Here is a 70,957-nt window from a genome sequence, read left to right on the forward strand (position 1 = left end):
CTGAGCTCAGTGGAGGTGCAACGTCTCCTCCACGGTTGCTCCTTGTTTGGCCCATGCCTGTACCAGCCCCAGTGATGGGTCCAGTTTCTACGGGTGCAGGGTCCAACCACCCCCTCCTCTTGCCCAGGCCACCATACATGGGAACACAGGGCAGAAACTTATGCCAGCAGCATGGCTTTCATTGCTGACCCAAATGCTTTGGTGCTTGGCCATGATATTTCACCACCTTGGCCAAACCTGAAGTAGCTCATCCTTCAAGTGTTTGCTTCTTAGTTAAAGTTTCCCCTCCTCTACAACTGTCCGATGAGGAGACACATCAGACACGCTACAAGAAGTAGAGCTAGTCAAAAGCACATTGCTGTGAAGGAAACCAGCCCTGGGCTGAGCTGGAGCCCTGGTGTCCCCAGTGCTGCCTGCTGAGCCTCACACACATCATCCCAAGTGATGCTTCTCTAGCCACACATGTCTGGACCAGTCCAGGGCAGTGCTCTGACGTGGCAGCTGGGAACTGCTCCAGGACGGAGCATCTGAGTCCTGGTTTAGTTTATTTTCCCACTGATACACCAGCAAGGGCTCACCTGATGCCCACACTGCCAGGACCAGCATGTGCTCCCCAGGCTGGCCACTCGCTGGGAACATCACCAGCAAAATAGCAAACAGATGTCATCCAAGATCGTTCATAAATATTTCATAGCGGCCTGTGAGCCACCCGGTGAAAGATGGAGACCTCAGCCCTGGCTCTGATCTCATTACTGAACACCGACAAATGCTTCTAATTGGGTCGGTGGCAACGACAATATTATTGACAGCAACAGAGAGAACAACCCACTACACTTTATTTGCTTTGCTGTGGGTACCCATGCTAATAAAATGTAAATTGAGGGTGATGGATAAGACTTTGTGGAGAGTTTCTTGTCTGTCTTATTAGATTAACACAGAAACCTAAGCAAAGGGCAAGACGTTAGGGAACGAGGTGAAGCCTGCGGAGAAGAGTGCTGCTCTGAGGTGCAGGCAGAAGTACAAAGGGAGTCACTTGGCATTAAGGTATTCAGTGTTTTCAGGCAGCTGCACCCAAACAGGAGCCATGGAGTGAGGAGGATAGAGGAATATTTTCCAGAAATCCAACCCGTTTGCTGTTGGATTGAACAGCAATCCTGAAACCCCACCATGCTGCACGTGGATGCTGCAAACAGGGTGTTTTCCCAAAGGGCTCCTACTGCAATGAGAGTAAAAAATCACATTTTCTCAACTGTCTCCCAGTGACAGAGATCTCAGAAAAATGGGAGAAATGAAATGAAGTGGGAGAGGGTGCAGGACTCAAAAAGACTTTTGGCTTCTGTTCCCAGTTCTGCCATGTATTTGCCACACAACACTTATTTCCCAGAGGCTGCAGTGCTGTCCCAGTGTCACCAGGGATGATGTGACACTTGATTTGTTGCTGTTTACAGAGCATTTTGAGGTCTTTGCTTGAAAGGAGCTTTTATTAAAGTTCCTGCTTGCTAAGAACTGCCTAGGACTAATAAACACGGTTTAAGAAAAGTAATTTGGGGACACGACAGCAGCTTGGTTCTGTGTGGTTTTGGGCACGTAATTGTGTGTGTGTGCATGTGTGTGTGTACGAGCGCACGTAGTTCACAAATCCTCCTGAGAGCCACCTTCCATTTGGAGGCAAAAGACTCCCATATGAACATAAGTCTTGTTATGGCAATATTTTATATGCAAGTATTAATCCTCTTTTTAAGCAGCCTGTTTAATAAAACTCGGCAAGTTTCAATTTTTGAAGCTGGTTTCTTGAGATGTCATTATCCTCCTGCTGGAGCAGATTAGCGGATTGCTAGGAGGATGCAATTTGAGCTCAATTAATTCTGCTTCAAGTCCCAATTCAGTGTTGCTAAATAGCTCTCAAAACCTCTCATCAGGCTATCCAGCACTCTGCTGCCTGGCGAACGCTGCCTTGGGACTGCATTTCTGCTGGGGCGATCCTGCCCAGCTCTGACTAACACCAACCCCCTGTCATTGGCAGACACCTGTTATGTTTGTACCATTGCTCTCTCTTTTTCTAGAGGACTTTTACAGGACTTTCTGCTCAGTTACTCTAAACTATCTTGCATCCAGGAAGCAAATACTGAGTTGGTCTTGCAAAATTTTTCTTCTCTTTTATATCACCTCTGTTAAATCAGTTAAACCATTGGAGCAATCATTTTCATGTCTGCTTGAATACAGCAATGAAAGGGAATGGCAGAGCAATGCAGATAAAATATAAAGCAGTGAAATAAAAATAGTCAGTTCACAAGCCAGGGTTTGTTTGTTTTTTTTAACTTGGGTAAGACTTGCCTTCACTGTCATAAGTAGGATTAAACCAGAGCCTTGACTTAACCTGCTGAGCCCAGAGCCTGCAAATCCTCACTCTTGTGGTTAGGTTTATGCGGGTAGAAATTGGGCTCCTGGCATGTGTAAAGTGAAGACTCTGTAAATTACTGCCAGAGTGGAGCCATCGCCGGCTTGTTCTTCCAGGCAGGAATTGTCTTTTCTTTATATGCTTTTGCAAAACCTGTAAAATTGGGCCCAGAGCCAAGACTGTCCAAATCGTTATTAGTCTTGACCTAGTTTACAAACAGGTATCAAGTCCATTTCCTTCGGTCCTGTCCTTCCTCTCTCTTCCTTCCTTGCTCTCCCTCTTGTGCTCACAAGTATATACTGCACGTCCTCTTTCCTGCTTCCAGCCAGCATCAATTACAATGAACCTACCTTATTTATTTTCTAACATAAATACAGACCTTATCATAATATTCAGCAATTTCCCAGTCTGCCATATCTACTCTTACTGGATGCTCAAGAGAGGGGAGTTTAGATACCAGGAGGCTGTCTAAGGCATCACTGTCAGCACGCATATGGAGTAGATGACTCTTGTAGCTGCTTCTACTACTTTTATTTTAAGTCAAGGAGGACTTCTGAAATGCAGACCATCTGAAAGAGAAAGCACTGGGGCAGGTGGGGGGATGGAGCTGTTTTCTTGGCAAGGGAGATGCAACGCACAGGGTGTTTCCAGCAGTTGTGCAGAGGGAGGTAAAGACCCATGACAGCTGCAGACTCATCACCCACAGCCTCCTCTCTCCAAATGCCCAAGCTGCAACGTGACAAAACAGATTCTGAATTGCCAGGTGAGACCACAGAGCCCAAACTCCAAAAGCACTTGCCCCGAGCTCTAAGACACTAGTGGAAGTGCCCGTGCTGCTGTCTTCTTCCTCATGGTCTTCTAGATGTCTCAGGGACCTGCTTTTTGCTGCCATACACCTGCCCATATCCTTTCGAGCATCACCCCGGGGCAGCTACACTGGGAAGGTTCAGTCCCATGGCATCGCTCCAAGCACAAAGATGCAAAACAGACCAGACACTGACTCTCCCATGCCCTGAGCTTGATGCTATCATTTATGCCCAAGTGAGCGTGCACACAGACCTTTGGAGCTGGCAATGTTTTGCACATGAGCCAAGGACTGTCCAAAGCACTGGCAGTGCAGATGAGCCTTTCGGAACACCTTTCTCCAATGAAAGGCAGAAAATGTGGCTCGCTGAGAAATGTCAGCTTCAAAGGGATTCCCCTGGTGCATTCCAGACCTTTGGCCCATCAGGCAGCAGCCTGAAAAAATACTTGGTCCCTAAAGGTCAGCATGCATCACAGGGGTGGCCCAGCCGGGGAGTGAAGGGCACAGCTGAGGGACGGATGTGCCGGGAAGGTTCTGCCACTGGCCACAGGTGCCACACGCCAGCGATCCCCAACAAAACGCCTCTGCTGCCTCGGCACACTCTGTTTTCATTCCCCTTTGCATTTGAGCTGGGACAGAAAGCCCTGTCCCTGACGGTGCCACCCACCCGCATCTGCCAGAGACACCCAGCCTGCGGAGCAGAACGGGCTCCAAGTGTGGGAGTGCTGATGGCAGAGGGACCTTGCTCCCTGTGATGGATGGGGAAACCTTGGGAGAGATACCACCACCTTCGTGGTTGGTGACTGAGTGCCGTGGACTTTCTCACCTGAACGCTGCGGGGTGGACCACAGCAGCGTGGGGACAGCCAGTGCCTTCTGCCCTCAAAGAGCCCCAGCTGTGATGCAGAGGTGACCTGCATCCTTGCACTGTCCCCTCTCACTTACACAGCCAGCAGCCTATGCTTTCCTCCAGAATTTTCTCCTTCCCTGCTATAAAGCTTGTGGCATCAATGCCAATTGCCCTCTTGCCTGTTCCACATCTCACAGTTGAACACACAGGCAGATTGCTTGGCTTTCCCGATGCTGTCCTTCATACATGGTGATATTAAAGTGTGGCAGTGCTCACAGGGACGTATGTTAGCACATATCCCCCCAGGGATTTGCTCTGACCCACAGATGTAATTGTGCCCCACAGAGACAATATCCAAGCAGGGAAACCTGCACCACACTCCACATCCTACAGCACAAGCCCTGGCTCTGGTGGGTCTGTACAGCCATGGTGGCACTGGAATGGGCAGCTCTGCATGGTGGCAGAGAAGCCGGGTCTATGCCTCATCTCCCCTGCCCAGACCACCACTGTCACGCTGGTAGAGATGCTCCTGGGGTGCTGAGGGCATCCATCTCTGCTGCCAATCGCCCTTGAACTGGCAGGTACTGGGGCTGCCTGTTTTCCCATGCACTGCCTTTGCCCCAGGGCAGCACATCCACAGCTGCTGGGAGTTTGCTGCAGGCAAGGGGAGGGTATGGACACAGTAGTGCTTGCAGAGCTGGGGGGAGCAGCACAGTGCCAGTCCTTCAGCCGTTTGTTCTACCACTGGTGTGCAGAGTGGATAAATGCAGCCCTTCATGCTGCTAAAATGCCCTTTCTCAAAGCCTGTACCATGGATTGGAGGGCAAGGTGGGCACAAAGTCAGTGCAAGTTGCTCAGATGGGCCAACTGCGTGCAGCCCACCCTAATGGGGCTGAGGTTGAGCCAGGGGCTCATGGCACGTTGTAGTTCGTGGGGCTTTGCTACCCCTCTAATGCAGCTGCACCCCAGCCCAGCCCTCTCTCAATAATGCTGATCAGCCCTTTCTTCTTGCAAGGACCTTGCTGTGGTTGTGGGTGGTTTGTAGCTATTGACTGAAAGGAGCTGGATCAATACACAATCTGTATTGCCTTTGTGGTTGGGAATCCTCCAAAACAGTTAAATGCTTGGACAGGCCCAAAAGAGGATGTTGCAGCTGGGGATCATGACCCCAGCAGATGCCTGCTCCCGTGGGGCCACCCTGCCTTTCCCAAATATCCCCATGGGGTGATTCCCAGCTCATGGGAACGACTGTGAACCTCACAGGCAGGGCTCGGATGCCAGCACATGGAGATCAGCTTACCGTCCTGAGGCAGGACAGTCTCGTGCATAGACCCAGCGGGCTGTACCCAATAACTACTACCTGGAATAACCTTCATTTTGGGACATGATTCCAGCCTTGAAGCCTTTCAGATGCACAAGTGTCCCAGTAGAGCTGAAAGCACCAAGCCATCCAACATCCCCCATGCCAAGGCTGAGATGCCATTGCTGGGGCTGTACAGAGCTGCTTGGAGGTCAGAACCACAGCCCTTAACCGAAGAGGGCCTGCAGACCGCAATGCCTTAAAAATTTCTCTTTACACATTAATTTTCCTGGGAGAACCCCATGGCTTGGAGAGTTAATAAGAGCATCAGCTAAATGGGGAGGGAGACAAATGGCATGGAGGAGCTTCAATGCTACACTTCCCTGCTACAATTTCCAAGGCGCTTTTGCCAGCTTACGTCGACAGCTTAAGGCTTTCATCTGCTGCTGCATCAGTCAACCACCAGCAGCTCATAATGCCCAGCCTGGCTGGAAAGAGAACAAGCAGCTTCGAAAAATCGCAGCCCCAATTCTTGCTGCCAGCCCTAGTGCTCAGGGCAGGGGCAGGAGCCGAACAGGCCTGGAGAAGGGGCAGGGCAGGGGATGCAGGTGAAGAGCAGGTGGGGAGAAGATGCTTTTGGCAAGCAGAAGAAGAGCAGATTAGTGGAGTTTTTGTTATTTTTTTTTTAATGGGGACTCCCTGTGAAACACTAGCATATTTTTCAAGGACTTTTCCCAGTGGTGGCATATCACTGGAGATGATCTACCATTAAAATTATCATTACTGATTGATTAAAGAAAAACCGCCCCTGCCTTAAGCCCAGCCAATGCACCACCTTCCCTTGGTGATGGTGCTGTTGGAAAACTAGAACGCCACCACCAAACCCTTTAAATGGGAGGTTCAAAAGGGTTGACCCAAGGGTGAGGATCAGATCCACAACACCATCCAGAAAGAAAAATCACCCACCATATCTCCAGAGCGATTAGATCCTGCAAGAAGGTGATTTGTTAACGCCGCGGGTCCGTCTCTTTTGTGTGGAGCCCAGACATCTGGCAGAAGCACGAGGGGCCGGTGGTGGCCGGCTCCATCCCCATTGCCGGCCAGCGAGCTGCGCTCATTGAAACACTGACCGTGATTCTCATGCAAATGGCTGGATGGTGAGAACAGATGTGAAACATTTGGTTCTGTTCTTGTTGGCTTGTAAAGAAATAATGCGACTGGAAGGGGGGAAAAAAGGGGCCAAGCAGGGTGCGGGGGGAGAAAGTTTATAACAATGGTTCTCCCTTGGTGGCCCGAAGCAATGGAGTTTATGTCAGGCTGTGCCAAATTCATATCTGTAAGTGAATGGGACTAGCCCTGTCAAGCTTTGAGGTAGGGGCAATACACAAATATTATAAATACAGGGAAGTGTAGAAGCTGTGTCATGTCCAGTGTGGAGCCATCAATCATCTCCTTCCCGTCCTGAGTTTATAAAGTGGTTTCTGACGGTACATAGACAGTTTATGCCGGCCGTGTGGACTGGCTGGAAAAGCTGACTGCATGCTCCAAGTATGTCGCATATGCTCTCAGGGAGCTCCAGCAATGAGGTGCCCTGGCAGGTTTTGTTGATATTAGCAGACTGAAAGAAAAAAATTCACCGGTGCAAAGACACAGGCAAGCCGAAAATGCAACCCATTCTCTGGCTGACCCTGACTAGAAGGAGCATGGGGCATCTGTCCCATCCTTCCCCATGCCCTTGTTCAGCTCACAGGATGGGGAAATGGGGCTGGTGGGAGAAGAAATCTAGTGGTGACACAGATGTATGATGATGCTCCGTCTTCTCTGCCACTTTTCACCACAGCTCAGTAACTACAGAGTTACTGTTGTTTGTTGGCATGGGATGCCCATCCAGACATAGCTGTGTCTTCAAAAACGTGTATGAGGCCCTTTTTCTGTGAACATCCATGCAGAGAAACCTATGAAGACACACAACCCTCAGTGAAAAATATGCATGACATGGAGATGCATAGACCTTGCACGTTGCAAACATGCAGATGCTCCCCCCAACCTTATGCATGCCCACACCTCCGTCTGCCCTCTTGTGCATGTCTGCAACACAAATGCTTATACACAGACAAGAGCATCCCTTTGCACGCACACACACTGGATCCTGAGCTTGACTTTTCCCTTCTTTATCTATCTGGATACCTCTGAGCTGGGACACAAGCTCACAAAATGAAGGGGAACCTCAAGGCTGAGCTTTTCTCACCTTCAGTAGTGACAGCCCTCCCAGCATATTGCTGCAGGTGCCTCTGACAGTTCCCAGGAGGGAGGGAAAGGCTCATGGGTGAACATGGAGGCCAGGAAGGGAGTAGAGAGGGCGGGAAGGGGGAGCCTGAGGACTGGGGGAGCTGAGAAGTGCCAGATTTGGTTACTGCGTGGCAGATGTGGAGGCCAAGAAGAGCTGTTGCTGGCTGTCAACGTGTTCAGACTAACCTGACCTCATCTCAGCCCTCTTCCCTGTGCAGAGGAGGTGACCACGTCTCCCTGGGCATGTCCAACTGAGGCTGTCTAACCTCCACCCAACCCCACTGCTTCTCTCAGCCGAACCTCACATGCAGCTGTGTCGAGGGAAAGGTGTCTGCTTATGTTTTGTGAAGCACTAAAGATAATGTTTTGAAACAGCCAAGCTGACGACTGCCTGCGCAGCTCAGTAATTACACACTTGGCGCCGTGCTGAACATGCAAATTAGGCCTAAAATGACACTGGGATGTTGTGCTCCCAAGTTGTCAAAAGCTCAGTCCTGGGATTGCCTCCAAAACCCTCCAGCGCCTGGGACACGATCGCCAGCCGGGTGCTCCCCGGGGGGATGCTGGCTCTTGGGGTTGAGAGTTGCATCCCACTCCAGTCCTATCCAGACCTCATCCCAGTGGGGCGATGGGCTTCTCTGCGAGCTGGCACGTGGGTATGAATCCCCATAAACATGCCGGCACACACTGGCAGGTGTGTGCGGACATGCTGCCAAATGCACAACAGGGCAGGTTCGCCCCCCCGGGGATTTTTCTGGTGGGTTTGGTGCAGCAGACGCTGTTGCTCAGCCATCACCCAGCTCGGTCTCAAAGCCTCAGCGAGTTATCCAGGCGTGACTTCACCCACCGCTGAAGCACAGCCATCTCAGAGCTGGCAGCGTTTTTTAGCATCGCCTAGCAGGAGCGCGGGCTGTCTGAGGATGGGATGCTAAGAATACGGTATTCATCCCAAACTCCTGGGGTGATGCAAGCAGGCCAAATTTCCCATACAAGGCAGGAATGCGCGTCTCTCGTTCCCCCTTCCAGCAGGAACTAATGCTATGTTACTGCTTTGCTTCCTTTTAAAGTGCTCTCTTCAGCCCAGCAAAGCCAATAAGCGGAGCTGTCACCAGCTCCGCTCAGCCAGGACGGAGCAGGAGCAGCAGCGCAGGGTCTCCCGGGGAGGGGGCAAAGCCGGTGCCCTTCCCTCTGCAGCACCCGGGGATTTGCGCGCTCTGAGGCTGGTTCGCTGGGGGTACATCGTTGCCCCTCTCTGCCTGCTGGTTACACTGTAGGGCTCGGTGTTTTCTGTGTGTTACAAATGCCCTGGGAGCATGGTGGGGCGCTGGGCTCAGGTCCTGTTGCTGGACCAGTTGTTTCCAGCTGTGGTTTCAGCTCCCCTGAAGGGGGGTGTGGGGTGTGGAGATTTCAAAGGGATCACATAGAAAGAGCAAGCCATGAGCCTCAAATCGATGCCTCTGCTTTCAACCCCCACACATACCATTGCTGTACAAAGGACAAGTTATCTCTTAAAACCAAACCTGCAGTGAAGGGACAAGCTCATGGGCTTTACACCCAGCCCTTCATCAGTGGGTCTCTGGCTCTTCTGTCCAGTGTGCTGCCCTTTCCCAGCCCTTTAGGAGCCTGAATCAGCCCTCAATGTTCTCCAAGCATTGGCTTATATCCAATAAAGTCAAATAAGCCCTTAACTTCAGAGCTGCTCAGTTAAGCCTTTGCAGAGAGAGAAGGCTTTGTACACTCGCTCATGAGGAGAGAAGTGAACCAAGACGTGCGTGCGCCATGGGCATCTCCCATCTCCACGTAGGGTGCACCTTGTCTCCAGTCCGGTCCTTGCAGTCATTTTCTCCAGCTGGCATGTCCATCCTGGACTGGGAAAACCTTACCAAGGATATCTCCATCAAAGCCAACCCTTTTCCAGGAAACAAGCCACTTTTCCCAAAAGCACATTTTTAACAGGAAAAAAAGTTTTATCAACAGTTTGAAACCAGCCTTCCCTGTGTGTTTAATATCGAACCATAAATGCAGATTTAGGGTTTAATTTTCCCTGTATTGTTTTCATTGTCTGGCTTGGCATTTTTTTTAAAAATAGAGAATAATATTAAAAAGCACAAAAGGCCTGGAAGGTATTTATTGTTGTTCCAACCCGCAGCCAGTCACAACTGTATCAAACCCAGCACAATGAAGCACGCAGCGCACAAATAAAACGAGACACAAACAAAGGTAATAAAAGAGACAAGTATCTGTTTCAAAAGCACTGGAAGAGCAGCAGGAGTGTAACTACTTCATGTTCCAGCTAATATAGCTGTCTGGAGTGATCCTCAGAAAGCTATACCAGGGAGCAGTTTATGGGTTTCCCTTGGAGAGCTCTTGTAGATATTTGCCTGCAGTGGCTGAGGACCACTGGGAATGCTGGGGAGGTGTTCATCATTTTGGTTTGCCAGCCCAGCTAACAAACCCACTGTTTGGGGTGTCTGGATAGCGCACCCTGCACCCCTGGCTGTAGGCACGGACGTGTAGACAGGGCGTCATGCCGTTAGTCTCAGGACGTGCCCGATGCTGGGTTACTCCAAGAGTGATTCTTTTCATGGATGAGAGCTGCTGATACATAAGCACTCTTGGGTGTAACAGCTCGCTTCAGGTGCGCAACAATCCTATGTGCAGATTTGTGCTGAGCACGGCACATCCTCATCTCTGCCACCTGCCCTGGCTCTCCAGGCAGAAATCCATTGCTTCTCGCAGCCCTATGCCACCTGGGGAGGGGTAGATGTTGTTCAAGCCAAGCCAGAATGACGTAATGCCTTTCCCCATCTGACAAAAGCCAAGATGAGCGTTCAGCTCAGCACCCAGACTCCTCAATGTACCACCCAGACGTCTCAGTGTAGCTCTTAGACCTCTCCATGTACTTGCTCTTCGGGCTCACAGCCCTTTGCAGCCAAGCAACTCCCACCTTGGCCCCACGGTACCAGCTTGCCTGGTGTAAAGGGGACCTTGCTGGCTCTTGGAGTGCACTGGGGTGGGCCGGGGGGGGTGGGGGTGGGGGGCTGCAGCCATTAGCATGGTGCAAACAGCCTCCCTTATGCAGACAGGGTGGGTGGTTGTGTGCCTGTGGGGTACGTCGTCCATGACTGGCAACGTACCCCACGCACCTTGTGTGTTTTAGATGGCTGAGGAGTCTGACAGATGCAGTGCCAGTCCCCTGAGGTTGCTGGTTGCAGTAAGTCCCACTAGCTGAGGTCCATGGGGCTGCTCCTCGTCTGGACCTGCCCCTGGCTGAGCACCAGAGGTGGGCTCAGCGCACCGGTGAGGATCCCGGTCACTTCATGTGCTGCAAAAGGAGCTGGGGCGAGCAGGCACCCAGCTGAGCATCTCAGCAAAGCACCAAGGCTGTCGAATTCGCCCTGCCTGGCTCTGCTGCCTCCCAGCTTGTTCCGCTATCACAGCAGCCTGAAGTAGTGGTAGGCCACCAAAACCACTGCTGGGAGCTGTGGCTTCAGTAAACCTGGGAGAGGCGTGATCGGTCCCGCTGGCCCTGGAGGGTCTTGTAGCCCACTCCAGTCTTTGGGAAACACTGATGCAGCTGCTTTCATGGGAGGCTGAGCCGTTAACGAGCTGCAGAGGCCCTCCAGATAAATCATCAGCCCGTATATCTCGGGGAAGGACAAACAGAGATCATTTAAACGTCAGCCCTTTTGCCCCCTAGATTATATTGTGCATGACAAAGTGCCCCGGTCCAGGCCATGCTCTCCTCTCCTTTATGGCAGGAGCATCACCCGGAGCGCGATGGCCACGTTGGGAAGGGCAGGTCCGGAAATCAGGACCCTGCCTGCAGCAGCCGGGCAGCCACGTCTGGCAGTCCCGAGCTCCCATCGGGACTTTGAATCCCATTCAGTCTCCTTCTCTTACCGGTTCTTATTAATTCATGCTCCTGAGCCGAGGCCTCCCAGATGTCCTCACATCTTGTGCCAGCTCTCTAATCAAGTTGGCCTATTCTCCATCCCCGCTGGGCAGGAGGTATCAGATACAAGGTGGACAGAGTGCCATGGCCAGACGTCAGGTACAGAGATATGTTGCTTCCTGCCTCAGCCAAAGCAGGACTAAGATTTCATCCACTTTCTGCTCACAGGTGTGTTTGTTTTTTGGGTGCAGGCATCGCATATTCTGCAACAGGCCAAGTAATTTTGTCAGGTTAAGTGAGTGAAGGCTGAAAATACTCCCTCAAGCCTTTTTTTTCTTTTTTTTTTTTTTCTGGTCTATATGATACTTCCTATGGATACTCTTGTCCTTCCAGTAAAAAAAATAATATTAAAAACAAAAGAAAAATCCTGTCCCTACATTTTTAGTGTCTATGGCTCAATATTTCAGGATACCTTTTCAATGAAACCCCCATCACTGGACATGCTGCTCGGCTCTCCAACACACCTCCAGCACCTGCCCCTACCTGCTCAGCCCCCATGGTGACGCTCCGTGGGGATGCAGTTCCCGTTCCCAGTGCTCGCATGGGTCCACCGCTGCCCTGTACACCCTCGGCACACGCTGCACCTAACGAGGGCTCTGCAGATCTCATAAGAGAAAGACCACAGTTCCTTTTTTAAGGAACATTCAGCTGGGACCTCGCTGCGCCAGGCTCTGTACATCCACCCGTGCTCTGCCCCAAAAAGCTCGGTGGAGCCGGAACCTGCCTGGGACCCTGGGAGTGCTGGGATGAGGCCAGCAGCCACAGTCCTCCTGCCACCACTGCCAGCCTGGGGCTGGGGACATCCCAGGGCTGCCCAGGCGACAGCAGCAGCTCATCCCTGGCACCTGAGTCCCGCTCCCGGGCATTTCCCACCAGCCCACGCCACGCCACACCTCACCGCCTGCCGGTCCCGCCGGCTCTCGAGGACAATGCATGTCCCTACAATCCAAAGGCAAAAAGTCCTTGAACTTTCTGTGTGATTTCAAGGGGGGGAAAGCCCAGGAGATTACCGAGATCAATAGAGGATTTGGGTAAAACAGGACCCGCCATTGACTCCTCCCTCTCCTCCGGGCTCTCAAATCCTCGGCTGGTGCTGGCCTGTCCCCATTAGCTATTGTTCCTATTCATTTTAGATGAAGGGGCTTTTGTTGAAGGAGCCCATGCAGGGTCACATCGCCCCTCGGTTATCAATCTGTTTCTCTCTCCTCTGTCCCATACTCCATCTCCCCGGTACAATGGGATGTTTTCTTCGGCAGCAGCTTCCTGACAGGCAGCGGTTCCCTTTGCCTTCAGACCTTATAATCATTTGTTAAGCTATGCTAGCCTCGGGCTCCCCGGTCCCTTTTCCACCATACTCCCAGTTTAACCCCTGATCCCATCTATGCTACGGGTCACCGGGAAAGGGGAAAAAATACAGGCGGCCCAGTGGGGCTGGCGCAGGCTGTGCATGCACGAGGCATCCGAGCTGGAAGCCTGCCACTTTCCCAATTGTACGGGAGCACCTGGAAATTTCAGATAGTGGAAGCGAAGGCTTCAGTTCTTGTTTGCCAAAGCGACAGAGGATTTGGGTTGCTGAGTTTAAGCCTTTACAGACTCGCTTGCCGAAGGGCTCTCCTGGTAAGCGGGTCTGTTTCCACGGTGGCCCATGAAGGGACCCCAAAAGAAGGGTATCCCAAAACAGCCCATTTGGAATAGGAAGCCTTGCTAACGGGCTGCTGCTGGTGGTGGAGGCGGGATTTTGGCACCAGCCGTGCTGGGAGAAGAGCCCCGCTTGCTCTCAGAAGCAGCACCAGAAACGACTTGTGGAGCGGAGCATTCCTCGGTGTGGGGGAGGCAGGAGGGAAGCGAGCAATAAAATAATAAATAGATAAAAGGAGAAAGGAACGACCGAGCAAGGTAAGGAACGAGTGCAAACAGGACCGACAGAGGAGAGCCTGCCAGGACCATCCCCGGGCTGAGCCCACGCCAGCAACAGGGCCGGTGCCAGGGAGCCGTGAGTCACGGGCACGATGCGCAGCCCTTCGAGCTGGGGTGGCTGCGCTCGCCTCTACCCTGCCAGCCCACCGGGGAGGGTGATCGCATGCCCACGCGCCCGCCACGGCACGCGGAGCTCCCCTGGACCCCGGGGGATCCCGGCAGCCCGAGGCACCCCGCTGCTGCCAGGCTGTGGGAAAGGCCCGCTGGTGTCTGGGATGGGGTGTAGGGAAAGGCTTTGAAATAGCTAGATCGATCAATGCGGCAGGAATTTAAGGGGAAAAGAAAGAGGCTGCGCTGACAGTGTTAAGTCAGTTGTGTAAGAGGCTGAGTAAAATGGAAAGCACCTTTTGCTCCAAGTCTCTATGTCATTAAAAAACCCCCACGTTATCCCTGAGAAGGGTTATTTTTGCTTTAGGGCTAAAACAGGTAAGAGGTGTAAATTCTTGGAACTGCATGTCATGACGTCAGCCACCCAATTTTTCTGGCTTTATAGCACAGCGTTCACCGAATGGTCTTTGCACCGAGAGAAATTATCTAAACACAAGGACAAAACCAGCCTGCTAATAAACCTGTATGGAATCTCATATTTGCAGCTGTACTAGCAGAATCTGCAGCAATATGGGGGAGAGAGGGGTGAAACTATTCACTCTTTTATTTCCCTGTATCGCCCTTTTTACCAGGTAAGACACCTTCCTTCTCAGAGAGCTATTGCTGGCTGCTGGAAGCCACCGGTGCCTTCAGCCCCAGCAGGCAGAAACGATGAGTCAGGTTCTGAAAAAAATCACAAGATTGCCTTAAATATCGTAAGGCTGTTTTAAACACAGATATATTTGGCTTATTGCTTTCTAGACACCGAAACTTTTTAAATAGACTCTGGTCATATTTTCCCTAGGCAACTAGTGACTTTTTAGAGGCGAGCTGAGATTCTCACCAATATTTCCAGGAAAAAAGCAGCAAACATGAGTCCTGCGATACGATCACAGCATTAAACACTCGTCGTCCCTGTGCACTCTTTCACACCAATTTCACTTCCCTTTTCTTGTTTTCTCTGCTTCAAATGACTATTTATTCAAATAGAAAATGTAGCATTGTTCTAAGTGCCTAGAAAAAAAAGTATTATAATAACCAGCATAAAGAAGTCAAACCACTTTGCATTGATCGGGCTCCTTCTGCAGGGCCTACTCCAAAGCCCATTGATGTCAGCAAAGTCTTTTCATTGACTTCAATGAGCTGCGGATCACAGCCCAGATTTATAAAGGCATTTAGGCTCCTAATGATGTAAGTAGTTTGCCTAGAGGTGTTAGGGGCCTAACCTGCTTATAGCCTTTTGTAAATCACACCAGGCATCTACTTACATGTTGAAGCATTGAAATACCTGAAACGCTACAGTATCTTGAAGCCACCAAATATACTGAGTTGGAATTATGCTTACTAATTTTAGATGAAGTGATCTGGCTGTGTTGCAGCTGCGGTGGGTATGGATTTGGAAATCCATATATTCAAGATAAGTTTCTTTGCTTAGAGAGGAAAAATGTCATAAAGTTGGGAGAAGATCTAATAGAATAATTCATTGCAAATAACATTTGTTATTAATTTTGGCCTGTTTACTATTTGGAAACACACTTTTATTAGCCAGCCAGCTCTGCAGATGGCTGATTATTATTCATTGCAATTTCTACCACCACCACCACCCCCCCCCCCCCTGCTTTTCATTGAATAATTTGTGGATACACCAGCTTTATTTCCAAGTAGTTGAAGTTTAATTCCTCAGCTAGGTCCACACCAAACAGAAGGGACAAAAAGAAGATCTAAGTCAAGTGTTTCATGTGCAAGTTTGTTTAAAAATTCTATAATCTATGACAAACATTTCAAATTAAAAGGGCATTCCCACAGGCAATGAAATAATGAAGCCCTTAGAATCAGGCAGCCGAGGCATGAAGCTGATAGCTATTTCCACATTTTATGTACTCTCAAAGGAGAAGACCAAATTCTGAGAGCAATGTCGTGTTGCGTTTGCAGATATTTCTTACCAACCGCGGGCCAGATTCCGCAGCCAGCCTAGGGGTAATTTGTTGAAGTGAGCAGGGAAAAGTCTGATTTCAGGTCTTTCGGTGCTGTATTCAGCACAGTGCTTAGTGCAACTGTTGGCTGTAATACTGAGAGTGTATTCTACACCCATGACAGTGGTTGCACTGGTTTTAAGGGGGCCTGTTCTTCCAGGTAGAGGTATTTGTGCATGTAGGGGTGGATATGATGGTCAGGCAAATCAGGAATTTGTGCTCAGGTACCAGAGGGGTGGGCAGGGGGTTGCGTGTAGTTCAAAAACTGGAGTGGACGGACAGAAAGTGCGGATGCAGTGCGGTCAGACGGACACCACGGGCCCATCGCGCTGCACACGCTGAACGGAAAAGTCCTGCGGAGTTCGGCTGACAAATGAGCCTGTCCGCGGGCGGCGGGGTGGATTTCCTACCGCAGCTCCAGCGGGCGGCTGGAAAGTAAGTCAGCATCCAGAGACAAGCTGTGGAGAACCGAGATCCCCTCTCGGCCCTGCGGGACATCCCCGCACCCCCCGGGACAGCCTCCGGGGCACCCCCGCACCCCCCGGACAGCCTCCCGGGCACCCCCGCATCCTTCTACCCCCCACCCGGGACAGCCTCCGGGGCACCCCCGCACCCCCCGGACAGCCTCCCGGGCACCCCCGCATCCTTCTAACCCCCACCCGGGACAGCCTCCCGGGCACCCCCGCATCCTTCTACCCCCCACCCGGGACAGCCTCCGGGGCACCCCCGCACCCCCCGGACAGCCTCCCGGGCACCCCCGCATCCTTCTAACCCCCACCCGGGACAGCCTCCCGGGGCACCCCCGCACCCCGCTCCACCCGAAGGAGCTCGGAAGCCGTTTCCCGGGGGCAGCCCCCACTGCCTCCCGCACCCCTCGGCTCTGCCGGGGCCGGGCCGGGGGGCGGCTCTGCCCCCCGCCCCCGCCGCGCCATTGGCCCGCCTCGCCCGCCCCGCTCCGCCCCGCGCCCGGCGATGTCTCCGCCGAAGTTTGCCGCGGCGGGCGCCGCACGTGGGAGCCCCCAGCACCGGCGGGGCTGCCGGCACCGCTTCGCACCCCCCCCCCCCCCGCCCCGGAACGGCAGCGGGGGCGGCGGCTTCTCCCCCCAACCACCCACCCCCGCCCCGCCCCGCCCGCGGGGGATGCCCCCCTGAAGCGCCGCCGCCGCCGCCGCCGCCGCCGCCGCGGCGTGGCCCCCGCGCTGGGGATGCGGCAGCGCGCAGCCCCCCGGCACCGCTGAGCGCTGCACGGAGGGGCCGCGCCGGGGGGCGGCCGCGGAGCATGGCCAGGGCGCCCGGCCGCCGCCTCGGGGTAGCATGGCCGTGAGCGCGGCGGCCGCCCCCGCCGCCGAGCCGCTGCCCCGCAGCATCTTCAAGAAGTTCCTGGTGATGCTCTGCTCCCTCCTCATGTCCCTCTACGTCTTCTACTGCCTGGCCGACCGCTGCCAGACCCTGCCCGGACCCATCATCGCCGCCGGCGCCGCCTCGGAGGAGGAGGAGGGCGGCGGCGGCGGGTACCTGGGGGGCTCGGCCGAGCTGCCCCCCTGGCAGGCGGCGGCGGCGCGGCGGAAGCGGCTGCTGCAGCGGCTCAAGCAGCGGCGGCGGCGGCAGGAGGCGGCGCCGGGCGAGGAGGTGCCGGCCGGGGGCGGCGGGAGCCGGGCCGGCGGCTCGGGCGGCGGCGGGGGCAGCGCGGCGGGCACGCCCGGCACCCTGACGCTGCTGCTGGGCGAGGGCACCAAGCGGCTGCCGCAGGCCATCAACATCGGCGTGAAGAAGGGGGGGACGCGGGCGCTGCTGGAGTTCCTGCGGGTGCACCCCGACGTCCGCGCCGTCGGCGCCGAGCCCCACTTCTTCGACCGCAACTACGAGCGGGGACTCGCCTGGTACAGGTACGGGACGGGACGGGCCGGGCCGGGGCGGGCGGCGGCACCGCGGCGGGGCCGGGGCCGTGGCCGAGCCGGCAGTGCCCCCCGCTGGCCGCCGAGCCCCTCCGCCGCCCGCCCGCCCGCGTCTGCCGACCCCCGGCCCCGCTGCCCCAACCCCGCCTGCGGCCCCGAGCCCCGTCGCTGCCCCCCGAAGCCCCGGCCCCGCTCCCCAGACCCCCCCGCCCATCCTCTTCTCCCTCCCCGCACCCCCCAGCCTCGCTTCCCCCGGCCACCCTTCTCCGTTCCGCGGTTCCCCAGGCGGTCTTCCCCCCCGTCCCGTCCCCCCCCTCCACCCGTTCTCCCGTCCCTGCTCCCAAATCCCCCAGCCCTTCTCTCCCCCCACACCCTCTTCCCTCCTCCCCGCCACCCCTCCTCCCTCCCCGCTGCCCAGCGCATCCCCCAGCGCTCCTGCCCCGGTGCAGGGTCCCCCCGGGGGTGCCTCTCCGCAGCCCGGGGTGCTGCCTGCGAGGGGCGGGGGCAATGGGAAGAACGGTGGGTGCCCCATCGCCCTGGGGACTGCACGGGGATGCTGAGACAGAACTAAACCCTCCCCCGAGGAGCACAGTCCCCCCAACTTCTTGCTGTTCCCCGCTTTTCTTGGCGGGGGGGAGCTTTGCAAAACCTGTGGCTCGTCCTAACTCCCAGCCAAGCCACCCCACAGCCCCGGCTGCCTCCCCTTGCAAAGCATCGTACGATCACCTCCTGCAATTCCCAGCCCAGGGATGCAGCCGTTAAAGGCAGCTTTCCTATATTCGCTGAGGAGAAAAAAACCGTATTTCCCATGGAAATGTTTCAGCAGCCCGGTAATGAATAACCCCAAATATGTCAGCTCCAGGAGTGCAACCCACGCGCTCACCTTGCCTAAGAAACGAGCAAAAAGGTAGATGGGGTTCTTCTTTCAATTAGTTAGTGTTTCATTAAACCAAATAAAAGGTTATCATCTCCTTTAAAACGAGACAGTAAACGTTAAAGCCAAGGGGCAGGATTCTCATTAATGTTGTTTAGATGTTTTCCTTCTGTGTTTTAAAGTTAATAGAGGAGCGTCTTCTGGCAGATTCCCATGGAAAGGATTGGTTAGGGTGGGGGCGAAACTGCTTTTTTTGCAGAGTGTGTCTGTGTTTGTGGCTTTCTTGAATGAACAAGCAAAAAGGAGAAGATTTCGGGTACCCCCGGAGCTTGTTTTACTTTTGTGTTAAGCCCAGCTATTAGCAGCGAGGAGAGGATGATTTTGGCTCAGCTCGCAGTGACAGTACTGAAATGTGGAGTAGGATAGTACTGACAGTCCGAGTGTTTATGTAAAAGTCTTAACACGTGGAAGTGATGAGCTTCCTTGTGTATCCGCCAGTGTCAGAAACACGCCGAGTTTTTGCAGGCAGCAGAGTGTGGGTTCTCGGAGAAGAAAGATTTCCTTTCGTGTGGGCTGAAGCTGTCTACAGAATTATATTTTTAGTGTGCGCTTATCCAATTTCCACATGCTGACCCTGTATCAGAAAGGAAACATTAAAAACGAATCTGAAAACCCTCAAGAACTTTAATCAAGTCTTGACTTTGAAAAATAAACACATGGCTTTGGGGTGGCACCTACTGAAATTTATGGTGGATATGCAGAAAAGCTCATTTATCAAAGATGCTCTCGAAGCCTTGAGGAGCAGATGGCAGTGGGATAGACCCGCTTCTGGAAACGGTGCCTGAGTGAGGAGTGTAGACCTAGACAGAGGAGGAGCCACAGGCATTTAGGGCATAGTACAGTCCTCCGTGTAGGGGATTTAATTTTCCAGAGGTTTGGTCTTGATCTTGCAGCTCTCGCTCATTCGAGGTGCTGCCCTGCACGCTGTTTGTGTAATCATTATGTTTTAGCATTTCGTACATGAACTCTCCCATTAATTGCTGCAGTTTGTTTGTTCTGGTATTTGATGTACTGAATTTCACCTCTTTTTTTTTTTTTTTTATTAGCCCTGTGGAGGCTGAGGTACAGTGAATTCTTTGTATGGGATTATTCCTTTGAGACCTAATCTTGCCGGCTTTGCTTGTATGAGTAATCTTTACTAACACACTGAGTCCCGGCGTGATGGCAGAGCTGCGGTGTCAGCCCGCTGGTAACCAGTTACCAGCCTGTTATAAATACACATTTAAAAAAATATCTGTCTCTCTCCATGGGTTTGCTGTAATCTTTGATGAGGGTTCGGTGCCGGGGAAATCGCCAGATGTTTGCCAGGGGTCCTGATTTCTTATCTTTGGCATCAGAAGCTTAGGTTTCACGTGCATTTCTGTTTCCCAGCAGTCAGACTAAACAGCATCATTACAAGGTATAAACACTTGGGTTTGCTTTCAGCGCCCGCAGGAAGCCGGCGCGGGCAGCGAGCGCCCTGTTCAAGGGAACAAAAAGCTCTTGGCTGTTTGCAGCGGCGCAGGCTTGCAGACGGGGAAAAGTCACCCAGCCTTCGCGGCTGATGGTCGATGCCGTTGTCACTGGAGCCCAGAGGTGGGCTGTCACAAGGATGTCACACCAGGACCATGGCAGGCTGGCTGTGGGGGTCTCGGGCACGAGGGGGACCCCGCTTCTTCCTGGAAACAAAAGAGCAGCTCCCGTAACAGCTGCTTGTTATACGGTGTGAGAGGGGGATGAACAGGGGGCTGAGCTGTGGCTGCAGCAGCAGGATGATGCTCCTGAAGCGGCCGGTTAGATGGTGGTACCTGTGGGGCAGCGGCTCATGAGGCACAGGCTTGGCACGTGAAAGTCCTGTCACCTACTGGGGTGCCACAGAATGCACGAAAACACTGTCCATTAAATCAAGTGGAATAACTGCTCAGCTCTTACAGCCTGAGCTGTGCCTGTGTAAGAAGGCAGCTGTCCTACTGAGAGGCTGGTGTTATAAAAAACAATCTGAGTGATTTAATTTGGTAAGTGTGACACCTCCATGTGTGCTCGCGTGTGGGTTGAGTATCAAGGGAAGTTGTGTGCCGAAAGCAGCTTTCTCCGTTTCGGATTTACAAGTCCTCTCTTCGTATGGGGACAAAAGGAGGGAGGGGGCAGCCCACAATGCTCGCATTGACTTCCCAGCACAGAAATCTCCGCTCCAGTCCTGAACAAGGCTATTGAGCTAACAGAGTTCAATAGCAGGTGAGCATGGGTTTTAGTAGAGTTCAACTGCCATCTCCCCCCCCCCCCCCCCCCCCCCAAATATGGCTGTATACAGCCTGGGGAAAACTCCCAAGAATAGGGGCTAAGCCAGTCAAGTGAAAAAAAAAAAAAAGTCTGGATTAAAAAAAAAAAGAAAATCTGTATTTGCGGGTGATATTGCGAGTCTGGCTGGTTCCCTCCAATCCTTTGTTAGTCTCGCGCTGATTGAGCTGCCTGTTGGAATGTCATTATACTGTCAGTCACCCCAGGAACATTTATTTCATATGTTTTAATCTCCCTGCCTCTATAGCACCGATGCCAATTTCACTAGAGTGAAGCCAAGCTAATGTCATTAGATTACACCCGATCCAGGGGAAGATGAAAGATGATTCAAAGTTACTCCATCAGGTTGGGAGTTTAAGTATCGCTCATCCCTGATGCTTCCAGAGCTGGGGAGTTCTGTCTCCTAATTAATGTCCTCTTGGGATTTTTCTCCAAGGCTTTTTTTCCCTGCCCCCCTCCTTCTATCTAATCTAGGCAGCACTGATGTTTCCGAGTCAAAGGGAACAGAGAACATCCCAGTTGCTGAAGAAGTCTGGGATGGAGGAAGAGGAGGTTTGTTTAGGGGGAGGACATGCTTCCAGCAGCTGGGAGCTGCTGCATCCCACCTTGTGCCGTTTCCCGTGCTCTGTGCCTCAAATGATGGTGAAATCGGAGCCCTGGGGATGGAGGAGTCGGGCTGCTCCTGTAGCAACGGATGGTCTGGAGTTCCCTGGGGTTTTGTGGTCACCGTAATTCAGCAGCACAGTCCAGGAGCGCTTTGTAAGCGTGGAAGTGAGGATAGGAGCACAGGCTTTGGGGGCAGGACTGTGTGGATGATGCCGGGGAGAGAGACTTCAGGGGAGGGAGTACAATTCATGAAAGATGGAGCAGGACCAGACGGCCATCAGGAGGAAAGACCTTGTTGCAAAACCCTCTGCGGGAGGGAGATGCTGTAGCAGTAGTTGCCTTAAAGTGATCTTCTGCCTCACCCTCCTTCAGCCAGCCTTGCAGCCTCTGCAAGAAACACCAGGTCTTTGACTGTGTTCAGGGTGTGCCCAGCCCAGAACATGGGTTGTGCCGTTGGACATCAAGTTTGAGCCGGTTTGGGTTTTCTGCTCCCTGCTGCATGCACACTTGGTTGTAGGAAGGTCTGGTTTAGCAGCACCTGCTCATCATCTTGGGAACATCTCGTCTCCCAAACACATCTGAATTACTGACAGCATCAAGCACAGCCTTGCAGCAGTTCCTCTGGAAATTGCAGCCTTGGACAACCACATGCTGAAGAGGATCAAGGTCCTTGTTTATTTATTAGCTGTGTAATCAGATACCTCCCCATATTGAGTTCATGGTGCCAGGTGCTGTATAAAAAGGGAACAAAAGATGGTCTTGGCCCCAAAGTGCAGGTAATTCACTGTAAACAACAGGTGGATATAGGCTGAGACAGGCGCAAAGACAGTGGAGACTTTGTTGGTTGGTTAGGCAGCGTGGGTCTCCTGGCCGAGGAGCCATTGGAGATGGAGGATGAGGTGGGTTTATGGGTGGTTGAAGGGACCTCACCTTGCTGGGGAAGAGCAAAGGGCAAGAAGGAGTGCGTTGAAAATGCCGATGAGATCAGGGCTGGGGTCGCTCAGTCTGTTGTAAAAAGACAGTAACTGGTTCTGCTGCTCAAGTGCTTTGCTGCTGCCTTTGTGCATGATCTGGACTCGGATATTCCAAGGCATTTCGGTAAAAATTTGAAATAGTTTGAAGGTTGGTACCCTACTGCTGGAGAGATGCCTTGGTGTGTCAGTTTGCCCATCTGTAAAGTGGGAAGAAGTCACTGCCCTGTGCTGCAGGATTCTGAGTCGGTGGCACTTCAGTGCAGAAATGAGGTGCTCTATGGAGTCTGAGCTTGCTGGACTATGCTGTGGGTTAATTAACACCCAAAGCAGGTGAATCCTGCCAGAGCTGCTGGCAGAGGTCCTGCAGCCTCGGCACAGCTTCGGCTCGCTGACCTCTCGTGGCGAGGAGGACTGCCATCTAGTGTGCACACCTGAGGGATGGCACCATCCAGGGATGGCATTGTCCAGGCACACACCCCTCGCAAGTTTGAACTGCAAAGAGCTGGGGCTGGGCTCTCCTCTTACTCCTTAAATAAACCCCAAAGCATTATTATTTTGGGTGGTTCTTTTAAGCATTTTGCATCTATATGTATCACTTCTGTTTTCTGTTAATGAAGAAGTTCATGTCCAGTGTTCGTATCTGTTCCTGATGATGGGGTGAGCTCCTGAGTTGGCATATAAGATGTCAACCCCATTCCCATTAGAAAGCATCAAAATAAGTACTTTACGATTTTATTGGACTCTTCTCTCGGCACATCCTGCGGTCTGCACGGGGAGATACTGGGGAGGTTCAGAAGTCAATAGACCCCATCCTCATCTTCAGTACTGATTCATGCCCCGGTCCCTGGGGCGCGGGTGGCTCGAGGGCATTGGCACCTTCCTCGTCCACCCCACGGCTCTGCCTGGCCCTGGGGCGCTTGGAAACTGGGGCTCCCCTGGCCGTGCCTGCTGGTGCTGAGCAATCTTGAAAATATGGCCTCAACTGTCCAAGATTTTGTCAGTTAAATTCATAGAGCTGGGTCTCGTGAAAAGCAGTGCAAAGCTCCAGCTGGCTGGCGCGAGAGCCCATTTATGGCAAAAATTGTGATACTCTTTAGAGAAGCAGCAGATTCACCCCGCTTAAACCACTAGTCCTCCTTTAAGGTCAGATCTTGCAAATCCCCACCTATGCATGTAGCCTGTCCTCCTGCCATTGGCTTTGCTGCCTTTGGGGGGGGGCTCCTGGGAGTAATTATGTTGAGTCTGGGGTCCGGGGCCGTGCTCTGGTCACACCATCACCACCGATATGTCTGTTCACTGCAACTGAGCTAGGATTTCATCCTGACCTTTTGAAGTCTATAATAAGAGCAGTTAGGTCTGGGGAGGGGGAAGAGAGCTGGTGCCTTTCCAAAGAGTTTGGAGCAAACAACAAGTGATCAGAAAACCTGAGAATAAACCCGCTGCAAGCCCCTTCCCTGACGTAGGCATTAAAACTCCTGAGCTGTTAATTATGCTTTCCCCTGGAGAATATTGAGGTAACCCAAACTGCTTTCACAGGGAAACAGCAGAGGCTGGCAAGGGGGAGCAGAGGTGGTTGTTGTGGCCATAAATCTTTGCAAATTCTCATTACGTGCAGGTATTCTGGAAAGGAAGTGGATTAGGTTGCAGCTAAGGTTGTGTTGCTGGGGTTGGATACTGGGGTCTTACCCCATTACGAAGCCCTGTGTGGGTCAGTGGGGCTGTTCATGCAAGGTCTGTAGGACCGGGGCCATCCTGGGGATCGTGACAGTGGCCGGTGTCTCTGCCTGTCTCCTGCATAACCCACCTCCTGGGAAATACAGGTTTTCATGGTTTGGAGTTAAACATGTTAACCTCCAGACTGCACCCTCCTGAGCCTTTGCGACTCCCTGGTGGGGGTATGTGAGCAGGATGGTGCCCGCAGTGAGAATATAAATAGAGTTGCTCGAGGAAGTGAATTATTCTTGGCGTTTCTTTCATCAAACGATGTGATGCTGCAGGAGGAAATCTTTCAGCAAAAGAAATCACCGGTTCCCTTCGTGCATGGCAAGACCATCCTTCTTGCTTCCTGGAAGTGAGGAGATTCATAACGTGCTCTTTCTGTTGCAACACCATCTGTTGCAGAGATATAAAGATCCCTGCTCAAACTCCCCCAGGCTCAAGGCTGCTGCCGGGTACATCTCTGGCGGGAGACGGAGGAGAAACTTCCCATTGCTGTCCCAGGGGAGCTTTGGAAACCTCATGTGGCTGTTTTCCCCGCTGTCGAGCAGCCGTGCCCAAGCATTGCATGAGAAAATCCCACCTGGGCAACTCCAGGCATCTGGGTACCTTGCTTGCACAAAGCCATGCAGATCATGGCTGCCAGCACAGCAGCTTCAGCGGGACCCTGCCTGGCTCCCAGCTGTTAGCCAGAGATGGAGCAGCCTCCCCTGCCCCGGCCACACCACTCAGCTCCAGTTCCTGAGTGCAGCCAGTGGCTGGAAACTGGGATGTGAACAGTCAGATCAGGTCTGACCACAACCTCCCTTCCCACACCTTCCCCTGGTGAGAGATATTCATGTTCAAGTGCAACATCATGATGGGAAGCTGGCTGTTTATTTATTTATTTATATCTCTCTCTCTAGTGGGATCTTTTTTTGCTGAAAATTTCAAAAAAGCCGGGCTGATTTGTTCTGACATCGCCGTTGGAAAAGGGCTCCCTCCTGCAGCTTGTGCTCTCTGGGGAAGCCTTTTATGGGAAAATATCAAATCCAATTGTTTTGACTTCCGTGTTTATCTGATGGTTTGTGTGTGTGTATGCTCACGTGTGCATCTTTGGGCTCTGAAGTGTTGTGTTTTGTCATTAACATTTCATTTCTGCTTTCATGGTATTGTATTGTGATGTCAAGTATCATAAACCAACATCTTTCAGCATTATTTAAGCACTTTTGTGCTGCCTGGAATGTTTGGGAAGCCCTTTTTGGGGAGAAATTCCCAAGCGTTGGCATGTTCCAGCCTAGGGCAAAACAAGTGAGAAAACATCTGGATTTCCCACCTGAGGGAAGCTCTGTGTCCTGACCCCTCCGGCACAGGGTTAGTGAGTGAAAGGCAGGAGATGTGATGGCCCAGGAGGAGTGCTGTGCAGAGAGCCTGAGGAGGTGGCCTGGCTTGGCTGAGACCCCCAAAAACATGCTCCAGGATCAGTGACCCCACCCTGCTGATGTGCTTTGAGCCCCGGTAACATTCCACCTGGAGATTCTGCTTTGCCCATTTTGGATCTGGACTTTGTCAGTTCCGGAGTCCTTTTCCCTGGCTGGAAATTTGCTCCTTAAATCCCTTTGGTCTCAAACGTTGCTGGACTCCAGGTTGTGCCTTGCCAAGTTTTGCTTTAAGCCTCAGTAAAAAGGTGTTTGGGAGGACCCTGGGTCACCCGATGCAGCAAGGCTTTCCCTTGCTCCTGTCGGACCTGTGCTCACGGGGGGTCCCCAGGCCTGGACAGGGGGAGCAGTGGGGTACCCTGGGTGCAATTAGTGTTGTGCCATTAACGTGCTGTGATTTGCATAGGTAAAACTGGTGACGGCAGGAGGAGGCTGTATGATGTGCCAAAGCCAGAAGTGGGGGAGATCTCCCTCCTCTGAGACACAAACGCTGGGTCAGCGGCCTCAGCCGTGGTGTTTCTCACTTTCCAAAGCCATGCTGTGTTAGGAGGTGTTGGCAGAGCCATGGCACTGCCGTCCCCCCCCCGTGTCTGGCGACTGGTCCCTGGGTTAGTGCCGTGCCACGGCCATCAGCACTGGGGGGGGGAACAGAGAACATTCCCCTCTACCAGTGGGAAAACAGGCAGAAAAGCACCCAGAGCCTCTGGCAGAGCAAGACTTAGCACCTAGGACCTCCTGGCGTCTAGCTCCATGCTGCTGTTGGTCTCCTCTAACTGTGGTAGGAAGGGAGGCTGGCTGGTACAAGCATTGGCGATGGGGGTTCAGCATGTACTGAGCTTCCCTCAGCATCAGCCGTGTGTCCCCCCAGTGCTGCTCTGCTCCTCAACCTGTTCCTCATGCTGAAGGTCACGGAAAGTTCCGCTGACTCCTCTTACAAGGGTTGAGGGGACTAGTCCCCATGTCCGGGCTAAGTTCCAGCTCAGGTAATTCTAGTCTCTGCCTCTAAAAATTAACTCTGTGGTTTCAGCTGGCTCCAGTCGTCTTTGTTCCCCATCCACAGACCTGTGGGCACCCTGCTGCTGGCAGAGACCCACCATGGGGCTCGGGGCAGTTGGCTTTTGATGGCTGGGAAGTGGTCTTTCTTCTGGTCTGCAAGGTGATTAGGGTTTTTCTCTGTGCAAAAGCTGCATGTCACGGCAAGGGATAAAGGTAATGTTGTACGATAATCCTGCCCTCTTGCACTGCTGAACTGTGCTGTGTGAATATTAATATTTGCCTATAAATGTTTGCCTGGTATTTATCAGTCTTGCACCTGTGTGACAACGGGTGTTAGCTCCTTCATCATCTCTAAAGAAGGAAAAACTGAAAGCCAAATCTCACTGCATGCAGAGCTGGGTGACAGGAGCGTGGTTTGGGGTCGAGAGCTGGTTCAGCCGTCTCCTGTGCGGGGCTTGGTGAGACCCGGCTTGGGCATGTTGGTTCCACCAATGTCTGGCTGCCCTGTGTGCCCTGTCCCAACCAGCTTCCCCAGCAGGGCAGGGCCGTAGGGAGGAAGAGGAGGAGGAAGGTGCTGAGCACAGGCATGTGTGCACAAGGATGCAGTGGTGCCTCGGTGCTCGCTTTTCCCCAGCCTGGCTGCATTAGGGGCAGCGGGAGCAGTGACCAGCTCTCCCTGCAGCCTTAGCTCATGGGGGGGTTACTGGATTTCTTGCTCTGCCAACTTGTTAGAGGTGACTTGGCTTACCACGTGCTGGGAAAGCCCTTTCCACCTCCCTCTGGGCTGGGGGCTGTCGCTCCTCCAGCTCCCCTGCTGTCGCAGCGTTGGCTATGTCTGGAAGTCCACTTAGTTGCATCTTTATCTCCTTGGGTGCTCCCTGTCCATCTTACGTTTCCTCCTCCCCTGAACTCATGTGCTGTATTTATGGAGTGGCTGTGAGCTCTGAAACTCTCCCAGGAAGGGAGCTCTTGAGCTCTGCTAAAGACTCCGTGCAGCCTGGGTCCAGAAGCTGCTGAGAGGGAGATTTCATGGGGTGGCTGAGAAGGCAGCAGCCATCCTTCTCATGTCTCCATCTGTACTATCAGCAGCAGGTTGGAAAGAAGCAGAAAAAGGGACTTTTTCAAACAGCTTGAGATTAAATTGTGAAACTGGCTGCTGTGGAAGGTTTTTGGCTAAAAGGCTCTAAAAGGGCTCCAGAAGTGCTTAGCAAAGAAAGATGCATCAGGAGCTGTTAAGCATGAGGGACCAGAAGCAAAGTCCACCTGAGGGAGTCCCCAAGCCTCAGCTGGGGACCCAGGGGTTTGCTTCTGCTGCTGGCACAGGAATTAGCTCGTGGGTCAGGGGGACCCTGGGGTGACCCAGGCAGGCTCATCTTGCCATAACTGTTATCAGTGGGGAAAATATGATTGGTGTTCTTTGGTTAGAAATACACTTTCCGAGAGGGGATGAATTTTTCTGGTTGGCATTAAATGGCTGGTGGTTGATAGCAGAGAAGAAAGCATTGCACTTCGCACCCACGGTCTGGGTCATTTCAGTACAAATGACCATCAAACGCCTGCTGAAGAGCCTGGATGTGTGTGTAACTGTGTTTAGTTCATACCAGATGCAGAGAAAAAAAAAGAAAGATATCATTTATCCCCTACAGGCTAGTGAGAGCTGGGTAAGCACAGCTGAACTTTCTGAAGCATCCTTTCGGATTTATGCGCTTCTCAGGTACCCGAGGCTGCTCCCTCTGTGCAGCAGCAGCAGGCAGGGGCTGGCAGTGACCTGGCCCCATGGGCTGAGCTTCTGCAGCCCTGTTGGGACTGACGTTTGCTTTTGCAAATGTTTGGAGTTGTTTAAGGTCTGACTGCTGCCCCGGCTCTTCATTTCTGCTTGCCTGCTAGAGAGTTTTGCTGCCTGGATGGAGGGCATGAGCCCTGCTCCCCTGCCCTGTGCAAACCTGCCTGGGTTTAAAGGGCTGCCAGAGGTTTCTGTGCAAGCACAAAATAACCAGCCCATCCCTGGGTTTGGATGGCTGGAAGGCGATATGTGCCCCAGGAGAGACGTGGCAGGGAGAGCTGCATCGTCGGGTCCCGCTTCCCGCAGCAGGAGGTCACGTAGCAAAGGGGGAAGCATCGTCCTGGGGAGCAGGGGAGGGGGAGCGCAGAGCTGCATGCTGGGGCTGCTGGAAGGAAAACTTTCTGCCAACACTCATCTTTCCAAGGAGATCAGCAATGCCAGCTTGCCAGGAGCGGTCTCTCCATTTCGTAGCAGAGAGGCGAAGGTATGAAAGCCCGGACATTAAATGCCTCGCACCAAACACCAAGGCGTTTCTTGTCTGGCTGCTGCTGCTCCTTGTTTGAGCTAAGGTGGCCGGTTCCCACCTTGCGGTTCCCAAGTGTAGCAGGGTCTGGCTTAGGCTGGACCCTCCTTAGGGCAGGAGGTGGGATTTTGTTGTGCACCTGCGGCAATAGGAAAGCTGAGCTCCTGGGGATGGTGTGGGCATTGCCACCACACGGATGATGTGTGCTGCATGTCTCTTGGGTTATGTCCAGGGCAGCGAGGAGGCTTTGGGACACACTCAGCGTGGCTGGGTGGTGGTGAGCAGGGGCCTGTTCTGTTCCATGCCTCAGTTTCCCCATCTGTGAGATGGGGTTATTCTGATGAGCTCGCTCATAAAATACTACAGTCCTTGCTAAAGCTGTACCTAGAGGGGCTGGGGCTTGGCTTTCCTGCAGTCAGTAAGCACCAGGATCCGTCCCTCCAGCATCGCCCTCTCTGGGTTGCATTTGCTTCAACCACAGGCAGATGCAGAGGACACACAGAGGGTCAGACACAGGGTCACATCAGGTTTAAATGTTGTTTCTGCATGCACAGGGTGTGATCCCCACTCAGCCCAGCACAGGAGCTGGGCTCGGGGCAGAGGCACTCAGCCCCCAGAGCTGCCTTCGTAACGAGTCATGATGCCGCTTCGCCTGCTTGCTCCTGGCTCTGCCACCCTCCCTTCCAGCAGCAGTAAATCCTCTGGAAGAGCCTCAGGAAAAAAGAATTTAGTAGGACACACAAGCGGTTAGCCCAGGAGCCTCCAAAGGGGCCGAAACGGGGGGAAGGACTTCACGGCCTGACCCAGATGCAGTGCACAGCATTTAATTGAGTTTGACCAGCTCCAATGCCACGGGTCAGGGTCAGCCCTGGCAGCGAAGCCCACCGAGGTGCTGGAGCCACTCGGTTTGGCACTTGGACAGGCTGAGCTCTGCCCTGCCTGCGCGGGGGGTCGCGGCCCTCTGTCACTTCGCGGGGACCCGCTGCCACTGCAGCGCGATGCGGCAGGGTCGGCGAGCCAAGCTGAGAGCTGCGGGTTTCAAGGGGGCTGAGTTTTACAGCTTCATCTGCTCGTTGCTTCCTAATTGCAGTTGAGTTGTTTGGCCAAGTGACAGTGAAATGTTGGGTTGCAGCTGATGCCTGGATGTGTCCCTATTTCTGGCACTGCCATCCCTGCAGCCCAGCTATTCAAGGGGCTTCACGATGGTAAAATCAAGCATTCATTGTCCTCCCTTCCAGTCTGCCCCAAAACAGAGGTGGGAGGAAGAAATCAATGCTTCCTCATCACCACATGCCTCTGCCGGGCCGTGCGGCAGGGCAGCAGCTCACCTCCCCAGCTACCAGAGCCGAGCACCAGCATGGCAGGCAGTTTCCTGCAGCAGCTAAGAGTTGAAGCCATGGGCTTGATTTATCCATCGGGACCCACCAGCCTTCCCAGGCCAGACATAAAACTTCTGGTTTCCTAGTGTACCTCTGGATTCTTTGCTACGTGAGAAATATGCTGTTGCAGCACTAGATTTTTAAATTATTATTTATTTTTGGACAATGTAAGCATGTCCCCAGCACATGCTACTGCTGCTTTCTCGGCTCTCACGCCAGAGCAATGCCCCCAGCCCTGCTCTCACTCAGAAGCTGCCTGGGCCCAGTCACATTACAGCCCTGGGAAGGTAGAGAGGAAAGGCGTCGGGGTGGTGACTGCAGAGGCAAAGAAGGAATTTGGGTGTGTTTCCTCTGGAGTAAATCTGGCTTAAAATTATGAGTGACTCTGGATTTTATTAAAGCCCTGAAGGCAGGACTTGGGTTTGTTGGCCCAGTTGAGCAGCATTGTAAAAGCTGGTGTAAGCCCGCACCTAATGAAGGAGCCCAAGCCTGGGTGACCTGCAGAGCCATGCTCAGCTCTGGCTGCTCCCAGGGGCTTTCTTGGCCATCACCCCTCTGGCACAGCCAAGGGTGAGTAGGGTGGAGGAGTCTGGACCCAGACTGGAGCCCACTGGGTGTTTTGGCATGGATGGTCCCCTCCATCCCTGAGAGTTTCTGCTGAATATCCCATGGTCAGCCTGGGATGGGTGCCCTGATGGGTCTGGCCTCTGCTCATGGTCACCTTGGTTGCTGGGAACCAGCTATTCCTGGAGCCTTCCCTTTTCCTTGCATGTCTTCAGTATAAAGCCAGATATATCAGACGAGTGAGTTTTGCGCCAGCAGCTGAGCCTGCTCTCGCAGGAGTCTCTGAGCAGGCTGTGCTCTTGCCTCCCTGTAGCTGCTGGAATTGCCCAGCATCTCTGGATCTGCAGGCGGCTTTGTCCAATGTGGGGAATACATTTAGGAGTTGCTGTTGGCTTCCCAAAGATGTATCAGCAAAGAGATCCCAAGAAAGCTCTGTCCTGGCTGATCTCCTAAGCCAGGTGTTAAATGCATGGCATACGCTAGGAAAGGGCTTGGAAGGGAAGTGCACCGTGCACTGAAGGCCATCCCGTCCCTGCTCTGTCCTCGGGAGGGGGCACTTACTGCACCCCCATGCTTAGGAGTGGAGTCCTGAGATGGTCCCTCTCCTGCCCTGACCAACTTTTCCCAGACCACTCCAAGCCCTTAGGTCCCCAGAGCCATAAAAAAGATTCCCATGGGATCCTGGGGATGAAGGGAAGGGAGACACCCGGGCAGGCCAGTGACGGGCAGAGCTGCAGCCAAGAGGCACGTCCCTTGCTGGGAGTTGCGGGCCATGGGGCTCCTGGGATGGGGAAAGGGCCGGAGGGAGCTTTGAGGAGTGATTAACGGCCTCAGCCATGGCAGGGCCATGGGTCAAGAGGCCCAATTATTTCCTGGTGATATTCCTGCTGGAGGGAGCGATAAGGCACGGCAGATACGGGTCCACATGACCCCCTGGTTTTGGAGCAAAGCGAGGGCAGGGATTATGGGGAGACCCCTGAGCCCCATTCACGCTCTCTGCAGAACTTTCAGGCACAAGCCCGTGGGTGACCCCGACGTTGCTGACTCAGGCACGATCCCCCCCTCTCAGCACGGATTTCCAGGAATGCCGTCCTTAACATCTCCCGCTAGGCAAATCATAGCCATCATATGTTTAGGGGAAAAATTGGATTTGCCTTGTAATCTAATCAATGTTAAATAACAGTAATTCTAACTCCGAGGCTCTGTGTTTAAAGTGCTGTTGGTCTCTGGGGATCATTGGAGTTATTTAATCTAATGAAATCACCATTACTGTCTAATGAGGGTGCACCACAGGGATGTCTTTCCCGGGAAGGAAAGCAATGGTTAAATAATTGGTACTCAGGGCCAAATATTCAGTGGGGGTAAACGGGCAGAGTGCAGTAAGTTGAAGGTTTCACCTTGTAGGGACCCAGAGCTCTTTGGCGGCCTCTTTCTATTGGTGACTGTCATTGATCAAGACACTGGTGGTGAGCATGTGCCCAGGTTCCTCCCATCACCTCCCTGGGCAGGCTGGACTACACCCGTGCCACCTTTTCCCTTTTTCTGGCCCAAGCGGGAGTCATGTTCTTTAACCCATCTCAGTACTCCATCCTGCATCACGACTTGCTGTGCTACCTCCGGCAGGTTGCTCTCTGCATTGGCTCTCCCTGTGGTGGTCCAGGCTGTGTTGTCTGCTGGGTTTTAAGATGTTTTCTCCCAAACCTGCTGTACTTTTTTCATTTCATTAAGCGTTTTTCCCTTATCTCCTTTTTAGAGGGAGATAGGACCTGTTCCAGTTCACATTTCCCATGCTAGCTTTGCAGCAGTTTCTAAGCCATCAGTCGATTCAGTCATTACGGAGCAAGCCGAGCCATATTGAGCCGGTTGCTTTCCTACGCATTGAACTTATTGTATTCAAATATATTGGAGTTATATCAGTAGCAGGCAGCGACTCTGCTGCTGTCAAATGCCAGCACGGCTGTATCCCGTGTAATGGGGGAGTGTTCCTTTCCTGTAGCGCGTGCTTTAGTTTCCCATTATTATTTCTTTAATAAGACTGATACTTACTGTACATCGCTCATTTGCTGCTAAAATTGGAGCCATTAGAGCAATAAGTGGCAATTACCTTCTGAGCGGTGTGGCGTGTGAACCCAGTGTGGTGCCTCCCTGAAGGAGGAGGCTGAAACCTGCCTTTCAGGAGCAAACGCCCGTGAGTGGCAGCAAAACAGCAGAGCAGCTTTGTAGGGAAAGCTGGGATGGCTGTCAGGGGTGCCCAGCCTGTCCGGAGGGAGGAGTGCACCCATGGGTGCTGGGAGAGGACACATCTGGCTTGACGTCCGTGGGCGATGGGGATGGGGGAGGCTGTGGCTCTGCACGTGCTGCTGAGTTTTCTCAGGACGTGTTACCCATCCAGCAGCCAGGCTCCTCTGAGCAACCTGTCCCCAAGGAATGGCTTCTCCCCTGGAAAACAATCTCCAAGCTGAAAAAAAATAGAAAAGGAACATGTCTTTTAATTTAATCATATTAAGTGTTCCTAAAATCACATCTGCGCTGTACAACAGCATGCCAGAGGTCTCTGGAGGAACAGATGCAGCAGGACCGGTGAGGATTAGGTGCAGAGAGATGGGCAAAGGAGGGATTTCTGGAGGAGGGAGAGTAAGATGTGCCAGCAGGCAGGTCTGAGAGCCCCATCCTCCATGACCACAGCCCGGCCAGCACTGCAGGACACCAGCCCTTGCCCCTACAGGGGCAGCACTCTGTCCTCAACGCCACTGTGGATGAGCCCCGGCACGGGTCCCCTCGGCACGCCGTGGGAGCCAGGCGATGCCCCACGTGCTAACGAGGAGGTCCGGGAGCTGCTGTTGGCGAGGACGGTCCCTACGGGCAGCTCCTCAGCGACAGCCGGGATGTCTGTGTTCATTATGCACATCCCTTTCATGCCACCTTCATTATTCGCATGCTATCTAGTGTCATTAAGATATCAAGTTCATTTAGGTACATCCACATTGGCAGTTTAATTATGTCTGGGTACTACTCTGTATTTTATTCATGGACTATCTGGGGGCGGTTGTCAAACACAAGCCCAGGAGATAAAGGTTCGGTGGCTGCAGAATGCTAATGTCCTGCTGGTTCCCTTTTGACAAATACACATGCCAGTTATTACCAAACTGATTATTTCATTCATTAACACCACATACATCAGCTCCCTTCACCCGGTATTATTGTATACATTCATCTTTTCATAAACAATTACCTGACAAGGTTGGGAAAGGCAAGTACTGGGGAATTAATGCTCTGGTGGGAAGTTCCTGGCATGGGTTAGTAACAAGGTGCTGAGGGGGGTGTGGGATGCCCCGTTAGCGTGATCGCTTCATTAATCAAATTAGGGACAATAGCACGTCACATGTGTGCCATGTTTTCCAACAATACCGAACCCGTTTGCATTGTGCTGGGAGCTCAACGGATGGGGCTCCCCGTCCAGTTTGCGGTGATGGGGGAGATGAAATGAAAGCCACGGGACCCGGTGGGACGGCTTGGAAAGCATTCATTGCAGGCAGACCATGGTGTGCGTTTCTCATCTGCCCTTTTCTTTTTTTATTATTATTATTATTATTGTCATGAGGAACATTTGCATGAGAACAGGTTCTTTGTTTATTGTTTGTGCCTTTTTTCCGGCTTCCTCATAGTGCTTTCCTGGAGCTGTAACCCTCCATGATAGCATTAGCAGTGGTGGTGGGAATGATTAAGACACCGTGAACATGCAACCATCTGGGGAACAAAACCCCCCTGGGTCTTCTTTCTACATTTTTTTAACTGTAAAAGGCTGGTGATGGAGAAAAAAAAAAAGTACAGGGAGACATGAACAGTGAAGAATAACCAAACTCACAAAATAAGTGATTCCTGCAGCTTTCTTAGAGATTGTGGTGAAGCCCACCGGAGAGGACGAGTGACACTGCTCGCCCAGCCAGAGGTTCCTCTCGCAGTTTGGACCTGCTGCGAGTAGCATCTTCCAGCACATTATGAGCATTAACCCCTGTGGAAGGAATCAGACCTGGAGCTGCTCTCAGCTATTTCGCTTGGACACACAGCCCACATGGTTTCAGTGTGGTGTTGGTCCCTTATTTCTTTAAATACATTGTACCCTCAACTGTCTCCACCAGCAAGCTCGCTCCCTCCAGTATGGAGAAGGAGCAGCTGCAGGAGGCCACCAACACAGCCAGAATCAATTCAGCTTTTCACTCAAGCAGACACGCTTGGAAAGTAATGCTTCAGGGGTCACACTTCTGCACTACTCCAGTGCAGGATTTGCAAACTAAATAAAGGATCTGAGTGAGATTTAAGTGCCTAACTCCCTTAGGCCCCTTTGAAAAAAGCCCCCACTGGAATAACTAAGAAGCTTTCACTGTGCTTTTGCAAAAGCATTAATCCTCCTTGCTATCTCCACGAGTCTCTTTGATCACACTTCAAAATCTTCATCTCCAGGGGTCCTGTCTGGGCTTTCCAAAGTGGCTTAAGTGCAGATGTCTCGCTGCTTCTTGGGGAGACCTGGGCTCCCAAGACCCAGAATCACTTTTCAAAGCCCCCCCTCCCCGTGGCTCTCCATACTGGGAAGGAAAGATCACACCATGCCAAGGTTCCCAGGGGTGCCGCTGCCCTGCAAGGTGAGACCACGGGGTGATGTCCAACTGTCATGGTGGGCCATGGTGTCAGCATGGGTTTCAAATCCCTTCTGCTGTTAAGAGTATCAGCATGGGCTTAGCCATTTTTTTCCTGCATTTTTTTACATTTTCCTTGGGGAGGGCAGTGAAAGAGGGGGCACAGTCAGGCTGGGTTTTCTCCTCTTTGTGGATGCTGAGAAATGAAGGGGGAAGGAGGGTTGGCCTTGCTAAGCAGGGCAGCCCTGGAAAAAGAAAGGCTGAGGGTCATCTTCAGGAGCCGATCTGAAACTCCCAGCCCATGCCAGTTTGGTGCTGAGTGAGAAAGATGAGGGTTTATTGGCCTGGATCCAAATGACTCAAGTTGACTCATGAAGCTGAGGTCACTAATTGGTTTTTTTATCCATTCATATTCTGGAGACCACTTTTCTTTCTTTCATTCTGTTTTTTGGGGTTTTTTTTTTACATTAATGAGCTAGATTCACTCTTAGAAACCTTGGTGTCACGCTAATGCCCAAGCAACAGCCTCCGCGTCCCCCCCTGCGTTCTCTGTGCAGCGACGTGAAGGTGAGCGTGGTACAAACCTACGGACCAGCCAGACCTGAGCTAGATGCTGTACAGTTTACTCATGAAATTTAGATCTGCTATCAACAAAACTTCCTGAAATCTGTCAGATGAGTCTGATACCAGGTTAGACAGTGATGCATTCCCTGGGAGGAGGTGGAATAGCTGAGCACAGGAAAAGAGCTCTTAATGCGCGACCTTGTGAGCTGTGGCTGAAATCACATAATAGACTGCGGGGCTGGAGGAGGCCAGGGTGCGATTGCTCGGCTCAGTTTCTTCAGCACTAGCCCCTGCCTTGCCCAGAACTTGCAAATTAGGCTAGGAGGAACCTTTTTAAGCTTTCTATTTTCTGGAGACTTTTGCCCTCTTTGCACTTGGCTGCTTTGCTCCAGGAATGAAAGTAGGGAGCCCTTTCCCAGCCATTAAAGTTTCATTTAGCAAAAGGACAAAGAATTGGCACGGGAAGGATGAAGAATGACTGTGAAGGTAAACTTGTGTGACTCCATATATTTTAGATCATAGCCTGAGGTCAGGCTCTCTTTTTTTATAATACAGATAGAGGACTTTTTGGCCTTGCAGCAGGAGGAAATGCGTAGTGATATATAAAGAAGTCACCTCTCAGCATAATTTAAGAAACAACCTCTGTTCTCAAAAAGTGTGTGTGGGGGGGCTCCTTTGAGGTGTCTGGCTGTTTCATAAAGCTCTCCATTGACGTGCACGCGCGCACACACAAAGCATCTCCAGAAGTATAGGGTATGTCACAGTATTTTCCAAAACTTAATAATCTCTGTTGAATCATTTAGGACTCCACAACAATATCTTGGAGGATGGATCCTTTTATCTCTGCAGAGAAGGGAGGAAGCGCATCTCCTTGCTCCCGACAAACCCTGGCAGTCAGTCTATTAATCTGCAAGGACACAGGAGTGTCCAAAACTCCCCCAGAGCAGCCAAGTGGCCCAAGTGAGTCTCAGCCTCCTGCTCCCACTGCCCATGTCCAGTATTATTTCCCTACCTCCGGCTTCAACTGCTTTAATTTAGCTACTTTAGTTCCTGCACTCACTAGGTCCTGATTTTTGGTCTCTCAGATCTGGTGGGATTTCTCCTCCTCCAGAGGCAAGGAGGATGGAGGAACACCTTTTTTTCCTGAATCATGTCCATTCAGTGGTTCTCTGTGTACTTCCAATTTCCAGGCAATGTTTGATTTGTCTGCAGCTTCTCAACCACTGCCCCTCTCTCCAGCTCCTCTCCCATCCTTCTCTTCTTCCATGGGAAGAACACATGCATTGCGGTGAGTCTGCATGGCTGAAGGTACACCTGTGTTTGTGCCTAAGAAAAATGAGGCAGACATGGAAAACAAGCAAATCACATTATATATTGCAGGCAATAATGTAGCTCCCAGGGGGCAGAGATAATATAGTGAGAGACAAAGGAACAATAGACTTTGCTGGCCTGAGCGCTCACTTGATTGTGGCTTTTCTGAAATTATTCTTGACTTCCTCTGCATGAGTGGCGAATGGGGCCTCGGAGCTGATAAGAGATCAGGATGCGGTCCGGGGGCTGTGGTGGGGATGCGCATCATTTCGTACGGGAGCCTTTGTCATACATATTGCTCTTAGGGGGAGGCTCTTGCTCTGCACAGGAGCCCGGTAGCACAAGCAATGGGGGTTATTTTAAAGCTGGCTGTGATTTTTGTGGTTTGGAAAAACACGCCACTGCCTGGGGGACTTTGTCCAGAGAACGGTAATGATTTGCATTCCCATTTAGGGGTGGGCGCTGCGGCACAGGTCAGGCTGCCATTAGCAGTGGCGGGGGGGAAGCAGCAGAGATTCCCTGAGTTTTGGATGCAGAATGAGGCATCAGGATGAACCTGCTGGCATTAACCATGCAGGGTGTTTCCCTCCACACTGCTGCTGGGGCTTGGGGTGCTTGCAGGACATGACGGGGCTGTTAGTCCCCAGGTTTGCAGGCAGCTGAGCAGGGGCACAGGGCCAGGTTCAGGCAGAGGCTGTCGGGGGATGGCTTTCCTCACCAGCCCAGGCGGTGAGGAGCTTTCCAAACGAAAGCACTGCTGCCTTTTGGAAAAATCCCAGCTGGGATGCTCTGATGGGGGTCCCCAAAGTTCCCTCTACAGAGGCAGCCGATGCTTTGAGATGTGCTTCAGACTTTCTTTCTTCTTGCCTTCTTTCCTCCCTTTCTCCTTTTCTTAATTTTCCTTCTTTCCTTTTCCTCCTTCCTTCTCTTTTTTCTTTCTCTTCTCTTTCTTGTTTTTTTTTTCTTTTCATCTTTTTTTTCTTTCTTTTCCTTTCTTTCTCTCTTTCTCTTTCTTTCTCTCCTGCTTTTTCTGTCTGTCTGTCTTTCCACCTTTCTTAGACCTCAGCAAATTCCAGGAAGGCATCAGTTGTCTTTAACACCCAAAGGAAAAATCGAAGGGAAGGGTTCAATTACTCGCATGAAAAATGAGTCTCCTAACCGAGGTCTATCCATTTGCTAGTTGTGCTTGTTTTAAAACTGAATTATAGAGACTGCACATTTTTCTGGAGACAAATGCATTAATTTTTCTCAAAACAGACAAGAGGGAAGCAGAGGGAAAATAAGATAATAAGAGTTTCCACAGTGATTTATATGCCTTTGTGAAAAATAATGGGGGCAGACAGCAGCGCGCACCGGCAGCCCGTGGGGGGAAGGGGCAGGGGGGTGGCAGGGACGACTGCAAGGAAAACTGCCAGAAGTCCAAGTACGATTGTTGGTTTTAGATGATATAAGATCACTTTATGTCTCTGGCTGGCTTGAAAAATCTCTCTTTCTCTCTCTATATATACACACATAAAATATATGCCATATGATGCACTTAAAATCAGCACAGGCTATACTGTTTATACAGGAAAGGATTGTGTTTCTCACCGACCTCTCCCCAGCCCTCCTTCTTCTGCTGAAGGATAAACTGGGACCTTTAGAAAACAAAGCGGTGGCTACAATTCTTAACAGATTTGCTCTTGCATATATTTATATAGGGCAGGCGAGCCCTTCCCCAGGGCTGGCTGCCTGCACTCTCAGGCAAGAACCAGGGGGGGTGAGTTTATTTTTTTTTATCTGTTCACTTTGGTTTGATTTATATGCTAAAAGAGATATTTTTATCATAGTGCATAGTAAATTGGGTTTCTTTATTGCTCATGAGAGCTGTTTTCCAAAATTGGACTATTTATATAGTACACTGATTGCAGTGTATTTCCGATCTTAATGTCTAACTGTAGGGAATAAAAAAAAATTATACCGAATCGTATTTTTTTAAAAACTGCAACCTCTTTTGAAATAAGATGAAATGGGTAACTTTTTCTTGAGAAGATATTGTGTCACTCAGCAGCTCCCAGGAAATCATCTCGTTTTAGCAAGTAAAGGCTTTCGGTGGGGAACTGGAGACTCTAGAAGGTTTTGAAGCAGTTTTGCGGTTTCCCCATTGGCGTAATCCACGGGAAACACGTCCGGGAGGCCAAAGGCCACCGGGGCTGTAGTACCTAAGCTGATGTTTCTCTCCAATTACTTATAGGAATGATTCAGTGAATTTATTCCCCGTTGGTTTCCGAGTAGAAAATCCTGCGGCATTCAGACGGATATGAGAGCAGAAGGAGGCTGGAAGTGATGCTTTAAAGCAAAACCTAAATCTGTTCCAGGGCAGATGGTTAATTGTGCGGTTCAATTTATTTGCCTAATGCAAATCACGTCCAGTTTGCCCATGGCACCGGGGGAACCAGGTTCCTGTTTGTTTTGCTAAAAACTGGGCTGAGATTTCCCTGCATCTTCTGCAACTCCCACGTGAAGCTCCCCTGCAGCGAGAAGGCTTTGTGGTCCGTAGTGGAGGATCACCATATCTCCAGGGCTGGTGGAGAGGAGAAACGTCAGCTCCCGCAGAGAAGGACTGGGATGGGGATAAGCTGCCAACACGGTGTTGGTTTGCAGGATTCAATCTCCCATCTTCATGGCTCCAGGCCCGTGAAGGTGCTTTAGTGGATGGCAGCATCCTCTTCTCCCTTCTCAAAACCAGGCACCAAGGTGTGTCTGTGGGTCTGGGCTCCCCAAGTCCCCTCCGGCCTTGGAGGGGACAGGAGGGTGTTTCAGGGGGTTCCCAACTTCCCAAATGGGCCTAATTGAAGCCTAAAGAGATTTTTCACAGATTCATGGCTTTTCAAAGGAGAAATTTGCATATTAATAAGAAGCTGTTCAGACTGATTGGCTTAATGTGTTTGGGGTAAGTATAATTAAATGTCAAGGGAAATATATCATGAAGTAATGAAGCTGAAGCTAATTTATCAAAAAATGAATCCTAGAGAGGGAGACATTTCCAATAATAAACAGTTCTTTAACCTTCCTCTTTAAATGATTTGCTTAGTCAGGGCTGAAATATGCGGTCTTGAAGATCCTCGAGTGAGAGAGACATGACGTGGTTATTGGTTTGAGGGTGGAAGTTTTTGTCCATGTTCTCCCCAGTATAAAACCTTCTGCCCTGGGACCCCGAGGCTGACCCCATCAAGAGGGTTCACCCAGGTCCAAGTAAAGGGAAGGTGCACCTCTGGTTCCTCCAAGGCCACCACCAGCACCTGGGAGGATGTTTGGGGGGGATGTACACATGTAAGACTTCAGGGGTGCCCTTAGGGAAGAAAAATGGGCTTGAGGTTTAATTATATCAGATGTTGGGGTCACTTATGCCCTTTTTTTTTCTCTTCCATCAGTCTTTTCTCTTTATTCTGTAAGCTTTTCAGAGCATGTGCCACCTCCTGCTCTGTTCACATACTAGCCGGGGATAAAGATCAGCCCATATAGGCACATCTTTAATATGAACAAAAAATGCGGCGCACATTCAGAATTGTGATGCAGGTCCCCAAACTGGGTATTTTAACATGGTAATTAAGGAGGGTCAGGTCCAGGCTCAAGGCTGTGCCAGTCCTTATGAAGGCTGTGACTCTTCCGCATCTTTCTATGTGATGGAAAGAGGTTGTGAGCTCCCTTGCCATGGCAGAGCCATGCACTGGGCTAACGGGCATGCACTTCTCAGCAAACCTCTGCTTTGGGTGAGTGCAGGGGTCACAGGATTTGTTTCCAGCCTTGCACTGACTGTCCTCTGCCATCCACCTCCAGCAGTGGAGTGTGCACTGGGAGGTCTTGATTTGTAGTTTGTGCAGTTGCAAGGGAGAAAGGCAGGGTGCAAGGCTGTAAAAGGATTGTGCCCATCATCTCAGCTGGAAAATCCTCCTGTGGCATAATATGGCACAGAGGGCAATCAGCAGGTTGCAGAATAATAGAGGCATCTGTAGAAGAGAGCAGAAGTAGTGTCTATTTTGATTAAGAGGCACCACAGTTACAATAAAAAACAGCACCAAAAAGCCAACAGCACCAGCCACCAGAAGCCTGAACTTAGTCAAGCAAATCCAGCCGGGAAATGAGGAATCACTTTTCATTTACGTTGGAAATATGACGAAATCGCTATGGGCCTGATTTTCTCCCTGGTAAGACTTGGCTGGTGTTGCAGGGATTTTGCAAAGGGCTCATGCCTTATGCTTGGAGCCCTGACCACTGCTGGGGTTAAGCTCTTGCTGGGGAAGGTAAGTGGTGCTGGAGAGGCCACTGAGATGTAAGAACACAGGGGATCAAAAAATGCATGCGGCTGCTGTGGGACGTGATGAGTGCTGGGTCCAGGTCTGATGAGGAAGGGCAGGGTTTGTGCTCCCCAGTGCACGGCATACCCCAAAACTGCACGCTCACTAAAGCTGCTGGGAGTGCCCTGAGAGGAGCTCTAAGGCAGAATTAAAGACCAGACTTGTGGCCAGGCTGAGCAGGACTCCTCAGCAGCAGAGATGGCTGATGAACCCATCCCCAACCCCAGCAGAGAGAGCTCCATTTGTTGGTGCCTGGGGGTGTCTCCACTCCCGTACAAAGGATGGAGACGTGGTAAAGGGGGCTATGGCCAAGGGCTCCAGTGCTCTTCATCTGCTTCTGGTAAGCAGACGGCTGGGCTCTACCAGCAATGCCACTGGGCAGGACCCAGCATCCTCCCAGATGGATGCAGAAATGTGCCACAATGACTTGGCTTTTGAGCCATTGGCAAGAAAACAACTACAAAACATCCCTTTTCCAAACCCCAGCTGGTCAGCCCGGAGAAAGCGGCGGTGCCACCTGTGATTGCCTCAGCTCCGATGAGTTTCTTGTTCCAGCAAAGAAAATCAATGGCTTGCATGGCTAATGGCATCAGAGAGTTTCTGCTTGTTGATAGTACTTAGGCACTGGCGGTCTCTGAGAGATGCCCAGATGTGCTTCCACGCACAGCAGATTTTCATGAGCCTCTCAACACGGTTCCTTCTCCCAGACGGGTCATGGGATGCTGGGCCAGCGGCATCACCTCGCCAGCGGCATCTCCTTCGCTAGAAGCCAGGAGGCCACCGGGTGCCAGCCTGAGCGCAGGGCTCACCGCTTACCTGCTGCCCTCAGAGCAACAGCTCTGCCCATCAATAATTGATCAGAGCAATTAGGCAGAGGGCTTGCATGTTGTAATTAGCTCTGATCAGTGCAGTCTCCCTTCCCGGAGGGGGGGAGGGCGCAGTGGGGCAGCAGCTGAGCACTGAAAGCACAGCGGGGGGACGATGCTGTTGAGCAAAGACCCCCATGCAGCCCCTCTTTGCGTACAAATGCTTCCCTGCCGCTTCGAAACACCCCACAGCACCCGCAGCCCCATCACTCCAGGGCCGGGGAAGCCGACACAAAGCTATGCATGTGCCTGCTCCTACGGGGAGCTCTCGGGGGCAGAATGAACCCCTTATCTTGGGGCCACTGTCGCTTCCTGACAGGTCACCTCGGCCCCGGGTCTGCGGAGCTCAGCCGCCCTGCCCTTGGCCAGGGATTGTTCCTGCTCTTCCTGAGCAAGGTCACGGCCCCCAGATCCGGAAAGAGAGTATCCACCTGCGGAGTTATCAGCAACGGTCTGTGCAAACAAGCCACTTTCTCCGCAGTGTTTCTGATGGGTTTCCCAGCTCCTCAGGAAGGAGAAGGCTTCCTGGCTGTGGCCTTGGGACAGGGTGACACCAGCTCTTACCCCATGAACGCTGCTCTGGGACCTTAGTGTCCAAGTCCCTGTTTTGGAGGCACTGTGATTTATGGAGTGTTTTTTCTTAAGTGCTGATGTTGTTAAACCTGCTGGTGGCAGGCGGCAGAGCTGCCTGCAGCACTTGGCATGCAGCGGGGATGCAATTCGCAGGGGGTTCTGCTGAGGACCCCCGAAGAGCCTGGCAGAGCCCTTGGGTGGACTAGCAGATGCCTTTGCCAGGATGCCCATGTGATGGGCACAGCACGGATGCCCAGCTGAGCACGGCCGCCTGCCTTGTCTCTCTGTGTCACCCTGCTCTTGCCTGGGCTGGGTTTGGGGCTGGGACAACTGGCTTTAGTTGCTGCTGGGGCTTTGGATGGGGACAGGGCAGACATCTGGGGGTCCCTGTGGCCCTGCAGGCCGCAGTTTAGGCGGAGGTTTGCACCATGGGTGCTGGCTGCATCCCGTGTCGGGCTGTCAGCCATCTCCTAAACTTCAGAGGGAGCTTAACTGGAAGGAGAGGAGGGAAGGACGGGAAGGCAGTTCCACTGATAAGATGCTGCTTGACAGATACAGTGTGGAAACAGATGCTACCGGCTGCAGATGTAATGAGATACATAAATACCAAGACTTGCTCAAATAAATGCTGGCATCCGCCATAAGGATGAGCTTGGGAGCTCCCGGCACCATTAACTCTGTGCCAGCAGCAAGCACAGAGCAGCTGGATTTGGGAGGGTGGGGAAGGAGAGGCCCTGCCTCTGCAAGAGCATTTTATTCAGGAAGGTGGCATATTAACAGTGTGCCACGTTTATCCCTTGCAGCGATGCCTGCGGCCAGGGCTGTGCCTGCAGCACCCAGCAGTGACCGTCCCTGCAGCCCAGGCTCCTGCGCAGGTGAAGGTGTCCATGCTCAGGGCCGGCTGCCTGCCACCGGGTCCGGTTTTGGGGGTATTTTCTAAGTGCCTAAAAGTGACAATAGGCCCTGGGGTGCTTTAAGAACTGCCCTTTCATCCTAGCCCAGCTCAATACAATGAGGCCCTGTTTTCATGTATGCTTTGATTTTTTAAACCCCTCTGGAGTATTGGGATAGTAAAAAAACCTGTGTCCTGGGAGGGACCGCACTGAGCTGGGCACAAGGAGCATGCCAAAGTGGCAGGAGGCTCCTCAGCACATCTCAGGGGAGCAAATAACCCAGGGACCACTGACTGCTCGTAGAAATGAAGCAGTCCAGCCAGATGTCTTTCCATCCACAGCCAAGGGAACAGAACCATGATTATCCCAGCAGGTGATGCACTCACCCTGCATGGTTTGCAGTGGTTCAGGGGACAGAAGAGCAGAGCCAGAATAAAAGCCAAGGACCCTGACTCTACGCAGTTGCTTTGCAAGGACGCAGGTATCCTCTGGGAGATGATGGTTGTGTTGTAGGTCCCCCCAGCAACACTTAGATTTCCCTGAGTGTTAGCTTTACCCAGAGAAAATGCCTCAGCAGCAGGATGGATAAGGATGGGAGAGACCCACGGTCCTTGTTGTCCTCTCCCAGGGCTATTCCTGCCTCTTATTGTGCTCCAACCTCAGCCCAAGCCATCCTCCATTAAAACCAATGGCAAGGCTGTCCTTTTGATATTACATGTCAGCTGGACTTGATTTTACATCCAGCAATGCAATGAGTGATTTTCTTTTTTCCTCCCAGACCTCTCTGATCTTTTGCCACTCTCCTTTCAGCTTCCTCAGTCGCACAGCTTTTCTTGGATGTTTTTTTTAAAATTTTTATCAGTTTCCTGAAATGCATCTTCCCATTTATTGATTTCACCTGACATCTAAAGGAAGGCAAAGCAGGAGGTTCAGCTAACTCTGACAAGCCCTCACAGCTCATCAAAGCAAATTTAGAACCTTGCTAGAGCTGCCAGGGCAGCACAGCCTCTGGGCTGAGACACCGGCCTCATAGGAGGGACACATTCATCTCATTAGGCAGCATTTTTTTAATTTATATATACATACATGCTACTGGTTACATCAAGTTAACACTCTTGCCAGAGCATCTTTCTTTTCAGCCATCTGTACATACTATAATGGTACTTCTGGGAGTGCGGGCTCAAGGGTGGGGGAAAAGCAAGCGCTTGTGATAGGAGGTTTTGATTTTTTTTTTTATAAATTCCTGTTGCAGAGTCACTACTTAAAATGATTTGGAAGCAAAAGAGAAATGGGGGTCAGGGGGAGGAGAAAACAACTTTCTGGTGGCTGCAGTAGCACAGGGAGCAATGCACACCGCTTTGGGGGCGTGAGGCTGCATCAAGTCATAGTGCTTGCTGTGTCTCAGTTTCCCTATCCTCCTTGTTTGATAGCTTCATGTTGGAGAAGGCTCCATGTTTCCCCTAGGACTGCCAGCTGGGTTACATGCCCATCACCGCGGTGCCTGGCCCCTTCCTGGAGACAGAAATTCTGGAAGCATTTCTATAGATAAGTGAGAGGTGAAATAAGCCCCCTCAGACAGTTCATTTTCCCTCTCTGCTCTGCTCTCCTAGCCCTGCCATAGCATCCACCATCATGGCAGTCACTTAATATTTGACATACAGAAGGCAGCACACAAGTGAGAGACACAGAAAATGCCATCAGGTGGGACTAAAGGGCCTAAAGGGCACAAGAGTGCCAGCACCCTTCTTGGTTGCTGCTTGGTTTTTCAGGTGGTTAATGGAGGGGGGTTTCCCTCAAGCCTTGAACACTGCTGGCTCGCAGAGAATGTATTTTTTCTCCTTCTCCCCTTCCTCCCATATACAAAGACCAGACAATTTTGCACAAAGAAGCCAATTTCATTTGGAACCACACTGTCACTTCGTGGTGCAAAAGCAGGACACGGGATGGGTGTTTGGTGGTGGGAGAGTGTCCGATCCTCCCCATGACCCCGTGTTACATTTCTGGGAGCAGATTTGGCCCTTCCTTGCCAGAAGGGCTCTCCTGTGGGATTCAGGGTCTCGCAGCTGATTGCGAAGCTGTTGGGCTCTTTCGGAAAGAGCAACATTTCTTTGATACGTTTTTTTCCTGCGATGACCTCTTCAGTGGCACTTCCTTAAAAACAGCACTTGCCACCGCAAGAGACTTCCTTTCCCATCGCTGCTGTGGGCTGGGGTGCTCCAAACCCCGGCCATTGAACCTGGAGCAAAACCAAACTGCAGCTAGTTTAAGCTGAGCGGGGCAAAAAGTAATGGAGGGCGGATTTTTTTCTTTGAAGATTGCTCTGAGGTGTGTATTATCCCATTCATTGACAACTCAGCTCAAGCCATGGAAACAGGGAGGCTCCTTAGATGCTCTAATATCTGCCTGGGGGGGTTTCTTCCCCACCATTTCTTTCCATGTATCCCACTGCTTGGACCAGTAGCTCAGGCTAGTGGCAAAGATGGTAAAAGTGCTTGGAGCCTGGAGCAAGATGCCCCCCCAGCCCAGGCTGTCCAGGGAAGGTGTCTTGGGGTGCAGCGTAGGGGTTAGCAGTGCCCTTCTATTTCTGCTGTGTCTCATAACCCTGCTGCAACTTGCAGGCTGTGTAACAGAAAGATCCTGATAGCTAAAGTCACCAGCACCTTTGGGAAAGCCCAGCTCTGTGTAAACAGGCTGTGTAAAACTCCGGCTTCATGTTTCTGCTTCTTTCCCATCCTTTATGCAGCAAGTTCCGGGCCTGCATGCCCTTTCAGGGCTGTGGCCAGGTCAGCGGGACCGCTGCCAAAGATAAGGGTAAACATCGGCGTGCCGGCGATGGGGGGTCTGCAGCGGCAGCTCCTTCGCTGCCTCTGTCCTGCTGCAAATGGGTGGGGAGAGCTCTAAGTTGGCCCAGCAGCATGCTAGAGGGGTCCAGGGACACAAATGATGTCCCTGAGCTGCCACTGCCATGCAGATGCTGTGGGTTTTTCTGCATCTCAGGACTTGGTTGATGGTGGTTTTGCGCTTTCAGGCTATACCTCTGCCGTGTTTGCTGGGGTGCTTGCAGACCCACTCTTGCTCTCGCCTCCCCTGCACTGATTGAAGCTGTGACTGCCCCGAGGACAGCGGAGGCTGTTGGGGTGAGCGTGTGCCCACATCTCAGCCACCCCCAGTTTGCTGGTGCTGGAACTAGGACAACAGCATTTGGTGAGCAGGGACTGATCTTTCTCCTTTGCTGCTCATTCACCCTGGGTTGTTCCCAGCTGTGGCACCAAGGAGCTGTGTTGCTGCGAGCTGCAAACCCTAGTGCTGATCCAAACCCATTCTCTGCATCCTCCTCCTCCTCGGTTATGTTGCAATTGCCATTTCAGGCAGTGCACAAACTCACTTTTCTGCTGCAGGTGAGCTCAAGGTAGACCTGACCATGCGCTCAGATGCAGAAGGGTGTGCAAGACCCTGCAGCTGAGGTGCTGCTTCAACGCCGGGCTGTGCTGACCCTGGCAGCACAGGGTGGGGGGATGACACCATCAATCCTCTCTATGGCATCAGGCTTGGCACATCTTGTTCTGGATGGTCATTTCAATCCATCCAGCCTGGATACCCGGGTTCTGACAGGCACACTATTTTTTTAAAAGTCATACTAGGACTGCCAGGGAGAAGGAACAAACCTTCTGGGATTAAGAGGAGATGAGGACATGATTGGGGCAGGTTTTACTAGAGGCCAAAGAGCACATGGGGCTGATTACTGTAATCACAGCGGCTTTTTTATCGCTCTGGGTTGCGATGGCATGAGGCCTGGTGAAGAGCTGCCCTTATCTGCCAATGTCAGCCTCCCTTCAGGAGAGATCTGGACTAGATTTATGTGGGAAAGGTTTGCAGCAAGTCCATCCACAGCTGCTTTTAATGCCTTGCATGCTTCCAAGGAGCCCAGGAGGTCCTGAGCAGGACATGGCTTCGTCCAGCTGGAAGCAAAGCAGCAGATGGACTGCAAACAGCAAAGTCACCTTGAGTTCTCTGGATCCAGTGACCAAAAGCAGCTCCCACCTCTGTGAGAAACAGCAGCACAGGGCTACTCCTACATGAAACAGGCTGTCCCCATCCAAAAATCTAACTTCTGGAACAACCAATGCTTGTTTTCTCACTAATCACCAGTTTCTCTTGCTTCTTTCAGTTGGTGGGACAGCAGCACAGGTCAGCTGAGGCAAACTGGCTGTTTTAACCCATTTCCCAGCCCCTGATGTAGCTGAGGCGGGTACCCAGCATAGGCTGTTTGCAAATACCAACATCACGTATTATTGCATTTGTTCGTCCGAGCTGAATTTCCAGAAACACAACCCTTGAGTGTTCAGTCTTGTAAGGAAGGAGCCTGATATGTTATTCTGGTTTCTTGACATAAAGCGATGCTTTCTTCCCCAGAGCTGTGCTCTTGCTAAGAACAGGGGCTCGAGATCAGGTGGCGTCTCTGTGGGCTCTGATTTCCAGGGCAGGGGTCGAGCCAGCACCCTGCTTGCCCTGGGAAACTTCAAGTCAAGCCTTTTAAAGACATCATTGTACACTCCATAAAGAGATATAAAAAGCCATAATAAACATGACACCAAAGATCAGTTCCCACACCAGGGTTGGGACCCTGTTACTGGGACATCCTAATGTGACCCCAGCACTAAAGTGACAGTGTGAAGGACTGGCACCCCAGGGTGCATCAGGAAATCCCAGAGCAGCACTGCGTGCATTGTTGGGACCTGTAACTATGTGGTGCTGAGTCCTTGCACAGCATCACCCCCCCCCAGCCCGGCCCTCCAAGGCAGCTGACCCTGCAACTGCACCTCTCCCACCCTGGCTGGGTGCTGGAGGGTTTGCTGCAGCGGCTACAAGGGAAGACAAATCCAAACTGTTGCATTACTAAAGTGAAGTCCTGAGGTGGGGAGGGGACCACAGCTCCTGGGAGCAGCGGCCCCAAGAGCTCCCTCCGGGACCTTTGGCCAGACACAGGAACGGCCGTCTTGGACGCCACTGCTGGGAAGAAAGTACGGACCTGGAAAAGGCCAGATATGAATGCGTGCATAGCCGAAATGCCCCCTTTGAGGAAAGTCTTCCTCCCCTATTAAGTAATTAAATAAAGCCCCGAGCTCTACTAAAATTAAAATAACAGAATCCATTTATTCTGGCAGGGCCCACTGGTGGCTGCTCTTGCCAAAAACATTTTTGTGGTTCTTGTCTTTTCAAGTGGCTCTTTTGCAATAAAACCCAGATGCCATTAGACCAGGGAGGCCTCCAGGCAACTGTTTACGTCCATGAAAGATGCCCTTTGTAATTAATTAATCTCCCAAAAGCTGTGGTAGCACATTCCCTGTGGCTCCTGGCGTGTCCCTGCCCGCCGGCCCTGGCAGCGGAGGTGCGTGCTCATTCCTGGGCGCTGAAGAAAGCTTTTGTGTTGCAGCCTCCCCATGAGAAGGGTTAAGCTCCTCCTTGGGAAGACACAGCGGAGATTTCAACACTTATCAAAACACAAACAGAAGTCAGTGCGCCTTCCCGCTGCCCTCGCCCTGCTGCTGGTTCAGAGGGTCCTGCTCTTGCTCAACAGCAAATTGCAGTTGTAGGAGGCTGCGTTACAGGGGTAGGGATCAGCTGGGGACTGAGCTGGCAGGCAGTGGGCAAGGGGGGCAACAACCTGGTTCCTTCAGCCTTTCGGAGGTGCTTCCAGGTGACTCAGTTGTTGCAGGGTTTTCAAAGTAGAGGGCAACAATACAACATCTGAGAAATGAGGGTTTGCTGCACATGGGGGGAAAAAGGTGATTCGTGAGACCACCCTGAGCAAAATAACATACGAACAGCTGCCATGGGCCAGAGCAAAGAGCCATCCAGCCCAGTACCTTCTTCCAGATGGTGGCTGGTATCAGGTATCTACAGAAGAGCATATGAAAGCTGGTGGTTTGTAGGGCTCCTTCTCCTGTTATCTCCTCCCAGCTGAGGGCAATCGGGGTTGGGGGCTCCCTATGGCTGAAGCAGCTCTGGGACTCTCGCATTTCATTGCCACCGACTCATTTCAAGCACCATGAATTTCACCAGTCTGTTTCTGAACCATTCACACTTTTGGCCTTTGCAGCGTTAGGTATGGCAAATCCCACCATAGAATTATGTGTCTGCTCGGCAAAGGCCATCCTCATGCTGGTTTTGAAGCTGTCTCCAGCCTTAGTGTCAGCAGCAATTGCCTTGACGTCTTCACATGCTTCAGGATGCGCAAGAGCTCTCTCATACCCTTCAGCTTGTTTCTTCTCCAGCCTGAATGTCCCAAATTCATGGAGTTTCCCCCAAACAGAAATCCTCAGCAGAGACCAGCAAAGAGTCTTTAGGACCACGTCTTTGCTCAGCCTCTATGTAATGTGGTTGCAAATAGAAAGAATTGCTTTAGGAAGGGTCAGTCCTCGCTGCCTCATTTGTAACATAACGACTCAGCCTGGGGTTTGGTTGTTATTGGTGTTTTTAGCTGTTGTTGGCTTTTCATTGTTGCTTTTTTGATAGATGAGTTTAATTTTGCTGGCATATTGCACAGGTTTGCAAACCAGATGTTGCTGCTGCAAGACGGTAACAATAACGCAGGCAGGGAGCAGTTCATCACAGCACACGGGTGTCGCAACTGCGGCGAGGTCAAAGACGAGGGGTCAGGGCGTGAGGGGGATGCGGGTCCCTGCTCCTCAGGACCCAGGGCTGCAGTTGCCATGAGAACTGCTGGTGGCATGGCGGTGAACCTCGCTGGCGCCACAGCCACCTCCCATCCATCTCCCATTCCCCCCGGGAATGACTGGACCATTGGAAGGAGACCAAGCTGCGGAGAGGAAAACTGCTGAGAGCCTGAAAGGTGGGATGAGTTTGTGTAACCAGATGATTATCGTGTAAATCACTGGGTTTTTGCAGATGCTAGCTCCTGTCCTGAGGTGATACACGGGGCAACGCGAATGTGAGGGGATGGGATGGCACGTGGTGTGGCAGGCAGGGGTGAGCAAGGAGGGAAGCTGGGAGCACCCAGGAGGACCAAACAGCCACTCATATGGCTCCTACACCTTTCTGGGTTGCCTTATTTAACACAGGGGACCTCAGGTTATCCTGCGGCCAAATTCTGTGGACCTTTAGCAAATCACACCCAACGCCTGGCCCAGGAGGGCTTTGAACTCTCAAGGGGACCATGGACGAGGAGGGACTCTGAGCTGAGCCCCAAGCCCCTTCCCGCTCCCAGCTGGGAGAGCTTCCCAAAGCAGCCAGCGTGTAGGATTTCTTTGGGTGAAAGAAGGAAATTGCTGAGGTCAGGGGGCTGATATTGCACATTTTTCTGTGACATCAGCTTGCTGCCACCTTGAAAATACCAAAAGATAGAGTCTTACATCCCAGCCCTTGAAAATCCCTTGTGCCCTGCAGAAAGGGAGTGTTGTTCCTTGAGAAATTCACTGTTGTTCCAGGGAATTTAAGCCAATGTGCAGGAAACCCCAGTGTGGGCAGAGAGGAATTTAAATGGATAGGACATTAGGACTGTAGAGATGTGCTTTGTTCTTACAGCGCCATTGCAAGGGAGGTGGGATCCCCCTCAAGTTCTTCAGAGGCCTTGAATAAGGCAAAATGGATTTAAGTCTAATTCTAGGTAATAGGCAGCCAAAGGAAGTGGGAAACCAGGAGTGTGTTTAGATGCTTGGCTGAATCAGAGCACTGTGGGCCTCCTGACAATCCACACAAGGAGGAAAGCGAGCTGGGCTGGAGGTGCGAGGCTCAGGAGCATCCTGCCCTCGGTACGCGGGACATCCCCGGAGCACTGCTTGCACTCAGCTCCCCCCACCCCACCCAGGGCCATTCGGCACTAACGTGTCCCTCTCTCCCTCTCTCTCAGAGACCTCATGCCCAGGACCCTGGAGGGGCAGATCACCATGGAGAAGACCCCCAGCTACTTCGTCACCAAGGAAGCCCCAGCCCGCATCTCCTCCATGTCCAAGGGCACAAAGCTCATCGTGGTGGTGCGGGACCCCGTGACCAGAGCCATCTCGGACTACACCCAGACGCTCTCCAAGAAGCCCGATATCCCCACCTTTGAGAGCCTGACCTTCAAAAACAGGACTACGGGCCTGATCGACACCTCGTGGAGCGCCATCCAGATTGGCATCTATGCCAAGCACCTGGAGAACTGGCTCCTCTACTTCCCCATTGGGCAGATCCTCTTCGTCAGCGGGGAGAGGCTGATCAGCGACCCCGCGGGGGAGCTGGGCAGGGTCCAGGACTTTCTGGGCCTCAAGAGGATCATCACCGACAAACACTTCTACTTCAACAAAACCAAGGGGTTCCCCTGCCTGAAGAAGGCGGAAGGCAGCAGCAAACCCCACTGCCTGGGGAAGACGAAAGGCAGGACCCACCCCGACATAGACCAGGAGGTGGTGCAGAGACTGCGGGACTTCTACCGGCCCTTCAACATGAAGTTCTACCAGATGACAGGGCAGGACTTCGGCTGGGACTGAGGCTGAAAAAAATAATTTAAGAAAAGGAAAATATAATATAATATATATTTTTTTTACGTATCAGTAGAGAGGGGGAAAAATACAGAAAAAAAAATAGTTGTGCTGAAACATGATTTGTTCTGATTTTTTTTTAATTTGACATTGCTTTGTTTCCTTTCTTCTCTCAGAGATGAGGTGATGCATCCCATCCAGAAAAGGAGGCTGTGAACAGCAACCTGGTCTTATTGACATCACCTGCAGCTTGGCTGCTTCCTTCGATAGGCCCAAGGTTTAGCACTGTCTCTGTAAAAAAACTGCAGGTGCAAAGTTTTTAGATGTCTTCAGGTCCACTCCAGAAGGGACAAGTGTGCTTGGGGGAGCTCAGAGCCTTACTGGAAGGTCAGACAGATTTTGGCTTGCAAATGCCATTTTAGACCAGACCTCATCACTTTTGACAATGAAACAAAGGAGGCTTAATATCTAATTTGGCTTTCAAAACCTTACCTTAGGGGATTTTTTATTGCATGAAAACTTCGGTGAAATTTTTTTCATTTATCCAATTTTTTGTTTGACTTTTGCCCCCCCTAAATCAAGCTTTTTTCATCAACCAAACTTATTTTTCATCTTATAGAAGCCAAACCCAATAATCCTTTGTTTTGTTTTGAGACAAAACGATTTTGGTAGCCAAAAGTGAAAGAAAACAAATGACTCTCTTGACTCTATGATGAAAATTGCCAGGTAGTCAAAAGGCCTCATTCACAGGAGTTGGCTCTAAACCAGTGTTCCCCATTGCCAGCAGTGTGCACCCCTTTTGCTACGCTGACAGAACAGCGCTTTTCCGGGGGAGGTCCATCTGAAGGGATTTGGGTGATGGGCAAGGAAGGTCCACACTGAGATGATGTTCATGGTACACCTGTCTTGAAGATGATAGGGCACCCACCATCCCACCATCCGTATGCAGGAAACAAGTTCATAGTGTCTGGCAGATGCTATTTAAGCCATAATGAAGAATGTTTTAAGTTGGGCCAGTCTTAAAAGAAAAAAACAGTGGAGAAAGGGTTGTGTGGGGAAAAAAAATGAACAAAAATCGCCTCCAGAAAGGGGAGAGAATGAGGAGAAGACGATGGAAGTCTTGTCCTTTTCTAAAGGAGAACCGAGGGGGAAGCAGGAACAAGAGCATTGGTTCTGCGGGGCTTTAAAAATCATCAGGCAAAACAAATCTCCTGTTTGCAATAACCAGGAGCTTTAAATTCTTTGCTGTGATCCTTATCACCTCTTTTTGGCTGGTAGAAATGTCTCAGTGACAGAAATCTATTAGTGAAGCAGGATCTTGTATCACTGTAGGCTCATTTATCTGCTAGCTCTTTATCTTCAGCATTTTCTGGACTGTAGGAGCACCTAATTATCGCTTGGTGCTGTATAAACACAACATGATGATGCTCCCTCTCCTGAGTCTAACTTTAAAAAGCCCCCGATGGGGTAAGACAAAGTGGGGTATCACCTGGTAATCTGGTTAGGAAGAAGCCTGGGGACCAAGCTCACTGGCCACTTGCACACCAGCCAAGATCTTAATAAAATCACAGCAGAGCAAAGATTTCAAGGTGTCCAAAGAGAATTGTACCTGAAATTACAGTTTAACCCAAGAGGGAGTCATTTCCAGCTTGGGCTGTCTTGCTTGACAGGTTAGGAAAACAGCTTGGTGCCTGTTCAACTTCACAGCACCAAGTTCCACTGCAGGTGTTGAGCCACATTCCCTCCTGGCTGCCCTGAGCCTCCTCCTTCCTACGCATCCCCACACACCTCCCTCCGTACCCAAGGATGCAGAGTCCTGGGACATTCCTGTCCCCTGAAGACATAAACCCACATGGTTTTGCATGCAAGGCCCATTTCCCAAGGTAATTAAAATAACTTTGTTAGTCTTGCGAGGCCCCAGGACCTTCTCTCATCGTTGTCATCCCAAAGCCTTACCTGAGCTTGGCGTTCCATGGCCTGGCTGGTAGAGCAGTGATGATGGGCTGGTGGCACCGAAGCCGGGCTGTGCTTGGCAGTCTGTCCTGGCATGGCACAGCTCGGTGCCGCCCTTGCTACCTCCATTGATACCTCCACCCCTTCCCACCATTCTTGTTTCAGTGTGTCCCATTTTAAGCCCCTTTATGGCAATGTCCTGTGCCACATCGGGGTAAACATTTTACTTAACTGCCTTCTGCAAACACAGCAGAAAGGCAGATGAGGGATCACACAACCCCCCAACAGTCCTTTCTTTTACCTGCCTCCCTTCAGCCCCTCAGTGTTCATGCAGGAGGTGACATGAGAAAATCAGGGATAGTCACGCAGCTTTGGCTTCATGGGGTTATGGTCCCTCCTAGCATCCCTGCAGCTCATTGCTGGAGCTCAAAACTCCCAAACCAGAAGAAGTTGGAAGAGTGTTGCGCTTTTGGCAATGGTCTCTCCAAAGTGTCACTGGAGACGAGGGGAGCAACCTACTCTGCCCATGCTGGCCAGATCAAGAGGGAATGGGTTTAAGGTGTAGCCAAAAGGATGGGGGTTAATTGTTGGGAAAACCTTTCTAACAGCAAGGCTTGTTGGGGCACGAATGGGAGATGGCCACCATCCCTCCTACACTGTGCTCTTCCATCCAAGTGCAAAAGCCGAGCTGGCGGTGAGGACAAGGCATCACTTGCTCACAGGCACAACTGAGCAGTGCCAGCACTACCAAGGCACAAAATCTGAGGTTTTCCAAGCTGAAAAGAAGATTTAAGCATGCTGTTTCTTTGGTATTTCGAGGAGACTTAAGGTTGGGATAACGTGTACATGCCTTTGACAAGTATAAATATCACTTAAGAGTATGATTTAAAAAAATCAATATAATTATATTGCTATTGTCTCTCATATGGTCACATTTAGTCTAGTATAAAGCAGCTTTATAGTGCTACAGATTGTTCTTCCCATATTGCACTAGCTATAGCAATACCAAGCACCTTCATACAAATGAGTTTCTACAACTGCCACCAAATCACTGTCATTAAATCAGTACAGCTTTGGTGTGTACACAAGCCTATCATATGTGCCTTTAAAAAACTCTTCCCAGCACACTGAATTCAGCTACATAGGCATACTTTCCCAAAAATGCTCGAATGTTTTACTTCCACTAATTTCTGAGAGTTTGAATCCCTTGCTGCACACCTAGTAAAACTATTTAGGGATCTGAGACTGTAATTGATTTTTTTGATCTGGGCCATAAGTATTTTTGAAAATCCCTCCATGTATGAACAATGGCTTTTAAAAAGAGGTCATGCAATCAAATTGCTTTGAACTCTAATAACATTTAAGCCTCTAAACTCTTTAGGCTTATTTTAAAATCCAGCCATGAAGTTTAGATTATTTTAACCTAAGAAGAATTGGAAGTAAACTATTGAAAACTGCACCTCTCCTAGGCCTACAGTATTGAGCATGTGTATTAGGAGGGGAAAGCGAAAGTAGCTATAAATAAAAAAGTGACCTATGTAGTCTGATTCTTTTTTAAAGCAGAAATCAATACGTTAATGATGAGAAACTAATTCGGTGTATTAAAATCCTTCTGGTTTCAATAATCAAATGTGCCATTAGGCACTGATGAAGCTTAAGCTTATATGCCATGCAACATTTAGATTTTAGAACATTTGTTTTAAGAGGACACCCCCCCCCCCCCCCCTTTATAAAGCATCCTATCAACGTCAGGTGCCAAATTCATCATAAAGAACAAATTTTTCATTATGAGGGTGGTGAGGCACTGGCACAGGTTGCCCAGAGAGGTGGTAGATGCCCCATGCCTGGAAACATTCAAGGTCAGGTTGGAGGGAGCTCTGAGCAACCTGATCTGGTTGAAGATGTCCCTGCTTATTGCAGGCAGGTTGGACTAGATGACCTTTAACTGTCCCTTCCAACCCAAACCATTCTATGATTCTATGATCTTTGAGCAGACAGACCTGTCTCCTTCACCCCATCATTTGCAGCACTGCACGGGTGCCTGTGGTCCACAGGCCGTGGGTCTCTGTGGGTTTGCACAGCGCCTTGCCCAGCCCAGACCCACAAACAGGGCACCGCAGCCCCGGTGCACAGAAACCACCAAGAGCTTTGGCACAGGGCTGCTGAGCACAAGTATTGCCCTCAAAGTCTTCAAAAATCAGGGTTTTTTTCCACTGATGGTGACATGCTTTAGCACAGGCTCGTAGAGCCCAATTCAGAAAGACAGTTGAACGTGAGACCTCCCTTTAGCCCGCTGCAGCGGCAGCTTTCAGCCAAACCCGAACTGTGGGAATGGCCACACCTGGAAAATTTCAGAGAAATAGGTTTTTCTTTACCAGTGCAGTTTGGCAAGACAAAAAACTGGCTGCTCTGCTGCTGCAATTCACATCGCTGCAATTTCTGGAAGGGCAAGGACCGGGCTGCTGCATCCACGTTGTAGTTGGCGCTGATTTCATGCCGTGGGGAATTCAATCAAGTCCTAAGGAAATGCTGCCACCCAATAATTTACACAGTTAAAAGGAATATAAACACCAATGTGTCATGTATGAGACTCCTCTACGTGGTATTCGGGGTGGTCTTTGGGGTGCAGCATTAAGAAGTTAAATTTCCAGTAATGATTTGGCCATACCTACCCTGCACTGAGCGATTTTGACTAACACTGATCCTTAGCCTCCTCGGTTCTCCCACATACACACTAGCATCACAATGTTAGGTCTCCAGATTAGGGGGAAAAAAAATAAAAATTGCCCATTTTCTTAACCATTAAAAAAATTCTTGTTCGTATATAACAGTTTCTGGGTTTTCTCTCCTCCCTCCCTTTTGCTTGGTGATACTGTCATCCTTCTCCCTTTGGTGCTATTTCAGTATGAAACAGACTGATTTTAATTTAATTTAAGAATGAAAAAGCACACATTTAATAAAGTTTACGGGTACTGAGAGGCTGTGCTCTCTTTTTGCTGGCGGCAGCAACCTGGAAAGAGTGGGCAGGTTTATGAAATAAGGGGGAAACGCAGAATTACCCACTTGTGTCTGATTTTAGTCTCCTAAAGCTAACACACTCCACGGCAGCCGGGGGGGGCTCTGCCTGCTGTGAACTCCCCTGTGGCATCGTTGGCGTCGTTTCCACAACTCTTATCTTCCCCTTCATGTTTCTCCGGCAAGCTTAATGTCATACTCCTTTCTTTAGATGGCAAACAACCTTGAAAAGTCAGGTCTTCCTGGCTCGCCCCGCCATTCACCCCTTAGCCATCACTGGCTGGCCCTGCCACGTCCACAGCATTTCGCCACCGAATTTGATGAATTCCTGCTCTCCCCCGACCTGGAAGGGGAGGAATGGACCCAACTCACGGTGCATTGCGTGAAACCCGAGGTGGAAGCAATTCACCAAGAAATATATACAGCAGAGCAGCCCCTGTATATCAGGTTTTCTGTGTGGTCAAGTAAAGTGATATTCTATTTACTTTTTTAGATGTATAAACAGATTAAGTCCCAGGGAAAATATGCTCCCAAACTTCATAATATTTTATTAAACCACTGAAGTTTAATATAATCTTTTGGCTTCCACAGAAATATTTTCCATTTCTCTTCTGAGCACCTTTGATTTTATTTTCTTTTAATTACCGTTATCCGGAGTTAACAATGTGGGTTTTGCACTCCACCCAGCAAGGACTATTCAGATTAGAAGTGGGGAATTTTGCTGAAATACAGAAATATCTATGTGGTGGTAAGAAGTCAACGACGCCTGGGCGGAAAACTCTGGAGAAGCCAATGTGCAGAATGAATTCCCCTCCGCCAGGCAATAACAAGGCTGCATTCCTCAATTCATAGCATTTATTACCTAAGACATTGGCCAGCCATGGCTTTTGAAAAAATTATACCTCCTTCATCTTACGCCTGTCCACACCGCTGCGCGGGGGCTGGTGAGCTGCTCAAGCTCGCTCCATCCCCGAGGCAGTGCAGCTCATTCCTCCTTGGGGAAAACTCTTCTGAATTCAGGTCTGACGCTGCCCTCAGGCTCAGTACCGCACCGTGCGAACACAGCTTTGGATGCATCATCTATCCGGGTGTGAAGTTGCTAGCGAAGGCCAACACTGTGCTGAGCCTCGAGCACACCGCTTGGCCTGGGATCTTGTAAATCTGATGACCAAGAATTGCCCTGTGGACAGCCCAGCTCATGGTGAAAGCTGCTGGGAGCTCTTCAAGAAAGACTCAGCACCTACATTTCGGCATTGTTAAACAGGAGTAACAGTAATAATCATCTCATGGTTCTTAAGACAACTGTGTAACTTCTGGAGGCCAAATTTGCTGGTCTGTTACCCGAGGTCCTCAGTGCAACAGAGGAACTTCAAACACAGCTTATCAGCCACAAGTACGTCTCTCTTGCCAAACCTCTTTGCTATTTCCTCTCCTGCAACTTGGAATAGTCCTGGTAACAGAGGGTCCTTCTTCACAGACACACCAGCTTCTGGCCTCTGCGAGTTCCTCCATTAACGCTGGGGCAATGGTGATGTTGTAGACAGGATTAGACCTGCTCGGCCACAGTTTCTCCAGCTCATTTCTTTTGTTCTCTCACCGACAGCTGTGATTTAGGGCATGTGAGCAACATCTAAAGGAAATGACTGAGAGGTATTGGCTGGGGAGCACTTACCTTCCCTTGTACAGGGCTTATGGAACAGAATCAATAGATTTTCTATACTGCTCACTGCTGGAGACCCCCCATGGCTGGGCACAGAAGCTATGGCAATGGAGTGAAAAATTCTCCTGAGAAGGACAAGTTTAAGAGCACGGAGGAAAGTGGCCAAATGCATCATATCGACAGGGCAAACGTAGTCACAAATCTAATTACCTGCCTCTCCGCACGCCTTCAGCTGCACGCTGCCTTGTCTGCAGCTCACCAGGGCTCTGCTGGTGCAAAACAGCCTCAGCGGCTTCCCGGGACCCGCAGCTTTGGGGTGGGCAGAAGGGTTTGTGCTTTGACCAGAGGCTTCCCCCACGATCGGGGCAGACTCCAGTGAGGCGCAGGGCTGGGCAGGGCTGGTGGAGGCAGAGGAGACCATCCGGCTGGGGTCCTCCGAGCACATTATCAGTTCAGCAGCATCACAGGATTTGCTGGATTGCCAGGAGTCATTTCCTATTTGTTTTTTTTAATCAGCTCTTCTGACCAAAAGAGCACATCTGCTAAGCTCAGACAGGGTCTATTGTCCAAAGTGAAGCCACAGTCCAAGGAACCCACTTCAGGGGCACATCCTATCCCATAGACACGTCTCTAGTCGCCTGACACGGGAATTATAAAGATATAAGATAGTGCTCCCCCTCATCCGCAGCTATCCCGGCTGGCACAAGCCGTGTCATCCAGAACAGACACTCATGTAAGAGGCATCGGGAAGATGCTGCTGGTGTAGTAATGGACTGCCCGTAAACATCATCACATCTGCCATCAGGATCAAATCTGGGCTTTCACTGCCTCAGAAAAGCTTATTAATGGAAGAGCTGACTGGTCTCCAGCTGGAGCCCGGCCCTGGCTGCAGCACCCTGCGCAGCCAGATCCCGGGTGCAGATCCCGCCTTGGTCAAACAAGCTATGGCTCATTTTCCAGGCAGCGCGGGAATATCTATCCAAAGTTGGAGTCTCTACGTTTCCACCATCTAAACCCCTCTCAGACACAATGTGCCCCGGAGCTGGGGAGCTCACAGGGAGAGCGCGGGGTTTGTGGTGCATGTTGGACCCTCGGCACCAGTGCCCCGGAGGGAAATGCCACAGAGAAGCCTGCCTGGATGCGACTGCTGCCTGGCTGTCCAAACTGGCCAGGGGAATTCATCCTGGTTTGACACCCCATATTTTACCAGCTTTACTAAAGAGAAAATTGTCATATGCTTCTACTTTTCGAGAAGTTGAGCTGTCCTTTATATAGCAGCTGCCAGCATAAATATACATGAGAAACAAGTTTTTAGTTCCTGAAAAATGTCTAAAAATTGTAAACAATTCTCAAGTCATATGGGGATAAACAGTCAGAATTTCAATATTGTTTACAGCTTTAAAAAAACAACAGTCATCTGAGTTCAGTCAAGCCAAGCATTTTGGATAGATAATTTTTAAACATTTGGTTTCAATTCTCCCAAACCTTCGGCAAAGAAGCCCCATTCATGCTATACTTAGCTTACAATTCAAAATGAAAAGTATTCTAAACTAGAAAACTGGATGCTTCTATTTCAAAAAAGAAACGGTCTCAGACATTGGACCATCTTGGAAGACCCTTTTAGGAAAAGAAAAAAACAAAAACACTCTGTCAAGAAGTTTATCCAGGCTTAAAGTCTCAGTTTTGTTGAATTAGTTGTTTGCTTTGCTTAACAAACAAGAATACGCTGTCACAAAAAAAAAACAACACACACACACCCCCTCCCCCCCCCCCAAAAAAAAACCCCTGGCAAGTACTGTTTGTCAGCATCAGAGCAGAAATGTTCTTCCTTGGCCCAATACTGCACTCGTCAGCATGCACTACAGCATTCCTCCCTCACACCAGCCCCCGCTCCCTGCGCAAACGCTTTGCAACTGGGCAGAGTGGAAAACAGAGTTCTTTAATTTCCTCTTTGCATTAGAGCTCATTAGGAAAAATCCAGAGGCCCCTCACTGAGCAAACGTCCGCATTTGCGTGTCTTCTGTGGATGTTTAAATTATGTTTTCCTGTAGGTTTCTTTTTTTTCCTTTTCTAGTTTCTTTCCTGCACCACTGACACTAGACTCCTCTGCTCACAATTAAATCCTGAAATAATTTTTTTCACTTCTGTTGCTGTCTCTCAGCTGGATGGCTCACAGGAACATCATTTGCTAGTTCTATTGTTAGGAAACCATCTATTTAAGCTATTTGTTGGTATTAGTGATTACTCAGTCAAGTTACATGGCCATACTCCCTTTCCCAGGCTGGATAAGACATCTCTCAGGAGAAAGAAGGAGAAAATAGTTATTCACAAACTTTACTGGGTGCATTTTGGATGCTTCACTGCCCCTCCTAAAATGCATCAGATCTGATGGTTTCTTGAACCAGTATTTATTGTTAACAGTTGGCAATCACCAAAATCTACTTCATGATTGCATTCATGAAAATATTTGCAGATCTGAACTTTTAAAAATTTTGAAGTCACCTCTGCAACCATTCCTAAGTACAGCCACCAAAGGCCAGGATAAATAATGCAAAGTAAGACGAGGAAGAGGAAAAGCACCAGTAAGAAATGCAAACATCAAACCTTGCAGCATCCAGGTAGAGGTTGGCAACTATTAGCCTCAAAGCCACTCGTGAAATCCATGGCTGTGTTTGCCTGGTGGCAGAGGCTCACTGTTACCAATAGTTTCATGACGGTAGAATTCAGAGACCATGACCAAAATTGAAGCCTAGTTTTGTATGAGCCCATCCTTGGCATCAAATCCTTGCCCTCTGAATGTACGAAGAAGGAATTCTACACTTTTCTTCCTGAATGTCCCAAAAGACAACAAAATTGGGCACTCACAGCACTACAAACCACCCATCAGGCAGCAAGGGAGCCCTGCGCGAGGCAGCCCCATCCCTGCCAGACTAAGGAAGGTTCAATCAACACTTCTGTCACGAGACCAGCCTTTGGACAAGAAAATAAGAGTTAAACCTGGAGTACTGCGTTCAGCTTTGGGGGGCCCCAGCATAAGAAGGACATGGACCTGTTGGAGCGAGTCCAGAGGAGGGCCATGAAGATGATCAGTGGGCTGGAGCACCTCTTCTGTGAAAGAGTTGGGGTTGTTCAGCCTGGAGAAGGGGGCCTACAAGAAAGCTGGAGAGGGACTTCATACAAGGACATGTAGCGATAGGACAAGGGGTGATGGCTTTAAACTGAAAGAGGGTAGATTTAGATTAGATGCAAGGAAGAAGTTCTTCACTGTGAGGGTGGTGAGACACTAGAACAGGTTGCCCAGACATGTCGTGGTTGTCCCATCCCTGGAGCTATTCAAGGCCAGGCTGGATGGGGCTTTGAGCAACCTGGTCTAGTGGAAGGTGTCCCTGCCCATAGCAGGGGGGGTTAGAACTAGATGACCTTTAAGGTCCCTTCCAACCCAAACCATTCTACGATTCTATGGAACTCCTTCTCCAAGCTTGTGGCTCCTTTTAAGGTACTTGATTTCCAACACAGAACAAGTGGGAACTAAACCATTTTTTGCTGCTATGTAGGGGGTAAATATGGCCCAAAATACCCAGTTATGGGAATGGGGCTCTATGGGCTCAGGAAGTCAACCTGTCTATCCTCGACCATGAGGGCCAACTCTGACCTTTTCCTTCCTCTCCCATGGGCTCTGTTTTCCCATTTGTTTCCCAGCAGCATCTTGCTTCCCTGCCTGAGCACTGGCTATCAGGAAGGCTTCTCCTTGTCTCCATCTCTACAGGCCCTTGGTAGCTTGTACACAACAGGAAAACCCACCGTAAACAAGCTGTTAGACAGCGCAGCCCTTTAGCGATGCTGACTGTTTCCAGACCAGAGCCATGCTGCTCACAGGGAGAGCAGGACTGCAGATTCCCACCCCTTGCAAAGCTGTCCATTGCTTGAGACCATCCGGGATGCAGGTGGGAAAGCAAATTAATTGACAGTCCGTGGGGCATCACCAAGGAGCAGCAAGGGAGGCCAGTTCCCCCTTGCCTGGATCCATTTCCTTCTCACACAAGTATTTGGGCTCATTTTCCTTTATCTACTAGCTGCAGTTTTAGACTCTTAGGGGAGGATGCAGGAGAAACAGGAGAAGGGAGAAGGACAAGATCTCTGAGTCAGTCGTCCCCAGCCTGTTCTGCCCTGGGGCAGCAGCACCAAGACTGAACAAAAAGCCAAACAGAAGAGCCTACTACTTGTTCTCCTGCAAAGAACCTCAGGGTCTCACAAGCAACATATTACTTCAGAATATAGTTGTGGTCCTCTGATCCAGATTTCCTAGACAGACATGGGCATGTGTTTGTGCACACGCAGGGGTGTTCGTGTGGGAGACTGGAGCATTTTGAGCTTTGGCAAGCCCTCCACGCACATCAGAGTTACTGCTCTGAAATACAGAGGAGGCAACAGAAAAAAAAGACTCCCAGATGTTGTACTTGACTTTTTATCAGGCTCTTTGCTACCTGTGTGGCCCTGGCAGAGCACTGGGGCTTCTTGGATGTGAGCTCCTGTGCTCCTGCTGGATCCATCCCGAGATAGAGAGCTGGCTGGTGGTCAGAGAGGAAAAGCCAAGCTGCAGCTATTCCTTCCCTCCACTCCCAACCCGTGGGCTGCGCTCCAGTATCTCTGCCGAGAGGAGGAAAGAAGTTTTTTATTAATCAAATGAAATAAAGATTGAAGGCATGAAAGGGAAGGTTCAAGGGAGCTGCAGGTGGGGAGACACCGACTAACTGGAGTGCAGCAGCTGCTTCTATAAGGCTCTCCCTTGCAGAAGTGTTATTTGTCCTTCACACCCCTTCTCTGCTCCATCCCCTGCTTGGCCTTGGAGCAATGTGGCTTTTCCACCTCCTCCTTCATCCCAGCCCTCCCTGCCACTCACATCCACAGCGTCTCTGGGCACTGGCAAGCACCAGCCATCACACTTGGCATATTGCTGCCCGCACACACTGTTCAATAAAGGAAAGTGAATAATTCTGTCAGATATGGGGTTTGGGGATTTCCGTGCTCAGCCCTTGGCCACCATCCTTTCCTGTACCAACCACCTGAACCCAGAATTAAGCAAATGAATGCGCTTCAGAGCATAAGAATTACTCTCTGTCTTTGTAATCCCAGTTCCATTTTATTGGCAAAAAACCTATCAGCTTCCTTTGGCTACTCCCTGTTGGAAACTCCTTTTCCAAGCTCTCCTTCCTTCCCAGCACCACCACACCCATCTCCAACCAGAAATGCCACCAAGAACTCCTGAACCATCCATACACACAGGGTGTAGCTCCATCCTCAGGCTTAGATTTAGGCACTTTGCACCACGGTCAATTGGAAACAGAGACACTCAATCATCCTCCTTTTCTTTTTATACTACATCCCACAAGCACTGAAAAGCAGCCAAGTTTGGGAGGTACTGGTAGTTTGGTGGACAGCTGATCTCTGTGAAGTGATATGCAAGCCAGCTCAGGAGGATATTGTATTCCAAGGCAACTGAAGCATATTTCTGTTTTTACATCAAATTCTCTGCTACCTTTTGGCAGAAGGCTCTCTGTACATAAGGTCTTGTTTGAAGATTCATGCACTTGGCATCCTTGCGCTCGGATTAGGTGCTGCAGAACTTCTTCAAGCCTGCAACCAATGGTTTATATTTGTGCATCATCCACATCAACTCGCAGCAAGGTCCTGGTCACTTCTGACCCCCTCTCCATGCTGTCAAGCAAGAGCTGAGCTAGTGTTCTGCAGCTGCTGGGTCTAGCCAGCCCTTCAGCAGTCACTGTAGCAGGTTCAAGCCGAAAGGTTCAGTCTCCAAAGAGCCAGAGGAGACTGTGGATGGAGCTGGCTGGGACTCAGAAAGCAGGGAACCTCTCCTGCCAGGGCCTTGCGCTGCATTTCCATGTTGAGTCCGTTGTAATGGGAAATGACAGCTGATGAAAGCTGCTATTCATGGCCCTCTAAACAGTTTGTTACCCCCCTCCTCATCCCAGCCCCTCAATGAGATTCACTCTCATCACTCACTGAGTCCAAACCCAGAGACCAAAGTGGCTGGAGAACCCACCCCAGCCCCAGTGGCCAGTGCTGTACCAGAGCAGGGGTTTTCCAGTTGGGCATCACAGCCGCCGGTGGAAATTCCATCACGTCCTGCCCCGCTGCAGAGCCGAGGCCCATCCCCAGCTCTCCTTCCATTCAGCTGATATGATACTGTGTTTCAGGTGAAACACTGATAGTCACCAAGGCCCCATTTGTGCATGTCTGTAGGTTTCTTCGGTATTTGAGTACTTTCCAAAATCACTCCAGATGCGTACACATCTGGGGGGACACACACACAGACCAGGCACAACATTTATTACTCTGCTCTTTATCTGTATTTGGCCTCTTTTGTCCCTCCAGGACACACACTGATTATTTGCCACAGGAGTGCCATGACGCTTCAAACTTTCTCCAAGCCCAGAGGCTCCTAGACATGCCCCCTTTTCTCAACTTTGTCAGCTCTAACAGACTTTTCATCACTAGCTAGCAGTTGTTTTCACCACTAACCACTGGGGTGGCTTCCTGCACAAGGTATCCAGAATTTAGGTTGGATCCTATCTGTAAGGTCCTAGGCAGCTCCACACCTTGAGATGGAAGCTGAAAAGCTGGAAGAGGATTCAGAGAAGACCCATCAGAATGGCTGAAGTCCTGGAAAGCCCTGGAAATCCTGCCATGAGTGAAGGAGCCAAGCAAAATCTATCTGGCTTAACAGCAACCTTTTCTTAGTCTGTAAGAGAAGAGATCCAAGACCTACAATGATCTGAGCTTGGACCAGAGCCTTCAGTCACTCAGTTAGGTGCCTAAGTTTGATCACCTAAGTCTGGATTTAATCGTCCTCTGTTGCAGGTTGGCCAGCTGTGCTATGGAGTATGAATTAATTCTTCTATTTCTACCTCACAGTTCTGAGACTTAATGGATATAAATGATTTTACCCTGAAAAAACACACCATGGGGTACCAGGAAAATAATTCCTACCCACAGGCCCTAAGACTGCAAGACAGGCAGTCAAAGAAAAGGGTAAATACAGCTTTTTGAAAAGAAATCTCAAAAAATCAACTCTCACCTCTAAAACTCTGACTGTGGCATCATTTTACTAAGAAGGGATTTCTGCACAGGATACTTAAAGACAGACATTTCAGCAAGGATAACTTGGTGGGTAATGAGACAGTGGCAGCAGGCCAGGGCCAGCCGCTGGTGCCTTTCTTCCCTGAGTCCCATGATGGTGCCACAACTGCGACCAGACCTAACCCTTCTGGGCTAATCCATCTGCTAGGATAAGGCTCTTTCTCCTTGCCTTTACACTCAATGAAAATGCTGTCCAGGATTGTACTCATGAAAGCTTTGGAGTTGAGGTCTGGTCCATGCCATGGATCACTAACAGGGTGCTCTCTGCAGGAACGCTGGTGCTCCATCAACTGTCAAAGCCAAGGGGATGACCTGAGAAGGATGAGTGTCATTAGCTTCCAAAAGCCACGTGCCAAAACTTTATTGGCCACCAATCTGAGAAGAACCAGGGGTATTTAAAGGCACCTTGGGATAACAGTCACAAGGCAGCACCAATTCACTCCCCAGGTCTCCGGGAACTCAACAAAGCTTTTCGTGTCTGGCTGTGCAACAAGACAAATCCAACACCTCTGGCACAGAGTAACACTGTCTCCCATCACTGGGGGAGACGAAGAGGGTCCCAAGCAACCATCACTAATATATTAGGCCAAATACTGTCTTATTGTTTTCATGCCTACCTATATCCATCTCCTACCCATTTTCCCTTTAGCTTTTTGAGGCTAAGGACATACAGCAACTAGATTTTAGCCGTCACTCTTTGGTGCTATCGCAGTAGAAACCTTCATGCCCAGAGTTCTCAGTGTTCAACTGCTCCACAGGAGCAGGACACAGTGTAACTGGGATTTTCAGAGGGGCTAGTGGGACCGTGAGCTGCTGCAACTGACTGAAGAGGAAGGACCAGGGGATCTGTGTCTTCCCAGAAGGATTTCCGTTTCCACAGCAGGCTTTCAAAAATATTAGCAGCCACAGCCTAAGCAAAATGTCTATTTGTGGGTAAACAACCCAGACAGATGCCTCCCGCATGCAAACAGCCAGTGCCTCTGAGACAAGAGGCTCTAAATAAATAATCAACAAATCCTAGAGCTGAATGCACAGTTGCTATTTGCATCATAAATAAATGAGGAGGCTTTTATTTAGTCATTCTGGGGGCAGAGCACATAACAGAGGAGTTCCTCAGAGCTCCTGCGCCAGAGATTGTCATTACTTCACCACAGCCATTCGGTTCCCACCAGCTGTTGGCTCCTGCGCTGCTCCTCAGGAGGTGCATAGCTCGCCAGTGAGAAGGGAAAATAAACACGAGGTCCCCATCACCATGGAGTGCTCAGCTCCCTGCTGACCTCTCTTAGTGTGGCACTGGTGAGGTGGGGAGGACACAGAGCCAGTACCCGGGGACACAGCTGAGCTGCAACTGTCCTGCTAGCCAGAGAGGTAGAGGTTGGAGGCTCCATCACACCAGGAAGGTCTTTAGATCCACTAAAAGACGACAGTCACTTTGTGGACATTAGAGAGATCTCGCCCGGTGGTAAACCATCCTCCTCTCACAGCTCCATGGGAGCAGTTGTACAAGAAAGGTCTAGGACCTTCTCGCTATAGAAGCTAGAGGACATCATTTTCCATCAGCCATTGCACAGTTGGAGGAGAGGCCATGCTCTGGGCAGCACTTTGAGAAGGAGCAACCCAAAGGAAAATTAGGGTTTTTTGATTGAGAAAAAATGTCCTACAGTGGTGGAGAAAAGCCAATCAGTGGCCCAAAACTCCATGAAATATTTCTAGAAATAGAAGAACTCTACCAAAAAATATCAAACTGGAAAAATTACAGTTTCACAGAATGCTTTCAACAGAAGACGCCTGCTCAATACCTCTTTTCTCCCCACAAATTTCACTTGGGAATGCAGTGAACCACCAGCTGTTCTTTCTCTGAAGCAAACGGCAAATCCTCTATCCACCATCACTCCTCAGGATCAAATCTGTTCATGGACAAGCAACTACGGTGAAACTGCACCAGCCTTGCAAACAGGGGCAGGAGCCCAAGTGCTGATAACCAGTGTTCAGGGTGTCACTCGACAAAGGCCAGATCAAATCAGAAAGAATAACAGAAAAGAAAAGTTCCCATTTCTTTCCCTTAATACCCACAAAACAGGGAAAACAGTTAGTGCCATTTCCAAGGAGAAAAGCCACCTTTTCAGCCACAAAATATATTCCTGAAGATCCAGTGAGCTGGGGTCTGGCTTGGTTTTATTTAGTTATGTATCAAATGTTATTGATCCGTTCGCTTCAAGCAAACCAGCGAGCAGTGAAACCTTTTCTGCTCTTTATGTCCTGAAAATTGCATTTTTTCCTCTTTGGGTTTGGGGGTGACAAACAGCCAGAGCTCACGGAGGCTCAGAGCATGCACACACACCCTGACCCTGTCCATCAGCTGCAATGGTATCTGAAGCCTGCAGCTCTCTTTTGGCTTATTAATAAATTACAACCAGGTCCAGGGAGGCCCCACTCCTGGACACCACGGTGGGTCCATGCCTTGCTGGTGGCACAACGAGACCAACACGTGGGCAAAAGAAATGGCAATGTAGAACCAGGAACTGAATTCAAGCCTTGCATCCAAAATGCAAGGTCGCCTTTCCCTGTAAGTCACTGTCCTGCAACTCCACATGCATCTTTGATGACAGTAGGTGGCCAGTCCTAAGCAGATGCAACACAACATCGTGTGGAAGCCCAGATCAGACCCTCTAGGAACAACTTCTCCCTAGACGAGATTGTTATCTAATGCCATCACTAACCCAACTGTCTATTCACACAACTATTGTATCAGCCATCTGATAGACAAAATGCATTTCTGCACTTGAATGGTTCGTTGCAGAATTTGTATTTCTGATATATCTGTGAGAAGACCACAGCTTTGTGCACTGATCCCACTGAGGTGGTCTCCTCTCCTGCCTCCGCACAGGGGGTACTCCACAGGGTCCCAGCAAGAAAGGCCCATTGCCAGCCTCAGTTTCGGTGCTAGGATTTATACCTCTTTTCTACCGGAATATGAGCTGCTCCAGCACTCATCGAGCTGGCACCAAACTGCTAATACTGTTCGAAATTAAGGTTGGTAGAAAAATGTGTTATAAAATTTATTTTGCAAAGGAAAAGTCATTTTTAGGGTGGTTTTTTTAAAGAAAGTTATTTCCTCTTCCCGTACCACCACCACTCAATCCTCCCCCATCCTACTGAAATCATGTCTCATCTTGCAAAGGAAATTTTGATTTTTCATCGGAAAAAAAAAGCCAAACAACCCTAAGTGAATTATTTTGGCATGAAGCCGATACATTTCAGCTCCAACATATTGCCACAACACCTCCAACATTAAGTCTCCCAACCAGGGAATGGCAGCAGGAGCACAGCTGCCACGAGGATGGGCGGCAGCACAGCCAAAGCAAACTGGTTTGGTTTTCCAGTAAAACATGCCACCTTCCAGCTCAAAAAAAGGTTGGTTTACCTTCTTCTACATGCACATTAGTGTATAGCCTCTTGCTACAGAAGCAGGGTAGGTTTCCTATATGACTTGGTGGGTTATTTATTGCCAGGGATGAGTAGATAATTCCACATAGAATGGTTAAGACAAGATGCTGCTGGCCCTAGGGGATGGGGTCCTGCCTCTGTCACTGCATCTCTTAGACCTGCCTTCACCCCGGCGTACCTCAGCACAGCTCCTACCGACTGAGAGAGGCGGTGGGGTCCCATAGGGAGAGCAGCGTGTAATCACATATTAAAACCCATACCCACATGTACAGCATGGCACAAGTGAGGGTTGCTCAGGCAGGAGGAATGCTGGCTTGAACTCCTCTGGGGTGCGAGACTTTACAGTTTTATCGATTGCTATTTTTAACAGAGCTGGGGTTTGCGCAGCTTCCTTGATCATGACAAAATCAAGAAAAAGCAAAATTTCACCTGGTAGCCCTACCTGTGTCATGGATAGCACATGGGTGATGTTTTTCAGCCTAAAAGATTAAAGTTTTGCAGTCCTATAAACAACTGTAAGGAAGCTCTAATAATGGGAAATGTCAGGAAACTTAATAACAACAGAGATTAGTGCCCTGCCTATAGCACATTGTTGCTGCATTCAGCCAGCTTTTTATATATAACGTCAACAGCTAAATACAAGCTGTGAATAGTTTCCTATCTCCTCTAGCCTTGAGTCAGGAACTTGACTGACTTCCCTAGAACTGTTTTGGATTTACACTGGCTCTGCTGAAGTCAGAATTGAACAGCCAGAGCAGATAGAGGCAAGCCAGCCTTGTCGCTCCAAAACCAGAGGAGTAGTGTTGCTTTGTGCAACAGGAGGATGGAGGAAATGTGCTTTGGATCTCTCTCTTTCCTTGGCAGAAATCTGCATCCCTCTTCCAGCTCGAGTAAAGCTGTGCTGATTTACAGTGGTGAGGCATTGCGTCCTTTGCTCATAGCTCTGCAGGATGACGGAGACAGTGCTGATAGTGGAGACCTGTCCCATTTATAATCCCAGTAGGAATTAACTGCCCAGTTTAAGCAAGAACAGGCAGGTTTTCCACATTGGATGGAAGGTGAGCACACTGCAGGCCAGTGGGTCAGACAAGGAGGATCCTCTGCTAACAGACACCCCCAGTCCCCACTAATCCGCTCTTAACACTGGTCTGGGAAAGCAGAGATGGATAGCACATCACTGGCTGCATTGCTGCCTCTGCCACTCACCTTCCTACTACCATGTCATGTCTCTGGCCTTGGCTCCAGAGCCCAGCTTTCCCCATCAGACATGGCATTCCCGAGGGCTCCTCAGGGCATTTCTTAAATCTCTGCTAATGGATGGGATTTTGACAGGAACTTCCCCTTAAAGTCCTCCCCGGTCTCCAAATA

At 50.7% G+C, this 70,957-nt stretch overlaps 1 protein-coding gene across 1 annotated transcript; it reads left to right on the forward strand.

Moving 5' to 3' along the window:
• Positions 1-16,623: 16,623 nt before the first annotated feature.
• HS3ST3A1 (heparan sulfate-glucosamine 3-sulfotransferase 3A1) lies at positions 16,624-57,614 on the forward strand. Its single transcript, XM_049812698.1, has 2 exons — positions 16,624-17,519; positions 51,747-57,614. Exons 1-2 carry the CDS (start codon positions 16,948-16,950, stop codon positions 52,363-52,365), a joined length of 1,191 nt encoding a protein of 396 aa, XP_049668655.1. The 5' UTR covers positions 16,624-16,947; the 3' UTR covers positions 52,366-57,614.
• Positions 57,615-70,957: the final 13,343 nt, after the last annotated feature.

The sequence above is a fragment of the Accipiter gentilis genome, chromosome 10 (assembly GCF_929443795.1).
Source record: "Accipiter gentilis chromosome 10, bAccGen1.1, whole genome shotgun sequence".
Classification (NCBI taxonomy): domain Eukaryota; kingdom Metazoa; phylum Chordata; class Aves; order Accipitriformes; family Accipitridae; genus Astur; species Astur gentilis.

Excerpts from the sequence above, each read along its gene's own strand:
- HS3ST3A1 (XM_049812698.1), top strand. The coding sequence starts at position 16,948 with ATGGCCGTGAGCGCGGCGGCCGCCCCCGCCGCCGAGCCGCTGCCCCGC. Across the intron at positions 17,520-51,746 it reads CGGGGACTCGCCTGGTACAG|AGACCTCATGCCCAGGACCC; the intron begins GTACGGGACGGG and ends CCTCTCTCTCAG.